The sequence below is a fragment of the Cryptomeria japonica genome, chromosome 8 (assembly GCF_030272615.1).
Source record: "Cryptomeria japonica chromosome 8, Sugi_1.0, whole genome shotgun sequence".
Lineage (NCBI taxonomy): Eukaryota > Viridiplantae > Streptophyta > Pinopsida > Cupressales > Cupressaceae > Cryptomeria > Cryptomeria japonica.
In genome coordinates, this window is record NC_081412.1 from 460,340,417 (window position 1) to 460,412,505 (window position 72,089).

Below are 72,089 nucleotides of genomic sequence, written 5' to 3' on the forward strand. Positions count from 1 at the left end.
GATAGATGACAAAGATATGGTTTGCAGGTTAAGGAAAGCTTTGTATGGACTAAAGCAAGCTCCTAGAGCTTGGTATGCTAGTTTGGACAAATATCTTTTGAAGATTGGTTTTACTAAAGGTAATGCAGACAACAATCTATACTACAAAGTGACTAATGATGACATGTTGGTTATTGAATTTTTTGTTGATGATATAATCTTTGGAGGAGAAGATAGATTATGTAAAGACTTTTCTAATAAAATGCACCAAGAATTTGAAATGTCTATGATTATGGAGATAAAATTCTTTTTAGGATTGCAGATTTCACAGACTGATAAAGGTATATTCTTATGTCAATCTAAGTACTTGAAGGAATTACTAAAGAAATTTGGCATGGAAAAATTTAAATCGGTAAGCACACCTATGACTACAACTGATAAATTATCATTGAAGGATCAATCAACACCTACTAATCCGACTAGATACAAGTCTATGATAAGAGGTTTACTGTATTTGACACAAACAAGACCTGATATTATGAATGCAGTATGTATTGTCTCAAGATTTCAGAGTAATCCTAAAGAAAATCATGAATCAGTAGTAAAAAGGATTTTCCATTACCTACAAGGCACTACAAATCTTGGCTTATGGTATCCTAGAGATGAAAATTTTGATTTATGTGCATACACAAATGCAAATTGGGTAGGAGATATAGATGACAAAAAAAGTACCAGTGGTGGAGCATTTTTTCTTGGTAGCATATCAATTTCTTGGTTGAGCAAGAAACAAAGTTGCACATGTTTATCAACAACAAAATCAGAATATGTTGCAGCAACAACTAATTGCACACAGGTATTATGGATTAAACAAATGTTGAAGGACATAAAGGTAACATGTAAGGAACCTATAACTATTTACTGTGATAATATGACAGCAATTTCTATATCTAAGAACTGGGTATTTCACTCAAAGACTAAACATGTTTCTATCAAATTTAATTTTCTAAAAGAGAATGTTGAAGCAAAAGAAGTGAAATTGGTTTATGTGAATACTAAAGAGCAAATTGTAGATATTTTTACTAAGCCTTTTCCTAAGGAGACTTTTGAATATCTCAGAGAGTAGCTTGGGGTTCTACCCCCACCGGTAGAGACTTAGACAGTTGATGTTTGTCATCAACCGATAAAATTAATAGAGAAATCTTTTATTCCGGCTTTGATGAGGAGAGCTACTTCTTAGGGGGAGTAGTTGGTATTTTGTAATGAGTTGGTATTTTGTATTTCAATCTGGTTTTTGTATTGCTTTGGCATTTGATGTCAAAGGGGGAGAGATATCTATGGAAAAACACATTATCCCTTGGGGGAGAGACTGTTACTTTGGGGAGAAATTGTTGGAGAGATTATTACTCTCTGTATCTATATTTTGGTTTCTGGTTAATGATCTCTTTGGGAGATTGTTGGTTTTTTTATTTTTGGAATTTCTGTTTTGGCACTTTGATGGTTTTTCCATCTTGTGTTGCCATCAATGACAAAGGGGGAGATTGTTGGTATTTTGGATATGTTGATATGGTTTTTTCATTGATGTCAACACTTGTCAACATTTATCAGCACTTGGAGACTCTTGATTATGTTCACTGGCAAGTCAGTGACTTATGCACAATCACCGATATTTGGCTCACCGACAGGTTATATTGTTCACCAGCACTTGGAATGACTTGGAGACTACTTGGTTATGTTGAAGACATTTACTTTTTTATGGTGATTTGTTCATTGGTTTATTCGAGTTTGCATATTTGTTGTTACCGACAAATAGGTCCAAGTTATGCATCGACAAGCATATCTATTCCAGATAAGCACAACATGTTATGCAGATGATTTGTTATTATTGTAAATACATTGAGCCGACATGATGCATCAGATATTGATTCATTTGTAAATGATTTTATTGTAATATCTTTACTGAACCGACCTACTCAATTGGTCTTAGGTTATGGTATAAATGTAAGATCTCATTTGTGAGATTGACATGAGATTGGAAAAAGGATTGTAATAAGGTATATGTGAATATAAGCAGAGCTATACATGTAGACATCATTCAAGATTGAAGGAAGGTTTGAAGAAGGCATATCAGAGCTAAACGGATACTGAATCCAGCATATGAAGATGCTATTTTGAGTAGTACATTATCATTGGATTTAACCATCCAATTGTAGTCAGTGTGACTCTCATTTTGTGATTGAGCAGTGAGCTCTACGCAGCTGGCCTTTCTGCATGTGCAGAGTCCATATTGTACACACATATTATCTGTAGTAGTATCATCTAATTATGGGTAAGGCTTCCCATCGTGGTTTTTCCCCTTACAGGATTTCCACGTACAAATATTTGTGTTATGTGTTGTGCATGTTATTGTCTTTCTATTTCATGCATTAATCTTTATCGGTACTACAATTAACTAATAAAACTATCTACCAGCATAAATTTTGGTTTACCAGTATTAAGAATTAAGTTTTGGTTAAGTTAATTTTGGTTTGAATTTATTGGACAACTGATTCACCCCTCCCCCCTCTCAATTATCTCCAGGACCTAACATTCTTATGATTCAGAGGCAATTGAGAGTGGGGGGGTGAATCAGTTGACTATTAATTTTAACCCAAATACAACTTAATTAAACTTGATGCATAATATCGGTAAATCAAACTTAATGCCAGTTGACAATTAACAATTATTAACAATACTGGTGAAGCTTAATGCATGAAACAGAAAGATAAATAACATCCACAACACATAGTACAGATATTTGTATGTGGAAACCCTGTAAGGGGAAAAACCATAGTGGGAAACCTTACCCATAATTAGATGATACTACTGCAGATAGTATGTGTATACAAATGGGGTCTGCACATGCAGAAAGGCCAACTACCTAGAGCTCACTGCTCAACTAAGAGTTGCAATGACTATAGTAGGATGGTTAAATCCTAGATAATGTACTGCTCAAAATAGCATCTTCATATGCCGGATTCAATACCAGTTAAGCTCAGATTATCTCCTTTATACCTTCCTTGAATCTTCAAATGATGTTTGCGTGAGTAGCTCTGCTTATATTCGCATATACCGAATATCATAACCTTATAATGCCTTATGTCATTCCTTTTTCAACTCTATATAACCTCACAAACGAGATCTTACATATATACTAGAACCTAAGACCAAATGTGTAGGTCGGCTCACTAAGAATATTACAATTAAATCAATTACAAATTACTTAATATGTCATGCATCATGTTGGCTCAATGCATTTACAGTAATAACCAGTCAATAAATCATCTCCATAATGTGTCATGCTGATCTGGAATAGATAACGCATGCCGGTCCATAACCTAGACCAATTTATCGGTAACAATAAATATGCCAACTCAATTAGACCAATAATCAAATCACCAAAACCAAGAGTCCAAACCATGTATTCAACATAACCAAGTAACCTCCAGATGATAATAGATCATTCTCAATGCCGGTGAATAATATAACCTGTCAGTGAACCAAATACCGGTGACCGTGCATAAGTCACTGAACATGCCGGTGAACATAATGTGCCAGTACAACATAACCAAAGTTCTCCAAAAAGATAAGTGCTTATAAGTGTTGACATCAATGACAAAACCAATGCAACACATCCATAATACCAACAATTTCCACATGGAAGGCTCACTGGTTGTCCTTATTAGGGAGGTTACTTCTAATAAAAATTGTCTTGTCTGCCATTCCCAATTATTTCATGTCAGTCCTCAAAGCCCCTGCTGGATTCATTCATCAAATTGAAAAAATTATTATAGGTTTCTTATGGAGGGAAAACATGTCAAAAGAAAAGAATATTCTTCTTATTTCAATTCAAGAAATGGCACATGATAGGGGGGGAGGGGGTGTTGGTCTACATGACTTATCTAAAAGAAATCGCCTTTGGGGGTAAACTTGTGTGGCAAATGGTCTCCAAACTAGACACCAAGTGGTGCAGACTCATCCAAGAAAAATACTTGGACTCTTTAAACCTTTCCTGAGTCATAACAACCCTTGATCCTCCAAAAGGGCCAGTTGTTTGGAACTTCATGATGTCTTGTAGGCAGATTATTACAAGATATGTATCTTGGGAGGTCCACAATGTTGAGAGAATTCATTTTGGGAGGACTCATGGAATGGCTTGCCTTCTTTAAAGTTTTTAGAACTTCTTTTGGATGCCATTCCAACTATAAAAAATTGTTGGGGTTCGCTTTTGATAGACTATGTTAGTGGTGTGGAAATTTTTTCAGGGAAAGCCATTTGGAAAGATACTCTTGATCTACCAATTAGAGATGATCAAAGGTCTTGTTTTCAGGAAAAAAATTTCTAGAAGAAGAGTGTATATTTTAAATCAAGAAGACAAACTCTTATGGGCTCCAACTCATGATGGCAAATATTCAGTCAGAGATGGTTATGTGGCTTCCCGACATATGGAAAATCAGCAAGTTAAGAGTCAAGCTTTTTCATTTAGTTGGAATAGTGTTGTGATTCCTAAAGAAGATTTCTTTGCCTGGTTAGCTTTGAGAAAAAGGATATTAACAAGTGATAAATTGGAAATATTACACATTGCTAACTCTTTTGCTTGTGTATTATGCAAAGCTGAAACTGAAACTATAGACCATTTACTCCTTAGGTGTCCCTATGCTCAACAATGTTGGTTCCATGTTGTGGAGAAACTGAATTTATCTATATCATTGTCGTATACTTTATGGGAACTTTTCCAATCCTAGCCTACTCTTTTCACAAACTCTTTATTTGCTAGCATTTGGAAATTTCTTCCAATAACTGTCATTTGGTCAATCTGGTGGGAAAGAAATAAAATAATTTTTAGACAGATTGAATCTCCAACTCATTTGGTACTAGAAAGAATTGAGAAATATTCTTTACAACAGGTTAATTCTTATATCAAGAACATGAGTAGTGTTTTTATTTTTTCATCTTGGGATGGCCGCATTATCAAGATTTGGAAAGGTCTTGCTATCCCTTCTTTTTGTGCTACATTTGGCTAGGAAATCCAATCAAACCTAAACCTAATTAAATGGCAACCTCCTCCAATTGGTGATGAATAATGATGAACAACAAATACCCTAATTAGTACTGAGAGAGGGGGGGTGAATCAGTACATACAAAAACTTCTCTATAACTTATCAAGTTAGAAACATGGCTAACCGATTGCCTTCATTACTAAACTTAACCATGGCAATATCGGTTAAACACAGTAAGACTTCAGACAACATAAACTGGTAAAACTGAACACTTCAAATACATTCAATACTTGATAACTACTTCACCCATAAACATATGCATGTGGTGTATCAACAATGCCATAACCATTAGATCCACATGCATAATCACTCAAACAAAGAATGCTTAATCATCACATAAGAAATGCACAACTCATGACACACTGATTTTTCACGTGGAAAACCAAATGGGAAAAACCACGGTGGGGATGAATACCCACAAGCTTGTTTTTAACTCTTTTGAAGCTCGCTCTGTTAGGATCCTAGTCCGGTTAAAGACTTTACAATAAGGTTCTGCTAGGAACTGATCCTGTTAAAGATCACCCAGTTAAGGGATGGCTATATACCCTGTTAAAGGTTACCTCACTAAAGGATTTAAAGAACTCAATGAACTTGAGTCACCTGGTTAGAGGTTTACAGTAAGCCTGTTAAAGCTACCCGACAAAGGGATTTTCCTTATGTTGAAATGGTTAGAAGACAATAGGAAAAACTCTAATTTGATAAAAACACTATATGCTAAGGCAGATCCTTTTCATTTCCTCTACTATGCAATCACATTGCACAGTTTTCACTTAATAGTCTGGAAAGTATCTCATCACTCGGATACATACACAACTTTTTCCAACAACAACAATATCAAAACTCATCGACCTTATAGACAAGAATTAGGTCGGTAACACAAATCCTAAACCCTAAGTATCTTAGGTTTACAATTACAAGCGGTCCAATCCCGACCATCCAAACACTTTTCATAGAATGAAACAATCTCAAATAGATCACAAGCCATTCTGCATCATCCATTCTTCATCGCACATAGAAATCAGTAACCCATCATGCTTTCTTCTCATACTGCTAAGAAGAATGTTCATTTCTAAGGTAGACTTTAATGCAATTGATCTTCACATGCAAGATCCTCAAGGAAATCCTTCATGTGCACAAAAATGATGTGGCATTTTAATCTCATCCTTATTTCTTAGCTAACTCATCACAAAATATCATCAGTTGCATCGCAGAAGCTAGATTGCCAAACCGGAAACCCTAAAGCTGAGACTACCAACCGATAGTCACACTTAGTAAAACCCTGACATAGGTTCACTACATCTCTTCATACCGATTGACCTATACCACTTTCAAGCTTCATACCAGTGCATATCAGTGTACCTTCTTGAACACATATTGACATCAATGACAACATACTTTGTCACCGCTTCATCATATGCCAACAAACTCCCCCTTTGGCATTGATGGTAATACTTAGTGTAGCATTGCAATTATAAACATCATAGACTAGTGCATCTAAAATATCTTCATCAGATATCTTCTCCCCCTTCGACAATAATGCCAAAGTGGAGGCACAAGCTTCCATACTCCACTATGCTGCTCCCCCTATGGAGTAGCATTCTTCAACACATCAATCCTGAAAGATTTGTCACTATGATACCTGACTGATGTGGATCACACATCTTTAGTTTACTTCATGAATGGGCAAAACCCCTAATTCACCTCTCAAATAGGTAAATGCAGTCTTCGGTAAGGGCTTAGTGAATATGTCTGCTAGTTGTTCCTTACTGGAAACATGTTGTAATATGATCTCTTTGTTTCGAACTTTCTCTCTCAAGAAATGATACTTGAGCTCAATGTTCTTAGTTCTAGCATGCAATACTAGATTCTTGGAAATATTGATTGCACTAGTATTATCATAGAAAATACTCAGCAGTTCAGATATAGGTACTTTGAAGCCATTCATTACATGCTTCATCTAGATTGCCGGAGTGCAGTTCATAAATGTTGCCACATATTCTTCTTTAGTTGTAGACTGAGAAATACAACTCTTCTTTTTGCTTGTCCAGGAAACTAGTCTTCCACAAAGGAAGAATGCTCCACTGGTTGTTCTCTTCCAGTCGTCCACATTACCTGCCCAATCTGCATCGGTAAACACTTTGAGATTAAAATAACCATTGTATGGATAGCACAATCCATAGTCAATAGTTCCTTTCAGGTATCTAAGAATCCTCTTTATCGCTACCAAGTGGGATTCTCTTGGATTCTTCTGAAAATGAGCTACTATGCCCACTGCATGATCAATATCTGGTCTGATATGCACCACATAGTGCATCTTACCGATCATTGACTGGTACTCCTTCTCATTCACCGACACTGAATCATCTTCCTTAGTCATTTTACAATTGGTCACCATCAGTGTACCAACTGGTTTTCTCTCCTCCATGCCAAAGGTTTTCAATACCTCTTTGACATACTTGGACTGGGTAATAAAGATACCCTCTTTCATTTGTTGAATCTATAAACCAATGAAGAACTTTATCTCTCCAATCAGAGACATCTCAAACTCTTTCTCCATTTCATCTACAAAAGCATGACTCATTTCATCATCTCCTCTAAAGATTATGTCATCTACAAATACTTCACAGGTCAGAGTCTGATCACCTTCAGATTTCAAGTATATGTTACTGTCCTCACTTGTTCTCTAAAATCCTATTTTCACAAGATCAGAGTGTAACTGCTCATACCATGCCCTTGGTGCTTGTTTCAATCCATATAGGGCCTTATGTAATCTACACACCATGTTACTATTTTTTGATAAGGCAAACCCATCTGGTTTCTCAATATACACTTCCTCTTCTAGGATTCCATTCAAGAACACAGACTTCACATCCATCTGGTATACCTTAAATCCCTTGAATATTGCAAATACAAGTAGCATTCAGACACCTTCTAGTCTAACCATAGGAGAAAAGGTTTCTCCATAGTCTTCTCCCTCTTCCCGAGCATATCCCTTGCATACAAGTCTTGCCTTGTTCCTCACAACTGTGCCTTCTTCATTTAGCTTATTCCTAAAGACCCATTTGGTACCTATAACATTCTTGTGTTCTTGTTTGGGTACCAAGGACCATGTTGCATTCTTTTCTATTTGGTATAGCTCCTCTTCCATTGCCTTAATCCAGTCTTCATCTGTAAGTGCTTCTTTAGAAGTCTTGGGCTCCAATTTAGAAATCAGGCAAGAGTTTTCTTTCACCTTTCTTCTTGTGAGTATCCCTGCATCTTTATCTCCTATGATTTACTTCGGATCATGATGTAGTTTCACATATCTAGGAATAACTCTAGCTGGTTCTACTTGCTTCTCCTCTTCTTCTTCACCTACTGTAGCTTCTACCAATATAGGAACACTTAGGTCTTTACTTCTTTGTTTCTTAACTTGTTCCCTGAAGGCTATACCTGGTTCATCTTCCACTTTCTCACTGCAGGTTTCCTCAAGCTCCTCAGGGGATTCATCAACCCTGACATTGATACTCTCAACAATTTTCTAATTCCTATTATTGTAGCATTTGAGAGCTTTGCTCTTAGTGGAATATCCTAGAAATATTCCTTCATCACATTTAGCATCAAACTTGCTCAAATGCTCACCTCTCTTGATGTAACACTTACTGTGAAATAGTTTAAAATAACTCATAGTGGGAGTCTTCCTGGTCCAATACTCATAAGGGGTTTTATTTTTACCTTTCTTGATGAGTACCCGATTCATAGTATAGACTACAGTGCTCACTGCTTCTCTCCAAAAAGTGTGAACAACCTTTCCTTGGATCAGCATTGTTCTGGCCACTTCAACTATAGTCATGTTATTCCTTTCTACTATGCCATTCTGTTGTGGTGTCCTTGGGGTAGATAACTGCCTCTTGATACTGCTATCTTCATAGTACTTGTTGAATTCATCAGAAGTGAATTCACCTCCTTGATCAATTCTTAGGCATTTTATCTTTTGACCACTTTCCTTCTCTACTAATTCTCTAAAGGCTTTGAACTTTCCAAATGCCTCAGACTTGTCTTTCAAGAATGTGAACCACATCATTCTTGAGAAATCATCAATAAGAATCATGAAATACCTATCTCCCTAAATACTTCTAGTTTTCATAGGACCACACAAATCGGTATGCACAAGATCAAGTAAATTTTCTGCTAAATAAGACTTACCTTTGAAAGTTGAGGAAGACATCTTCCCAAGTTAACATTCTCCGGTTTGTTCAGCAAAGGCAATCCTCTTACTGCCTTGATCTTACTATCCTTTACAATATTATCAAAGTTCATATGACAAAGTCTCATATGCCATATCCAATTGTCATCAAACTTTGCCATCAAACACCGACTAATCTTGGCATTCAGTTGAAACAAGTTACCTTTGGTTTGCTTATCGATGGCAATAAGTTCACCACTCTTTCCAATTATACTGCAAACTCCACCTTTGAACTCTAGAATGAGTCCTTTATCATTTAGCTGAGCAACACTCAATAGGTTATGCTTAAGACCTTCTACCTAGTAGATGTCATCCACACTCCTCTTTCCATTCAATGAAATGGATCCTCTTCCTTTTACCAAGCATGGTACATCGTTGCCAAATCTAACAACACCTCCATCATATTCTTCTAGAGACAAAAACTTTCCCTGGTCACCAGTCATGTGGTGAGAACAACCACTATCAATAATCCACTCATTAGAGTTGTCAATGCAAGAGACAAGTGCTTTCTTGTCAGACACTTCTTCCTTTACAACTACAAATACTATGTCATCATTCTCTTCATCCTCAGAATCTTCATCAGTAACACCTTCATCCACTACAACAAGACAATTTCTTCTATTTCCTCCTTTATACTTTCTAAACCTCTCTAGTTTATCCTTATTATCATTGTTAGGATAATTAACAACTATATGTCCTATCTTATTGCAGAAAAAATATTTTAAAGGAAGCTCACCTCTATATTTTCCAGTGCCTTTTGGAAGTCTCTTGGCAAGAAGAGCTTCAAACTCCATCAGAATCTCTTCATCATCCATATCTCTGCATTGTTTGGATTCATAACTGATACTTACTTCTTTTCCTTTTCTGGTTGGTACACCAGATGCTCTAAAGGTTGACTCAGTCTTTTGAACACTGCCATCATAGCTATTCAACTCATATGCAGTCAATTTTGCAATGATAGAGTCTAAGGATACCTTGGTTTTGTCAATAGACCTTAAATCCTAAATAGAAGCAACTCTGATTGCATAGTTTGGTAACAATGATCTCAAAACTTTACTGACAACGATGGCATCTTCAATTGTTCCACTAGTGCTCTTGATATCTCCAACCACAGTCTTGATCCTTATGCCATATTGTTGAATGGTTTCACCTTCAACCATCCTCATATCTTCAAATTTTCCTCTAAGGCTCTCTTCCTTAGCTTGCTTGACATGCTCATCATCGTCATAAATAGTTTCCAATGTGTCCTATACATCTTTAGGAGTGTCCTTATCTTGTACATCAATGAACTCAATATCAAACAAACTACTAATAAGGGCTTCCATAACTTGCCCATTTTCTTGAATCTCTCTTTTTTGATCATTGGTTAGAGTGCCAATGGGTATTACATAGACATTCTCAACATAGCTCCAGTGTTGAGCACCCAAACTCTTGATATAGATCTTCATTCTGTCATTCCATATTTTGAAGTTATCTCTATTGAACTTAGGACCTTCCCTCTTCATCATTAAGGCAGGATCTTTTACCTCAAGTGATTAAGCTTATATCACCGAGGACCTGGAGTTGCTCTAATACCAATTGATGAATAATTATGAACAAAAAATACCTTAACTGGTATTGAGAGTGGGGGGTGAATCAATACATACAAAAACTTCTCTGCAACTTATCAAGTTAAAACAATGCTAACTAGTTGTCTTCATTACTGAACTTAACCATGGCAATACCAATTAAACATAGTAAGACTTCAGACAACATAGATCAGTAAAACTGAACACTTCAAATAAATTCAATACTTGATAACTACTGCACCCATAAATATATGCATGTGGTGTATCAACAATACCATAACCATTAGCTCTGCATGCATAATCACTCAAACAAAGAATGCTTGATCATCACATGAAAAATGCACAACTCATGGCACACTCATTTTTCACATGGAAACCCAAATGCGAAAAATCACGGTGGGGATGAATACCCACAAGATTGTTTTGAACTCTTTTGAAGCTCGCTCTGTTAGGAGCCTAGTCCGATTAAAGACTTTACAATAAGGTTCTGCTAGGAACCGATCCTGTTAAAGATCACCCAGTTAAGGGATGGCTATATACCCTGTTAAAGGTTACCTTGCTAGAGATTTAAAGAACTCAATGAACTTGAGTCACCTAGTTAGAGGATTTACAGTAAGCATGTTAAAGCTACCCAGAAAAGGGATTTTCTTTCTATTAAAATGGTTAGAAGACAACAGGAAAAACTTTGATTTGATAACAACACTATGTGATAAGGCAAATTCTTTTCATTTCCTCTACTCTGCAATCACACTACGCAGTTTTCACTCACTGGTCTGGCAAGTATCTCATCACTTGGATACATACACAACTTTTGCCAACAACAATAATATCAAAACTCATCGACCTTATAGAAAAGAATTAGGTCAGTAACACAAACCCTAAACCCTAAGCATATTAGGTTTACAATTACAAGCGGTCCAATCTCGACCATCCAAACACTTTTCATAGAATGAAACAATCTCAAATAGATCACAAGTCATTTTACATCGTCCATTCTTCACCGCACATAGAAATCAGTAACCCATCACTCTTTCTTCTCATACCGCTAAGAATAATGTTCATTCCCAAGGTAGACATTTAATAAAATCAATCTTCACATGCAAGATCCTCAAGGAAATCCTTCACGTGCACAAAACTGACGTGGAATTTTGATCTCATCCTTATTTCTTAGCTAAATCATCACAAAATATCATCGGTTCCATCGCACAAGCTAGATTGCCAAACCGGAAACCCTAAAGCTGAGACTACCAACCGGTAGTCACACTTAGTGAAACCCTAACACTGGTTCACTACATCTCTTCATACTGGTTGACTTGTACCACTTCCAAGATTCATACTGGTGCATATCGGTGTACCTTCTTGAACACATATTGACATCAATGACAACATACTTTGTCACCACTTCATCATATGCCAACAATTGGTTGTCACCACTTCATCATATGCCAACAATTGGCTATCACCACTTCATCATATGCCAACAATTGGCTTTGTCAAATTAAATTTTGATGGTTCATCTAGAGGATATCCTGGTGATTCGAGAATTGGAGTTTGTATTAGAGATCATTTAGGTTCTCTCTTGGCAACTAAATCTTCTTCTATTCCTCCTAGCACAAACAATTTAGCGAAAGCTCTTGCCTTATTATATGGATTGACATTGGCAAAAAAACTAAGGTTCCCTAGGTTACATTTTTTAGGAGATTCTTCTATTATAGTGAAAGCTTGCATTTCCAGATGTTCATTTAACTGGAAAATTTTCTACATTATAAAGCGAGCATGGTTGTTACTAGATTCGTTTGAGGAATGTTGCATTTATCACATATTCAAGGAAGGTGATAGAGTAGCAGATGTATTTGCAAATTTGGGCTATGATAAGCTGGAAGTGGAATCTACATCTCCAAATTTCAAGGTGGAAAATTTTCCTCATCTAGCAAGCATTATCAATGATGAAAGGAAAAATATTTAAATGATTGAAACACTCACCCTATTATTCAAGATTTTGACAGAATGCATTAACTTTGGTTTTGTAAAGTGAGTAGTTAATGATGTTTTGACACTCGCATCAAGTTGATTCAAAGCTTGGCATGTTCGACTTTATTATTTTAAGTTGATTGATTGTTCATCCTTCATCTTTGCTGGCAATTCGATGGCGGCCGAAATGGTGTTTGTCAATTTCTCATCCACCTTCCATGTTGGTAGTACGATGATGAATTTTTCTATGAGCTTCCATGTTGGCCGTATGATGGTGGCCTACCCCATGAGTCTCGTGAGATCAAAGATATCTCTTCATTTGATCTCATACATGTGGCATTCTTTGCTACTCTGCAAAATAATTAAAAAAACCAGTATCAAGCATGTTTCTCAGACTTGCTAAAAATTTTACAGTAGATGGAGATTCGAAATGATTTTGGTAGGGAATGTGATTATCAAGATAGCCATTATTTTTATTGGGTGTCGATTCATAACTTGCTTGTTCTTGCCTTTATAGCCTGCCCTAGTTTAATGCATTATGGATTGCTCTCCATGAAACTACAGAGTGCCCACGATAGTTGTTTCTTGGGAGATGTCGTTTGAGGACCACATCATCGAAGACTAGTTGGGTATCATCTTCAACACCTCCTGTCAAAATTGCAAATGAAGTATCTAGAGGATTATCGGTGAAAAAATACTCTATTAGCAGGAGAAAAGGTTTCTTTTTCCTTCCCAATTGGTTTCTATTTTTATTTCCAATATAGTAGACTTGCTGCAGTCTTGGGTTCCCTTAAAGAATATCATTCATAAAATGATTCAAATAGATTTTTTGAATGACAACCAACTTTTGGAAGCCATCCACCGGTATGATTTATGGAATGGTCAGGCAAAAGTTTGTGGTCTATTTCCTAGGCAGCTTCTACGCACTCATGAATAATTTCCCCCAATCTTTGATAGCATAAAGAGGTCACTCTCCTTGTAGAATGTAAGACCCTTACAAATAGTTGCTCGCAATGCTAGGAGAGGTTTAAATTTAGACCTAAAAAGATGAATCTTCTCTAAATTGCATGTCATCCTAGTGATTTTAGGCCATGATCATGGGCAAATAGAGCCATCTACTATCTCTTCGCCAGTGCTAGTGGGTAATGAAGCTTCTATGCAGTTTAACAGAATTTCTCCTCCTCTTCGGCTCTCGTTTGACCAAGTTAATGAAATCCATTGTTCAACAATTGAAGACCTGATATCTTCCTTTGCTGCACTCAATGTTGGAGATGGATTTTTGTCAGGCTCACAGTCTATGGAGGAGTAACTTTTGATTTTCATACAGGTTTTGGGGCCAACCAGTTCAACCTAACATGTTTTAGTCTCTTCAGTTTTAATCCAATCGGGATAGCAGAACCGGTAGTGGAGACATTCTGTAAATTAGTATTGTAGTACCAATAATGGAGGCTCTCTTGTGAACCGGTTAATAAGACAACATATCAGTATTCAAGTTTCGATATATCACAACTGGTAACGATGGTTTTTTCTTCAGTGGACCGCTATACACATCTGCTCACTGGTAACATGTTTTAGTCTCTTCGGTTTTAATCCAACTAGTATAGCAAAATCAGTAGTGGAGACATTCTGTAAATCAGTATTGTAGTACCAATAATGAAGGCTCTCTTGTGAACTGGTTAATAGGACAACATATCGGTATTCAAGTTCTGGTATAACACAACCGGTAATGATGGATTTTTCTTTAGTGGACTGGTATACACATCTACTCATCGGTAACTGGTTGTGGCAGCTCTATAGTGAACCGACATATAGAATGGCATTCTGGTACTCAAGTTTAGTGGTAACTAGTTGTGGTGGCAGTTTTTTATGACTACTTTTGGATTTTATCTAGATCCGCTAGACTCAATTTTGGCCTCTATGAGGAATGTACTATGGGAAGAATTCATCTCTTTCTTAGGTTTTTTGGGGGGTTTCTTCTTGTAGCTCTGATTTCTCTTTGTTTATTGTAACTAAGAAAGGATATGGTTTTCTTCCTGGTTCTTTCCCTATTGAGCTCTTGAACCAGTTATTTTATTAATATATATATATATATATATCAGTGACTTGCCACTTTTGCCTAAAAATAAAAATAAAAATTGTACAGGCACTAAGAACAATCTTTCCGAAAAATAAAAACTTCAAAGGAAGAATCACACCAACCTGCAAACGCAAACCAAAGGATGAATAAATTTGAAGCTGAGCAATCCACAAGAAATCCCAAATCCTCAAGACAAATCTTCAATTGAATTTCAAAATCAAATCTAAAATTTGTCAAAAGAACAACCAAACAACCATTCTAGAAAACAAAATAAATATGAAAACCATTCAAAAACGTCGGCCAATCAAAATATTTCATTATACTATATATTATACCTACCTTTGCATAGTTCAAGGAAGGTATTTAGTAAATATATTTTTATTTACCTACCTTTCCATCCAACCAATCAAGTAAAAGGGTAGGTAATATATATTATAAATGCAATTACCATCAATATTAAGTTTATATAAACACATTCAATAATAATACTTTACCCAATAAGATCAATTAAATAAATAAGGCCTTAAAAATAGGATCTCAATTAAAAATATAAAATCAAATCATAAATTACAATAAATAATTTTAATAAATCCAATAAATCAAATTCAACAATAATAATAAATTAAATAAAGCAATACAATAATAAATAAAATAAAGCAATACAACAATAAATAAAATAAATAAATAAAACATTCATCAATAAAACAACATAAATAAACAATAAATCAAATAAATAAACCATTAATATAATTAAATCTCATCAATAATCAATTTAAACAAATAAATAATCAATCAATAAATAGATGATTAATAATTCAAAAATTCACAATAATTAAATCAATTAATAAACCAATAAACCACTAAATTAATCCTAATTAATTTAAATAAAATCTCACAATGAAACCATCATCCAAAAAAAATTAAATAAATATCTATAATCAAATAACTAGACAATAATCACATTACCCAAATAAATAAGCATAGACCCCAATCATCTTACACCAAGGGGACAAATCATAACACAAGACTCTAACCTCAACTTGCGGCGTGGCACAAATGACAAGGTGCACAACTTAGACCTAGAGTGTGTGAGGGAAACTATGTCATCTTTGACAACTTGCCATTGGGATAGGACACGCTCAGACCTGTGAAGCCAGGTGGAGTCGACTTCTAGTACCTGCAAACCCACATCAAAGATAACACAACATATATGATACATATACATCATATTACACAGGCATGTGATAAAGAATCACGACGCCATATCATGCTTGCAATGAGTGATATGACATCGTCTCTACTCATAAAAATAGTCACACAATATAACATCAAGACATAGCATAGAATTGTAATCATGAGATAGGGTTAGTTCATCATAATATAGTCTATACCATACCAAAATAATTTATCGATGCATTAAAAGACAAGGTAAATCAGGGAGAGGCACTACATCCTACCCCCCTTGGGCTCGACTTACTCCTAGAAGTCGAAAGGGTTAAATTAAAATCACATACACATTAATCCAAAGCTTCTTGAACATAGAGAAATTAAAATCTTTTCTTTAGCACATTTACCAACATTGCACCTTATCTTTTCCTCTAAGAATTCATCAATCAATAAATCATCTTAATTCAAGCATTTTCTAGCTCATGTAAGATAATGACATTAAAGGTTCCTTTCCTAAGCTTCAATTATTCAAAGCAATGGCATTACACAAGATATAAAACATGTCACAAAGCTCTTACTAGTCACAAAAGGCATGTTAGATCATTAGGATACCTTCAAAAGTACTGCATTTAACCATATTTTATCTATGATTTCTTAACACCGAGTCAGTAACTATAAGCAATAATAACAATAATTCACACCATTTAAACATGACAACCTTCATTTAACATCTAATTCATACAATTAAGAAGTCAAATATATAATTTACACATAAGCATGCATTAGAGATAGGAAATTTGTGATTCATTTACATTTAACTACTATAAATTTCTTAAATCCGGATGCACTTTTTTCCAATATTTCATAAAATTCAGACAATTAGCAATATATTTCATCCTGCTAACATATTTCATTTACTCAACTCATATCACCATTATCTATTTGTTTGCTAAATCTAGTGCACTTCTCCACAGTGTCCTCCCTTGTACACACTATCAGGGGTTCGTAGTGAACATGATAAAGACTACACTTAACTCAAAACGAGGGCCCACAATACTCATCATTCAAAAAAACCACTAGAGACAACAACAAAAAAAGAAAAAATTCCAAAAGAAAAGATCATCAAACTGAATATTGTTAAATCGTGAAAGATTGTTGGTGAAATCAACAAGAGATAAGATGTGACACGTGTCACCACAAAGAACAATAGATGAAGAAGAATTACAGAAACCTAGAAATTAAATTAACTCCAAATAAATCAAGACAACATAACCAACTCATCCAAATCTACATTACGAGGTGACCATTATCTGTCACACCAAAGGGAATAACCGCTTCATAGCCTCCAAGGGTATGATGCCCTAGATTTGTTAGAGAGTGTACCATAATTTTATTCTTATGCCCATATTATTTATAATTGTTATTGCATTGCAATCTCTCATGAAAGTTTAGACAAATGAAAAAGAACATTTACTAGGAAAAGATTAAGCATTTCTCACTAGCTTTCCAATCACATAATACAAACACTTCAACTTCTATTCCTAAGGCAATTAATATATATTGTTCGAACATTGAAAGTTGATCTTGTAAGAATAACCTTAGTAAAGAAGATATACATTATTTCTATAGCATAATCATTAATACATTGACAACATTCAAGGTCAAGTACAAGAGACAAATACACATGTTACATGTAATTTATGTTTTCTCAAGAAAGGTAGAGAGAGAGAACATGATGCATAACATCTCAAGTCAAGAGAACATTAAAGCACACCTTACAAGGCTACGAGCAACAACCTTAACCAGAGAGATTCTAGTATTTGTAACACTTGCTTTGATACCGGATGTAATGCCTGGCAAAATACCCTAGAGAAATAATCTAAAATCTACTAACAAATGGAATTTTTTTTTTTAAACATCCATTACTACTATGTTATCATTATATTCAATTAAATCCGACACTAACTATTAACAAGATCACATGAATCAACATGAATATAATCATAGAACTATGTTACGCAAGAAAAATAAATACATATTAAACCATCAACATATATAAATTATACTCTTGCAAACATAACCATTCCCTAGGGTATCTCAACGTCATTACTTGACACCATTCTAACAAAACACTTATCCATCTAGGACATCATATTCTATCATTCAATCCATAGGATAACATATCTCATTTCTATTTCACTAACTCAAATGTAACACTTTACATATAAGTTAGCTCCTTACTTTTTCAAATAGAACTCATAAACTCATATTACATAAAGAATATCCATTACATCAAAGAATAATCAATGGATTATTCTCCTAATCACTACCTCAAGTCCTATTACAATTACACTTAAAAATACATAAAGATACATAATACAAAGGTACATATATTTTTTTCACATACAATACATCATGAAGCAATGTTTACTTTTACCAATACATATAGAATAGCTCCATGCGAGTATCCACATAATGAAGAGTCCAAGAATCCAAATCATGTACACAAGCATTCAATGAAGACCATCTTAATGGAAGAAGGCATTCAACCACCCAACCATGTAGAACCAAATATGAACCACCCCCCATGCTAGGAGATGATATGAGGTTCCAACTCACACTCAAGACTTAGGCTGACACCTAACCATCAAAGGGACTCAACTTGAGAACCACACGACGACATCAAGAAATTAAGATCAAACAAAACACATGACTAAACCACAAGAAACCCTCTAGAGGTGAAATCAATCAAATTAACAATTAAGGAACTAGTACTCATATGTAGGGAAGAGTTTCATCACATGCTATCAAAGGATATCCTAGAACTCTGTCCCGACATTTGTGATACACATGCAACACCATCTCAACCTTTGAGGAAATCAAGGGAGTTTAGTTTATCCGGTTACCAGATCTTCCACCTCACACGACTGCACTGACAATCCAATCATGAGATGGGAACACACACACATATTTCTTATCTTATTAAGATAAGTTATTTCTTCCCAACCCACCTATGATTAATTTATTATGTTATCACTTGATCATTACAAATAAGCTTTGATGAGCTATCCAGGCAGTCTAGACCCCAGCTCCACAACACAAGGAATCCTAGCAGTCTATTCCTCATGACCTTGATAAACTCATGGAAGCCCACTCTCCCTGACCATGCTCCTAGGCCTTCGGGTAAAACATACAACCAAAGAATATAATCAAACATCAACAAGGCTCACAAATAACATAAAAATAATCATAACAAACTGACATCAATCTGCCCATAAAAAAGCACATAATGTCATGCACATGGATGAGAGCCTTCACCAAATCATCACAAAGGAGAAGCCAACCATGAATGAAATCCATAAAAGGAATAAAAACCATATCAAATACTCCACAGTGAAGCATATCACTCCCCACTAGATTCATATAATGAACCTCTCAATAGCGAGGGTCTCTCCCTTTCATTGGAGACACATATCACATATGAACACCTCAATGGTAAGGCATGAATCCTCTTACCAAAGAAAAAGAAACATCATGAATGATCAAAAACCAATAACTGACTTTCTAGGACCCTTGGAGCAGTCTAGCTTTCCTGGAATGCAGAGAAGTGCTCCTGGAATGCACTATATCACTCCTGGTAGATGTAATGGCATTTTTGGATCATTCAGTAGCGTTTTGGGGTCATTCAGTAGCGTTCTGGGGTCATTGGCTGGCTCTCACAATTAATGACCTAACACTCTCAGTTCTAGACTCAGCTCTCTGGGTATGCATTCCAATGCTCTTGGTTTCTAGAAGGACGCTCCTAGAATGCAAAATAGCATTCATGGTTCATTCTATGGCATTTTTGGTTGTCCAGGTAGCGCTTTTTGAAAATGAGGCAAAATTGCAGTATAAACTAGTCAATTGGATAGGGCACTTGCCCAAATAAAAAAGGGGTAAAAATTGACACTCATGACCAGCTCAAAAGGCTTGGTATATGAAAAAATCAATGAATCATATCAAGATTGCAAAGTTACATACACAGGAAAAGAGAACAGTGAGCAAAACTTTCTCCCACGGAGCTAAGATTGAGATCTACATCACATAACATGAAGGGGAGACAAACAAATCAATAAAATAACATCAAAGGAACATAAAAAATGCATAAGTCAAAACACAATCATAGACACTCCCTAAAGGTCTGCTCTTAGAAAATGCAAGTCACAAAGAGTGGACAACGCATTCAGGAAGCTTGAAACATGAAGATTTTGACTAAAATGAAAGGGAATACTCAAGTTACTCAATTAGGAATGACATAAACCCAGAGTAGTGTAAATATCATCATCAAAAACTCATAAATAAGAAAACATATAGTTCACAGAGAATACACAAGAAGCATCCCGACAATCCAATCTTCTCAAATCTGAAAATAACATTGATCTATACTTCCCTTCCCAAATTCTTTTCAATATCAATTTAAAACCTTCCATCTAAATTCAAGATCTCCCAAAATAATTTCCACAATAACCACAAATCAATTTGCATAGGCATGGAGAGAACAATCTTTCTGAAAAATAAAAACTTCAAAGGAGGAATCACACCAACCTGCAAACGCAAACCAAAGGATGAATAAATCTGAAGCTGAGCAATCCACAAGAAATTCCAAATCCTCAAGCCAAATCTTCAATTGAATTTCAAAATTAAATCCAAACGGAAGAACAACTCGTAAACCATTCCAGAAAACAAAATAAATATGAAAACCATTCAAAAACGTCTACCAATCAAAATATTTCATTATACTATATATTATACCTACCTTTGCATAGTTTAAGGAAGGTATTTAGTAAATATATTTTTATTTACCTACCTTTCCATCCAACCAATCAAGTAAAAGGGTAAGTAATATATATTATAAATTTAATTGTCATCAATATTAAATATATATAAACACATTCAATAATAATACTTTACCCAATAAGATCAATCAAATAAATAAGACCTTAAAAATAGGATCTCAATTAAATATATAGAATCAAATCACAAATTACAATAAATAATTTTAATAAAGCCAATAAATCAAATTCAATAATAATAATAAATTTAATAAAGCAATAAAACAATAAATATAAAATAAATAAATAAAACATTCATCAATAAAACAAAATAAATAAATAATAAATCAAATAAATAAACCATTAATATAATTAAATCTCATTAATATTCAATTTAAATAAAAAAATCATCAATAAATAAATAGATGATTAATAATTAAAAAATGCACAATAATTAAATCAATTAATAAACCAATAAACCAATGAAATTAATCCTAATTGATTTAAATAAAATCTCACAATGAAACCATCATCCAAAAATAATTAAATAAATGTCTATAATCAAATAATTAGACAATAATCAGATTACCCAAATAAATAAGCATAGACCCCAATCATCTTACACCAAGGGGACGAATCATAATACAAGAATCTAACCTCAACTTGTGTCGTGGTGCAAATGACAAGGTGCACAACTTAGACCTAGAGTGTGTGAGGGAAACTATGTCATCTCTGACAACTTGCGATTGGGATAGGACACACTCAAACCTTTGAAGCTAGGTGGAGTCGATGTTCGATACTTGCAAACCTGCATCAAAGACTAAACACAATATATACGATACATATACATCATATTAAACATGCATGTGATAGAGAATCAAGATGACATATCATACTCGCAATGAGTGATATGATATCATCCCTACTCACGAAGACAACCACACAGTATAACATCAAGACATCACATAGAATTTTAATCATGAGATAGGGTTAGTACATCATAAGATAGTCTATACCATACCAAAATAGTTTATTGATGCATAAAAAGGCAAGGTAAATTAGGGAGAGGCACTACAAACAATATGTGGAGGAGATCAAATATGCTCAATTGTAGATTCAATATACTATATGGAGAATCAATGTATGTCCAATGATAATTTGTTGAGGATGTGTCGACACAAGTTGGGGCAATAGATGTCTCAATAGTAGCAAAGGAAACATCATTATTTGGTAAATAATCAAAGAATCCATGCAAAATTTGGATGATGGTCCAAGCAGTAAAACAACACTTAGTGTGCTCTATGTGATGAAAATATCCCTCATAAACTATAATATCTATTACTCCATAGACCTCATCATTTTTGTTAAACCATTTAAACTTATTTCATTCATCATCTAGCTCAAGAACAAGTCCAAGGAGATAGAGTGTTAGACCATGTACATGACATTGATTCCAAGATAAATAGTTCTCTGATGTTAGGTTGATAATAGAAGCATGCAATTTATTTTTAAATAACATGATGAGGCCCCAAAAAATTTATCTCAATTCATGATTACATGAATAATCCCTATAATATCTCAATTAGTCTCAAACTAAAAAAATGTAAAAGGAAGTGTGATTGCATATAAGACACAACTCAAAGTACACCCCATTGATTTAGTATTAGAGACCCCCCTTACAATTGACACTTTATGAGTGTAGTGGATAGGAAAGACTAGCTGCAGAAAAAAATGGCACTTTGCAACGATAATGCATAACCAACTCCAACCAAACAATCATGAAAAATTGAACATTTTCATAAAAGAAACACTCAATTTCAAGTTACTTTTTGAAAGTTATGTCAATTTGTTTTTTTTCTTATCTATGCCTAATGTAGCATTACAAAAAAAATTGAATACCTTTCACAAGTTTTACATATATTTATAAATTTTAAGAGGCAAAAATAGAAGAGAATGAGAAATAGTTCTACTATTTGCATGTTAAAGTTTGACACCCTTCAAGATTTATGCCAATGCCCAAATCATAAAACAAAAGGCAAATACCAAAGGTGAAATTTAAATTTTAAATTCTAGTTTGTGCTGCCAAAACCTTCTTATGCTAAAAAATCACCTTCTATTACCAAAACAACTACTAACTATCCATTAACAACTAAAATTCATGTTAAAATAAACTCAAAAGGTCAAAGGTCAATATGCAAACATGCTTTAGTTGTCCCTCCAAGCACCAAAAAGTTTCAATTCTCATACCAAAGAAAATCTATTATTTTAAATTATTTTAGGTTGATCAAAAAAGGATGCCAACTTTACAAATAAGTTTAAATTATTTTAGGTTGATCAAAAAAGGATGCCAACTTTACAAATAAGTTTAAATTATTTTAGGTTGATCAAAAAAGGATGCCAACTTTACAGGTTTAAAGACAAACACCAAATTGATGCCAAATGATTTATAGATAGAAACAAAAAAATAACAAGTTAAGATAGAATGAGAAAAGAAAATGGCAAGTGAAGTCAATAACAGTCGATTAAGCTAACAAAGATGCCAGTCAATAAAAAAAATTAAATTATAGTTCAATTTTCAAATTAACCTAAAATGAAGCCAAAAATCTACAAATATCAACAAATAACCTCAAACTCCAATTTACAACCCTTATTTTGAATCTTCATAATGAACTTGCTCGCAATTTTTTTTGCATTTGAACGAACAAGGCTCTAATACCATGCGAACTTTAACATGGAATACTAGGCATAATGGAAATAACAAAGATAGTAGATGACAAGAGTAAAAAGGAAATTGATTAATGTGGTTGACTTAATGAAAATGTATGGGAAGGAGGTACACATATATGAGAGATATCATACCTACCCCTATAACTAACTTTCCACATAAGCAAGCCACCTAAGCATGAGAGATAAACATTATTAATACATCAATTGAATCTAATTCTATAATTTGAAGTTTATTTTGTTCCAAATACTCTAGCAAATTCTCTTGGCTTTGCTTAGGTTTTCCTAGAACTGTTGGAGGAGATTTAAGTGTTACAAAGTTATCCTCGGATATTTCTTCAACCAAATTAGGTTTTGCATTAGGGTTTATAAGATCTTATATAAATAATTTTACAAATAAAATCATCAAAAATAATTTAATTTATTCAAATGTAAACATAATTCGGTTCCAAAACACTAAAATTTGACACTTACCTCTTCTACGACATAGAATTGTGAAAATCCTTGTGAAATTTGTAAAGAATGATTGCATTTTGGAGGAGAGAATGCAAGCAATATTTGTTGTCGATTAGGACCACATACTTCAAAAGTGTAATTTTTTAAAGCTTTTACTGTTACAAAATTCACTTGCGTTATGGTGAGCACATTTTGTGATCACCAAAACACACTTACATTTTATGCTTACCATAGCACAAGCACATTTTATGCTTTTAAAAATAATGAAAGTGCATTTTAAGTAAAAATAGCCATACGACCACTCTTTTGTACACCATTTCCATGCACTCACTGAATGATAATTTACAAAAACAAGAATTTCATATCAATTTTTGGTTTTCTCTACTATCAAGCTAATTAGATAGCACTTGTAAATTCCATGTAATATTACTAATCTGAAATTATTAATCCTTATTATTGTTTTTTAAATCGTTCCCTTGATCTCGGTTTGTCCTCGACAATTCTTGGTAATCTCCTAGCGATTTTCTCATGGTTTCCTCTTTGTTTTCCCTTATAATTATAATGTTTCCTTAATGTTTTCTTTTGATTATTTTATTATTAATTTTATTTTAAATATTTCAAAAAATTCAAGAAAATAAATCATAAAATAATCAATTAAATATTTTTATTACTTTTTTAATATTTAATTTCCAAAATATTTTTACGATATTTCAAATCTATTATTTAAGATATTAAAATAAAAAATCAACTTTAAAATAAATTAAATAATTTAAATTTGATTCAAGATCATTTCAAACATTATTTCTAAAATTAAAGATTGTTTCATTTTTCTAATATTTTTTCCATAAGAACAAAGTTGAAAAAAACAATTAATATTTTTTATTTATTTAAATATTTTTTTATAATCTAGATAATGTTAAACATACGTGTATTATTTTAATATTATTTGTTTAATTTTAAGTTAACATTTCAATCTAATTAATACATATTTTTAAAATTATTTATCAATTATAGATTCTTCAAAGTACTAGAAAGGAGGGGTCATAAAAAAATTCTATTCTTGAACTCTAAATGGATATTTAATATCTATTTCATTGACTATATGTATATATTTGCTATTTATAAACTACATGATTATTTCAGTATTACAAGTTGCCAAAACCCAAGGAATTATTAAATCAAACATTTCATGTGAGTACTCAAACTCAAGATGATTATAGATGAAATTAACTCATTTTCTCATGTTTAATGTACCCTAAGTTTTTGGACTTGGTGTTATAATCAAATTTAAGAAATTGTACATGTAGATATAAATGTTTATATGTGGCAAGTGAATTATGGACCCTAAAATTGTCATTAAAATATTAGTCTCATGTCCAACTCAACCATATCTTGATAAGAATTAAATTCTTTATCATACTCAAGATTATTATAAATTAAAAATTAATATTTTTTGCTAGTGTATAGAAAATTATTTTTTTATGAATAGTTCTTATTTAACTTTGCATTAATATAAAGAAAATAGTTAACAGGCACACCCATGAGTCCATGTATAAAGGCACAACCTTAAGAACATAATATAAGAATGGTCCTAGCCCGACAAAAACTTAAGCTACTAAAACAACCCTTAGAGGAGAATCATTAGCATCTAGTTTTCCCTAGATATCTCTATGGGTGGGATCATCAATAGACTCCCAACTAGTGAGAGCGATATCTTTTGATTTTTCCTCTGGTAGAAGAAAAGTGTGGATTAGATAGATGGAAAGTGGCACACAAGGAAATATTCTAGTGTTTGGCTAGTTAGTTTACCACTACAAAGATAAAAGACATGATGGTAGAGACCATCCACCATGAGCAAGATAATCCTTGGGGTTTTGAGGACATGGACTATAAGAATATGATTTGTGGTCACCAAGATTGTCTTGTTTGGAAGAGTGACTACATCCATTCTGACACCTATGAGAAAAAGTGGAGTTATGAGGAACCTAGGCAACAATTCAAGGAGAATTCCCTCAATGGTCTGGAAGCTCTTGTTGGCATTAGATTGTCATTGATATCAATAGTTGAAAAGATGCACTAGGCAGAGATGCAAACATGGTGTGTGTTCAAGAGTGAAGATCAGATTGATAAAGATGGTGTTGTCCCAAGTTGGCAGAAGTGAGCAAATTTCATTGTATTCGAGCAAATTGAATATGCATGGAATTTACATTTAGTCAACATAAAGAAGATATAGAAGACAATTGGGGTTAGTTATTGGGACTCATAACTAGACAAAGAAGACAAATGTCATAGAGTTGTGAAGGCATTGGGAAAACAGGTATGACTCAGAAAAAGTGCAATTGCACTAATGCATAATATGTAGTGTTAGTCGCACATTGTTACAAGGATATCATAACACACTGTGTTTATCACCATAGTTATAGTTGTTTCACGGGTCAACAAATTGTGTTGAATGGGGTTACTATGAAATTATGACAAGAGAAGCAGATAAATAACTATGCATAGTTATCGTTGTTTTGTAGGTCAACGAACTGTGTTGACCAAGGTTGTTGCGAAACTATTACAAGAGAAGCAGATAACACAATGTGTTCATTTTTATAGTGAAGATGAAGAAGAAAGGGTTATCCCTATTTCGTGGGTCAATAGACTACGTTGACCAAGGTAGCTGTGAAAGTATGACAAGCGCATAACACTTAGTGTTAGTCAGATTGCCGAAAACACCAACTCAACACTCCGCCTGTGAGTCCAACATGGATACCTCCTACACACGGATCTTTTGTATGCATAGGGATATGCTAATGGGTCTCACCATCCACTATGTTGTTGAGTGAGATATGAGGGTTAGGTGGACAATAAAAAACCATTTGTTGATTGGTCTTTGAAGCTAAGAGCATACGTATCAAAGGAGATTTTTTCCAATCTAAATAAAAAATAAAAAATGCAGTTAATGCTGACAGAGAACAATTTGAAAGATTTCTAGTATGGGGGTTGTGTACAAGATAAAATCAAATCCCAAATATTGTTGAGTAAAGAAGGAAAGTGACATTTAATATGGATGGTTGACAATTTGAAGTGAAGAGAAAAAAAATAAAAATTTAGTGGTTGAAACAATTTATTTTTTGATTTCCCTTTTGGAGGGAAAACCTTTGGGGTACGTAGTTGACCAAGAAGTAAAGTTAGTGGATATGGGTATTTTTTGAATGAGTTAGAGAGTGATGTAGGTGGCAGAGAGGTGGAGACATGTGAAAAAATGTTGGATACAGAGTAGTGAAGGAAAATAGGGGAGCAGATAAGGAGCTTCAACACGTGCGCATAACCCAGTGCAGAGAAGGCATAACATCGAAGGAGACTGCATGCTAAATTATTTGAGGTGAAGAGAGAACAAGAGACAATTGAGAATCAAAGAAGAGAGCAGAGAAATAGAGGACTAAGAAGAACTATCAGATGTACTCTTGGTCAAGGTCAAGTGAATGGTGGTGAAGATAATAAGCATAGAAAAGGAGAGACTGAGAGGAAATTTTTTTGTGTGAGTAATAAAGACACACAAAATGAGTTATAGAGTAGAGAAGTGAAGAGAAAGGTGCAGAAGAGTGAGTTAGATTCTATGCATAATACTGGCAGTGTAGAGAAGTGAAGAAGGCAGAGCCAAGAGAAGAAGAAGGTGAAATAAAGAGGTGAAGAGAGTATTTAGGAAAAAATGATATAGTAATACAAAGTGCATGAGAGGTCACATAATAAGAATGTGAAGAAAAGATATAGTTCAAGATATAAACATGCTAGAGAGTTGAAGAGGGATATAGAGGAAAGAAATCAGAGCGTCAGCATAACACAACAGTAGAGTGGGCATAACATTCTATGAGCAAGTAGTTGAATATCAGTGAGTTACAAAATTTCATTTGCAATGAGGTGCTTAATTGTAACTAAATATTTATTTAATGTATGTCATCTAAGTGGGTGCTCAAATTAGGGGTTGGTTCTCCTTTGGTTTGTTGCCCATAAAGCTAGGGGTTGGTGCTCCTTTGAGTAGGTGCTCATAAAATTAGGGTCAGTGCTCCTTTGGGTTGGTTCCCATAAATGTGTAATCAAATATTTATCTATGAGGCTAGATTAGTGCAGTAGACTCTAGCATCTTTTCTCACCGTGGTTTTCCCCCACCATGGGTTTTCCTCATACACACTATGTTATGTGTATCTAATGTGCATGTGTGTTTAGTGTTTCATTTTTTATATTCTTTCTCTCCGACTTTAGTGTTTTTATAGTTTAATATCAAGTTTAAATCTCCACCAATTCACCCCCCTCTCAGTGGTCCATTTGTGTTCCTTCAATTGGTACCAGAGCCCTAGGTTTCCTATTTGATAGATTTCTCTAGCTTGGATAGATTTTGGCTTGTGAACACAATGGATAGAAACAATCCATCCTTTGCTATCATACCATTGTTTGATGGCACCAACTATGTCTTTTGGAGCATAAGAATGAAAACCAATTTGTCCTCATTAGGTTACGATGTTTGGATGGCTATCAAAAATTATTATAATGTTCCTCCTACTCCTACTAATTCTGATGCAAAAAGGAAATATCGGTGCAATGTTGAAGCCAAGAATACTATTCTCAGTGGGTTGTCTGATATACAATCTTTGAAATTCATGAATTGTAAGTCTGTAAAAGATATATGGGACGGGCTGAGAAAAATCCCTGAAGAAGAACCCTGTACTATTGAATCAAAGTTTGTAAGGAAGATAAAGAAAGGATCTAGTAAATATAAAGATGATGGAAGTGGATCAAATTGTAGCTACAGTGAAGGAGAAAGAGAAACTCAGATATTCATGGCACAAGAGATCAAAAATGAGGAGAAGACATCAAAGTGTGATAGTGGATCTCAATCTAGCAACTAGAACTTATTTAGCAGCAATGAAGAAGATGAGATTGATGCTGAGGTGGACCTTGAAGGAGAGCTAATTTGTTCCCTTGAAGAAATTGGTAGATTAAAGAAAGAACATGTAAGGTACAAGCACTCTTCCCTAAAGGAACAAGACTAGCTAAGAAAGAGTCTTGAAGAATCTAATTAGAACATTACAATATTGACAACTCAACTAGAAGAAGATAAACAATTTATTAACGTGCTGAAAATGAGGTTGGATACAAAAGAAAAAGAATGTCAGAAGCTGGAAGATGAAGTGGTAACACTAAGGAAAGATCTTGAGAAGTGCAAGGATGATCTTAAGCTAATATTGAAATGTGAAAGCAACACCAATGCACTAAATGGCATGCCAAGTAAGCACAAGAAAAACAAGTGTTCTACGAGCATAAGAAATGAGGCTAGACAATATTCTACCAGTGAAGAGTCATCAAAAAGGGACATAAACTTTGTATCTTCAAGCATTAATGGTCATAAGAAAACCTTCAAGGTTATTAATGCTCCAAGAAATAAAATAGACCTGGATACTACTGTTGAAAGCATGGAGACTTGTATCGTTGCTTCAAAGGAGAATGCTCCTGCTACTACAAGGAACAATCATGATGATCCAAAAGGAAAGGCCAAGTTGAATGATGATGACTTCACTAAAGTTAAAGATATGAGAAAGAAGTTTAAGAGACCAAGAGACAAAATTTTTCTCCAAATATTAAGAACAAGAAGAAATCAAAAGGAAAGATTGTTGCAGATGAACAATCTAAGATCAACAACAGAGGAAGAAGAAATAGAGCAAGTAGGTCCACAAGATCTCCACCTATTCGGAAAAATCATTCTGTAAGGTACAATCCTTCCTTCTCTGGTTATTGTTAATCATGCAAAGGATATGGGCATAAGGGAAGTGAATGCAAAAAAGGGTCTAAGAAGGGTCAAGTTGCATTCTGTGGAAATATAAGTGTAGTCTATCACACATGTAATGCATATGGACATAAATTTTTAAATTGTAAACTTATACATAAACTAGCTCCAAGATATGAAAGCAAGGATCTTTTTGTTGTCCTAAGAAATATAAATGTGATTTTTTAAAACTACAATAAATTTGGTCATAAGAGCCTCGAATGCAGAGGAAAAATATTTTAGTCAAGTGGCAGGCCCTCTACTTCCTCTTTCAACGAAAATGTAAAATGTAACAAATATGGTCATCATGAAAGAGAAGTTAGAACTTATGTAAGATATGAATATGCTTGGAACAAAAATAGGAGTGTCCTTGAATTGTCAAGAAATTATTTCATTCCTTTGGTTGGTTACAAAATATGGATTGGAGAAGGAAACCATATCTGTCAAACAAAAACTACTTCATTTCTCAACTGGACACAAGCACAACAAGACAATAGATACAACTATGAGCCAATAATAGACACATAGCTAGCAATGAAAAGATAGTGACAAAATCACCAATATGAAGAAAAATTTTCAAGGTCACAAGGCTACAAGAAGAGAAGCTACAGGTCTGCATACAATCATGATACATGGATTGGATCAAAGGAAAACAAGTCTTTGGTTCAAGGGAGTATATTATTTCTCATCCTAAGAACCTGAACTAGTTTGATGTCCATGTATGAGATATAGTAAAAATAGAATCCTCAAGGAAAAAAAAGTCTCAATCTACACTTAATTTCATTATCAACCTATTTACAATAGTTTATAACAGTGAGTCTTGAAGGGCATATTGATAGGGGGAGTGACATGTGTTTTCGACCAAGAGAAGAATGGTCGACCCACTCTGTGTCATTGTTGCCAAAGGGGGAGAAGATGAACATGCTTGACATCAATGTCAAAGGGGCATATTGATGGCATTCAATTGTCATTAATGTCAATAGTTGAGAAGATGCACTAGACAAAGATACAAACATGATTTGTGTCCAAGAGAGAAGATCAAGTTGATAGAGATGGTGTTGTCCCAGGTTGGAAAAGGTGAGAAAATTTCATTGTATGCGAGAAAATTGAATATGCATGGAATTTGCATTTAGTCAACATAAAGAAGATATAGAAGAAAATTAGGGTTAGTTATTGGGACATGTAACTAGACGAGTTAGCACTATCCTTATGCTAGTCGCTACTATCATATGGTAGGCGCTACTACCATATGGTAGAAGCACTACCATATGGTAGAAGCACTACCATATGGTAGTTGCTACTACCATATGGTAGAAGCACTACCATATGGTAGTTGCTACTACCATATGGTAGCACATACCGCCTGTTTTATTCTCCCAGCGTTGTTAAATGTTTTCATCAGTTTTTTTTTATTTGATGTTGTTATAATGTATATATATCTATAAGTGTACTATTATATAGTTTATTAATGTAATCTTAGCTTCTTTGGATGTTTAATATCTCAGTTATCTTTATTCATTATGCAAATGCTTTCTTGAAAATAAATATATTGTAATACTTTCACTCTTCCAAATAATGAAATATGTTGTATGAATATGATTTAATTGTGTTCCATAGGTAATGATGGCAATTGTATGTGATTCTTTGGAAAAAGGATTAGAAAATATAGCTTTATGGAAATACACACAAGAACACATGAAGAAAATGTTAGTGTTAGCAATCAAAGATTATTCTAAACAGGCATATCAAGAGAGATATTGAGCATGAAATAAAAAGCATACAAACATAGAATAGATAAACTATTGGATATGGTTGGCATATAATGAACCGACATGATGATATGATGATAATGTATGTTTTCATTGATGTCAATAAGTGAAAGTGAACCAGTATGCAGATTGGAAGAAGACGATGAACCGGTATGAAGATATGCAGTGAACCGGTGTCGAGGTTTCACTAAGTGTGACTACCGGTTGGTAGTCTCAGCTCTAGGGTTTCCGGTTTGGCAATCCAGCTTGTGCAATGCAACCAAAGACATTATGTGATGAGTTAGCTGAGATATGTGAATGAGATCAAGGTGCCACGTCAGTTTTGTGCACGTGAAGGATTTCCTTGAGGATCTTGCATGTAAAGATCAATTGCATTTAAAGTCTACATCGAGAATGAACATTCTTCTTGGCAATATGAGAAGAGAGCGTGATGGGTTACTGATTCCCATATGTGGTGAAGAATGAACGATGCAAATTGTCTTGTGATTTGTTTAAGATTGTATTGCTCTATGCAAAGTGTTTGGACGGTCAGGATTGGACCGCTTGTATTGTAAACCTAAATGCTTAGGGTTTAGGGTTTATACTACCGACCTAATTGTTGTCTATAAGGCTGATGATGTTTGTTATTGTTTGTTGTTGGAAAATTTTGTGTGTGTATCTGAGTGATGAGATACTTGCCAGACCAATAAGAGGAAAACTGCAGAGTGTGATTACAGAAGAGAGGAAATGAAAAGGATCTGCCTTGGCATGTAGTGTTGTTATCATATCAGAGTTTTACCTGTTGTCTTCTAACCATTTCAACAGTTGGAAAATTCCTTTAACTGGGTGACTCAAGATCATTGAGTTCTTCAAATCCTCTAGCGAGGTAACCTTTAACAAGGTATATAGCCATCCCTTAACCGGGTGATCTTTAACAGGATCGGTTCCTAACAGAACCTTATTGTAAAGTCTTTAACTAGACTAGGCTCCTAATAGAGCGAGCTTCAAAAGAGTTCAAAACAAGCTTGTGGGTATTCATCCCCACCGTGGTTTTTCCCATTTGGGTTTCCATGTGAAAAACCTGTATGTCATGAGTTGTGCATTTTTCATGTGATGATTAAGTATTCCATGTTTTAGTGATTATGCATGCAAAGCTAATAGGTTATGGTATTACTAGTATACCACATGCATATGTTTATGGGTGAAGTTGTTATCAAGTATTGAATGTATTTGAAGTGATCAAACTTATCAGTTTATGATTGTCGGAAGTCTTACTGTGTTTAACTGGTATTGCCATGGTTAAGTTTAGTGATGAAGACAACTGGTTGGTATTGTTTTAACTTGATAAGTTGTTGAGAAAGTTTTTGTCTGTACCGATTCACCCCCCCCCTTCTCAGTACCGATTAGGGTATTTTCTATTCATCATCATTCATCAATTGGTATCAAATCAACTCTAGGTCCTTGGTGATATAAGCTTAACCACTTGAGATAAAAGATCCTGTTGTAATGATGAAGAGCGAAGGTCCTAAGTTCAATAGAGATAACTTCAAGATATGGAAGGACAAAATGAATATTTACATCAAGAGTATGGGTGCTCAACATTGGAGCTATGTTGAGAATGCCTATGTGATTCCCACTGGCACTCTTACCGATGATCAGAAGAGAGAGATTCAGGAAAATGGGCAAGTCATGGAAGCCCTTATTAGCAGCCTATCAAATATTGAGTTTATTGATGTACAAGACAAGGACACTCCTAAGGATGTATGGGACGCACTGGAAACCACTTATGGTGGTGATGAGCATGTAAACCAAGCTAAGGAAGAGATCCTTAGAGGAAAATTTGAAGACATGAGTATGGTTGAAGGAGAGACCATTCAACAATATGGCATTAGGATTAAGACTGTGGTTGGAAATATCAAAAGCGCTGGTAGAATGATTGAGGATGCCACCGATGTTAGTAAAGTCTTGAGATCATTGTTACCAATCTATGCAATCGGAGTTGTTGATATCTAGGAACTAAGGTATATTAATAAAACCAAGGTATCCTTAGCCTCTATCATTGCAAAGTTGACTGCATATGAGTTGAATAGATATGATGACAGTGTTCAGAATACTGAGTCAGCCTTTAGAGCATCTGTTGCACCATCCAGTAAAGAAAAATAAACTAGTACCAGTTATGAATCTAGACAATACAGAGATATGGATGATGAAGAGATTCTAATGGAGTTTGAAGCTCTTCTTGCTAAAAGACTTCGGAAAGGAACTGGTAAATATAGAGGTAAGCTTCCTTTAAAATGTTTCTCCTGCAACAAGATAGGACATATAGATGTTAATTGTCCTAACAGTGATAATAAGGATAAACAAGAGAGGTTTAAAAAGTATAAAGGAGGAAATAGAAGAAATTGTCTTGTTGTTGTGGATGAAGGTGTTACTGATGAAGAATCCAAGGATGAAGAAAATGAAGACATAGTATTTGTAGCTATGAAGAAAGAAGTGTCTTACAAGAAATCACTTGTCTCTCACATTGACAATTCTAATGAGTGGATAATTGATAGTGGTTGTTCTCACCACATGACTGGTGATAGGAGAAAGTTTCTATCTCTGGAAGAATATAATGGAGCTGTTGTCAGATTTGGCAATGATACACCATGTTTGGTAATAGGCAAAGGATCCATCTCACTAAATGTTAAAAGCAGTGCAAATGATGTCTACTGGATAAAAGGTCTGAAGCATAACCTTTTAAGTGTTGCTCAACTGAATGACAAAGGACTCACTCTGAAGTTCAAAGGTGGAATCTGCAGTATAATTGGAAAGAGTGGTGAACTTATTACCATCGGTAAGAAGACTAGAGGTAACCTATTTCAGTTGAATGCCAAGATTAGTCTGTGTCTGATGGCTAAGTTTGATGACAGTTGGATATGACATAGGAGACTCTATCATATGAACTTTGACAATATTGTTAAAGCTGGTAAGATCAAGGCAGTAAGAGGATTGCCTTTGCTGAACAAACCTGAGAATTCTTTGTGCACAGAATGTCAACTTGGGAAGATGTCTTCCTCAACTTTTAAAGGTAAGTCTTTTTCAATAGAGAATTTACTTCATCTTATGCATACTGATTTGTGTGGTCCTATGAAAACTAGAAGTATTCCGGGAGATAGGTATTTTATGATTCTTATTGATGGCTCAAGAATGATGTGGGTCACATTCTTGAAAGACAAGTCTGAATAATTTGGAAAATTCAAAGCCTTCAGAGCATTAGTAGAAAAGGAAAGTGGCCAAAGGATAAAGTGCCTAAGAACTGATCAAGGAGGAGAATTCACTTCTAATGAATTCAACAAGTACTATGAAGAGAATGGCATCAAGAGGCAACTGTCTGCCCCTAGGACACCATAACATAATGGCATAGAAGAAAGGAATAACAAGACTGTAGTTGAAGTGACGAGAACAATGTTGATCCAAGGAAAGGTTGCTCACACTTTTTGGAGAGAAGCGGTGAGCCCTACAGTCTATACAATGAACCGGGTACTTATCAAGAAAGGCAAAGATAAAACCCCTTATGAGCATTGGACTGGGAAGACTCCCACTATGAGTTACTTTAAAGAGTTTGGTAGTAAGTGCTATATCAAGAGAGGTGAGCATTTGAGCAAATTTGATGCTAAATGTGATGAAGGAATATTTCTAGGATATTCCACTAAGAGCAAAGCCCTCAAGTGCTATAATAACAGAACTCAGAAGATTGTTGAGAGCATCAATGTCAAGGTTGATGAATCTCCTGAGAAATCTAAGGGAACCAATAGCGAGAAAGTGGAAGGTGAACCGAGAATAGCTTTCTGGGAACCAGTTACAAAAGAAACAAGCAAAGATCTCAATGTTCCTGTATTGGTAGAAGCTGCGGTAGGAGAAGAAGAAGATGGAGAAGAAGGGGAAGAGGAAAAGAAAGAAGAACTAGCTAGAGTCATTCCTAGATATGTGAAATTACATCATGATCCAAAGCAGATCATAGGAGATAAAGATGCAGGGATACTCATGAGAAGAAAGGTGAAGGAGAACTCTTGCATGATCTCCGAATTGGAGCCTAAGACTATTAAAGAGGTGCTTATAGATGAAGATTGGACTAAGGCAATAGAAGAGGATCTAGATCAGATTGAAAAGAATGCATCATGGTCTTTGGTACCCAGACCTGAACACAAGAATGTCATTGGTACCAAATGGGTCTTCAGAAATAAACTGGGTGAAGAAGGTACAGTTATAAGGAACAAGGCTAGGCTTGTATGCAAGGGATACACTCAGGAAGAGGGAGAAGACTATGGAGAAATCTTTGCTCCTGTGGCTAGACTAGAAGGTGTATGAATGCTACTTGCATTTGCAGCATTTAAGGGATTTAAGGTCTATAAGATGGATGTGAAGTTTGCATTTTTGAATGGAATTCTTGAAGAGGAAGTATATATAGAGCAACCAGATGGGTTTGCCCTATCAGAAGATAGTGACATGGTGTGTAGATTACACAAGGCCATGTATGGATTAAAACAAGCACCAAGGGCATGGTATGAATGATTACACTCTCATCTTGTGAAGATTGGATTTGAGAGAACAAGTGAAGATAACAACGTCTACTTGAAATCAGAAGGTGGTCAGATTTTGATCTGTGAAGTGTTTGTAGATGACATAATCTTTGGAGAAGATGATGAAATGAGCCATGCATTTGCAGATGTAATGAAGAAAGAGTTTGAGATGTCTCTAATTGGGGAGATAAAATTCTTCATTGGTCTACAAATTCAGCAAATGAAAGAGGGTATCTTTATTACCCAATCCAAGTATGTCAAAGAGGAATTGAAGACCTTTGGGATGGAGGAGAGCAAACCGGTTGGTACACCAATGATGTCCAACTGCAAATTGACTAAGGAAGATGATTCAACATTGGTGAATGAGAAAGAGTACCGGTCAATGATCGGTAAGCTACACTATGTGGTGCACAATAGACTAGATATTGCTCATGCAGTGGGCATAGTAGCTCATTTTCAGAAATGTCCTAAAGAATCCCACTTGGTAGCAGTCAAGAGGATTCTTTGATATCTGAAAGGAACAACTGAATATGGATTGTGGTATCTATATAATGGTGACTTCAATCTCAAAGTGTATACCGATGCTGATTGGGTAGGTAATGTGGATGACCAGAAGAGCACAACCGATGGAGCATTCTTTCTTGATGGAAGATTAGTATCATGGACAAGTAAGAAGCAGAGTTGTATTTCCCAGTCTACAATTGAAGCAGAATGTGTGGCAACATTTATGAACTGCACTCAAGCAATCTGGATGAAACATGTATTGGAAGGTTTCAAAGTACCTATATTTGAACTAGTGAATATATTTTGTGACAACACAAGTGCAATAAATATTTCCAAGAATCCGGTCTTGCATGCTAGAACTAAGCACATTGAGCTTAAGTATCACTTCTTGAGAGAGAAAGTTTAGAATAAGGAGGTTGTACTACAACATGTTTCCAGTAAGGAGCACCTAGCAGACATATTCACAAAGCCCTTACCAAAGACTATATTTACCTATTTGAAAGGTGAATTAGGGGTTATGCCCCTTCATGAAGTCAACTAAAGTTGTGTGCTCTACATCAGTCAGGAACTACAATGTCAAATATTTCAGGATTGATGTGTTGAAGGATGCTACTCCATAGGGGGAGCAGCATAATAGAGAATGGAAGCTTGTGCCTCCACTTTGGCATTGTTGTCAAAGGGGGAGAAAATATCTGATGAGTTATGGGGAGAAGATATCTGATGAGTTATGGGGAGAAGATACATGATGTATGGGGAGAAGATATATGTTAATTCAGATACACTGGTCTATGATGTCTACAGTTGCAATACTACACTAGGTATTGCCATCAATTCCAAAGGGGGAGATTGTTGGATATGGTTGGCATATGATGAATCGACATGATGATAATGTATGTTGTCATTGATGTCAATAAGTGAAAATGAACTGATATGCAAATTGGAAGAAGATGGTGAGCCGGTATGAAGATATGCAGTGAACCAGTGTCAGGGTTTCACTAAGTGTGACTACCGGTTGGTAGTCTCAGCTCTAGGGTTTCCAGTTTGGCAATCCAGCTTCTGCGATGCAACCGAAGACATTTTGTGATGAGTTAGCTAAGAGATGTGAATGAGATCGAGGTGTCACTTCAGATTTGTGCACGTGAAAGATTTCCTTGAGGATCTTGCAAATAAAGATCAATTGCATTAAAAGTCTACCTCAGGAATGAACACTATTCTTGGCGGTATGAGAAGAGAGCGTGATGGGTTACTGATTCCCATATGCGATGAAGAATGAACAATGCAGATTGTCTTGTGATTTGCTTAAGATTGTATTGCTCTATGTAAAGTGTTTCGACGGTCAAGATTGGACCGCTTGTATTGTAAACCTAAATGCTTAGGGTTTAGGGTTTATGCTATCGACCTAATTGTTGTCTATAAGGCTGATGATGTTTGTTATTGTTTTTTGTTGGAAAATATTGTGTGTGTATCCAAGTGATGAGATACTTGCCAGACCAATAGGAGGAAAACTGCAGAGTGTGATTGCAGAAGAGAGGAAATGAAAAGGATCTGACTTGGCATGTAGTGTTGTTATCAGATCAGATTTTTACCTATTGTCTTCTAACCATTTCAACAGTTGGAAAATCCCTTTACCAAGTAGCTTTAACAGTCTTATTGTAAATCCTTTAACCGGGTGACTCAAGATCATTGAGATCTTGAAATCCTCTAGTGAGGTAACCTTTAACAGGGTTTCAACCTTTAACAGGGTATATAGCCATCCCTTAACCGGGTGATCTTTAACAAGATCGGTTCCTAATAGAACCTTATTGTAAAGTCTTTAACCAAACTAGGCTCCTAACAGAGCGAGCTTCAAAAGAGTTCAAAACAAGATTGTGGGTATTCATACCCACCATGGTTTTTCCCATTTGGGTTTCCACGTGAAAAATCTATGTGTCATGAGTTGTGCATTTTTCATGTGATGATTAAGTATTCTATGTTTTAGTGATTATGCATGCAGAGCTAATAGGTTATGTTATTAATGGTATACCACATGCATAGGTGAAGTTGTTATCAAGTATTGAATGTATTTGAAGTGATCAGACTTATCAGTTTATGATTGTCTAAAGTCTTACTGTGTTTAACCGGTATTGCCATGGTCAAGTTTAGTGATATAGACAACTGGTTGGTATTGTTTTAACTTGATAAGTTGTTGAGAAAGTTTTTTTCTATATTGATTCATCCCCTCCCTTCTCAGTACCGATTAGGGTATTTGTTGTTCATCATTATTCATCATAAACTATGCTCCTCCAAATGCTAACTAAGATGTTCATAGTTGCTCCTCCCTTGTTCCTCTCCTCTCCAAGTTCCCAAATGAGTGTAGCTCTCAGTAGCTTTTTGCACTATTTTTTGGATGTCTTATGGAGATTCAAGATTGTGATATGATTGTGAAAGTATGCAAATGTAAACAAGCTAAAAATGAAACTATTATCTAATCTAGTGTTAATTTTAGTCCAAAAGAGTAAATGTAAATGTTTATACTAAATGCTCTCTAGATTTCACTATAGGTTAAATGCATACAAGTTTTCAAGATCTGGATTATGAAGAAATGAGCTCTATTTATAGGTAAAATGGATGCTTGAGATTGAGTAATCTCAACAAGGGTCAAGATTGAAGGGATTATGATCTATGTGAGGACTTTCAATCTAATCCCAGGATGACAAATATCAACATGAGATGGGTTGAGGGGAGGGGGAAGAAGCATTAAATGCTTGACATGACCTGAGGATTAACTTGGGAGGTAGGGTTAATATTGAGTTGAGTGAATAAATTTATTATTTAAAGAATAATGTCTTTATCAAATGCATAAACTCTTGTGCAAGAGTTAGTGGGAATAACCATGGTCAAAGCAATAAATGCTTGAAGAGACCCATGGGTTAAATGAGGGTTGAGTTAGAGGGAACGTCTCTAACCATGAAGTCAAGTGGATTTAACCATAAATGGTTATGTAAGAGTCATTAATGGTCATGTAAGAGCCATTAATGGTCATGTAAGAGTCATTAGTGGTTTGGAAGACTTTAGGGCTTGTTGAACATATAAAGCATTAAATGCTTTTCAAAGACTTTGAAAGCTTTGAGAAATGACTCCAAGTTGCTTAGGAATGTGACAATATTTAGGGGATGGATTAGGCTAATTAGGAATGGTTGGAAAGTGGTTAGAAGAGTCTAGAAGGGGATTTAGGATTGCAAGTGGGTTTGGTGGGTGAGGGAAAATAGGATTTTAATTAAAATAAAATTAATTTATTTCAACTTGTGGTTGCAACTTGCATTTGTAGGAGAATGCAAATGGGGGGGAGTAAATGATTTAAATAAATGTTTTATTTATTTATTTAAAAAAGGAAAGGGGATTAAATTAAATAAATAGGATTTATTCATTTAATTGATTATGAATTTGGTTTAATGAATTAATTAAAATAAATTGAATAATTTATTTAATTAATAGGAGAATATTTTAAATGTTAATTTAATTAACTATTGGCTAGTGGGTTTATTAATCAAATAAATAGTCAATATTTATTTAATTAAATGGATAGATTTATGTGACTACATTTGCCCCTCTTTGAGACGGTGCGGTTTATCGCGTCATTTCAAAGAAAGAAAATAGGTGTGAAGAAATATGCCCCATAAAATTTAATTTAATGGGTGGTATGCCCCCTTGAGAGATGGGCCAATTTTTTTTGAATAATCGGGCGATCTCTCGAAAAAGAATGAGAATTGGCGAGGAGGTAGAAGAGAAGAATTTAGCAATAACAGTGAAAGAATAGAAGAAATCGGAGATAAAACAGAGAAATGGGAGGTGCTGGAAGTTCAAGGAGACCACAACGATGAGCGGGGTAAAATTAAGGTTAGGGCAAAGGGTATATATGGGGGTGAAGGGGTAAAAATAGGGTCATTTCCATTCATCTCCACAGTGATTTAGAGCTCTGATTTTGACTTTGGTGAAAGAGCGAGCAACAGTCGGGATGCCAGTACCTATAGCAAATCATCGGCTAGAGTGGGTTCGACAATTACAACGGCCTTTTATCGTGCACATTATCTTTGACCGAGCATTAGACATGCTCACATGTGGCCTTTTGTGTTGTGCATTCCAGTTATGTGGATGATTATTATGTGTAATCATGGAGTAAATTGTGCTAACTTGTCACTATGTTATTGGACGTAGTCTTTGGAAAGGTTTTTATATGCCTGGCAAGTGTAAACAATTGAGTTATTTATGTTGCTCTTATTTCATGAAAGTTAACTTGGTTGTAGAATTTGATATTTGAAGCTAGCTCTATGCGATAAAGTTTTATGAGAAAGATGTATTGGTAAAAGAAATTGATCATGATGGCATGTTTTCTCGACATGTTTTTCTTGTCATGTTTGATAAATGAGTATAGTAATTGTTGCTTACCTCTTTTAATGCTTTAATTTGGTGTAATGAAAGGAAGAAAATTCTTGTTTCTCTGCTATGATTGTAGATAATTCCTAGAATATTTTAAGAATCGTATGGTTTTAGATGTATCTTGCAAATGGATAATGACATTCGTAGAGGATTTAGCAATAATGTTTCAATTGTTGAGAAAATATTTATATGTGCAAATTAATAATTGTTAAATGAGTTTTAGGGCTAATACGTGTTGCATGATTTCCGTTTAGCCTTACGACTTCTGGGAGTAAGTCGAAGCCTAGGGGGGAGGATGTAGTACCCCTACCCTAGTCAGCTTTGTAAAACTGGTTTGACCTTGATTGACTTTTTATGTGGCAATCTTGAATGGTTGAATTACCATGAGGTAATGTTCAGTCAGATATTATGATTATTGTGTGTATCTGTCAATGTGCTTTCGCATTGATTCTTATGTAAGTTTAAACTGTCCTCCTGATTCTTGTTATTAATCTCGAGCTAACATCTTCATTAAATATATATGTATGTATGCTTGTCCGACTCTTGGTTGCAGGAGATTTAGGTACAGTACTGCCTAGGTGTAAGGTTCGTCTTCACCTAGATTCGCAGGGTTGCGTATACCTCTTTTGTCCTTAGAATTTGGGTTAGGTGGTCGTAAAACCTTCAGTTTACCCTAGTCATACTCAAATGAGTGTCACTTGTGTTCCGTCAGTTTTCTTTTCATTTGGGTTTGCGGGTCGAGTAATTGGTTGGCTTACTTGGTTTGTGTGCTTCGCGTGTGGTAAATAGAGTATTTAACCCTAAGTATTTATTTTGATTTAATGGGTTCATTTAGGCATTAGTAATTGAGGAATTAAAATAAATAGGTTTCTTTTATGTGATTAATCATTAATTAAAAAATCGCCCTATTTATGTTTGTAGTGAGTTTAATTTAATGGTTAATTTTAAATAACGAATTTATTCAGTTTATGCATTTTAAAAAGGAAAGATTTAAATTTATTCGAAATAGAAATAATTTAATCTCTTTTGCTTTTTGGAATAGAAAGATCAATTTTAATTATTTAAGAAAATCAATTTTGATTAGAAAAGTGAGTTTTATTCATATTTATTTTATATAGTGTGTAAGACTGATTTTGCGAATTTAATTTAATTAAAAATATTTTACCCTCATTAATATTGTGAAATGCAACTATTAGCTTTGTTAATTAAAAATTAAATGAGGGAGAAAAGCATTTCTTTTAATTAACTAAATTTATAATCTCAATGCATAAACAATTCAACTATGAGATAATTCCATATACTTAATTAATTAATTAATTAAATTAAGTTGCAAGCTACATGATATTAGAAATATATTTTTATTTAAATTTTAGTGGAAAAATAAAAGAATAAATTAAAAAAAAATGAATAAAAGAATTAATTGGAATTAAAGTATTGTTTTAATTCTTTATTTAGAAAATTAATTAATTTGCATGAGAAAAGAAAAGAAAGAATAATGATTTTTAATTATTGCATGTTAGCTTATCTTTTGTTATAAAATTAGAAAATAAAATAAAATTACTTTTATTCTAAATTTAGGTTTTTGAGAAAAAACTACTGAACCTAGAATTTTAGTTTAAATAGGGAATAGGTCTTTATTTTAGATACACAAGAAACAGGTCAGGAATTTACGTGAAGAAATCTATTGGAAGCTTATTGAAAAGATTAGGGCGCTTCTACAGATTTCTTCTAGGAAAACTATACCAGGTTGGGTGGCTTCTTTGATTTGTTGGTTTTTAAGAAAATAATTCTATTTATCTCTGAATGGTGTGTGTGTAAATTATTTGTCAGATCCAAAACCCTCTTCTGGTTAATTCAGGTTTTGATTTAAAATTCTTGCCTGATGTTAATTTTCTAGTTAATGGGAGTAATTTAATTTTGAAAAAATTAGGGAAATTATTATGAAAAAAATTATTCTCTCTTGTTGATTTGTTCTGATAGTCCTTTAAATAAATCTATGTGAAATTAGTTGATTTCTTTAGAAAGAAATTTAATTGTGAATTAAATTTATTGGTTTATCTAGTTTAAAGAAAAAGTAATTGGAATAAAATTCCGTGAATGAATTTTATTGAGTTGGGAATTTTCTTTCTATGTAAATTCTGTCAAAGAGGTTTTAATGAATTTGGAAATTATTTACATGTTTAAATAATAATAATAATAATAATTAAAAATAAATAAATAAATAAAGAATAATAAAAAATATATATATTATAACATATTAAATTTAAAGTGGGTTTTAAAATGTTTAATTGTTTTATTAAATATTAATTAATATATTTGATTATTATATGTTAATTATTAATTATTAATTAATATATATTTTAAATATATGTTAATCATGATAATTTATACATTAATATATATATTAATTAATACTTAATTCGTTAATATTGTGTATTATTAAATTATTAATTGTTTATATTTTGGGGGATAAATAAATATTTAATAATTAATATTTAATTTTGGTATCTGTTTTATTGAGGAAGTATCTTTTTGGGAAAAAGATAAAATATTATTTTATTTGGAAAATTATTGAAATGAAATATATTTATTAAATTGATAATTTTTAAATAATATTTTATTCAGGAATATATTATACGATATGCTATTGGAATTATTGGAAATTTAATAAGGTATCATTTGGAAAATTGGTAAGTTAATGAGATTTTCATTTAGTAAAATAAATGGTTAGTTTATATTTTTCCTCTGTATTGAGACATAGACAAATGGACTATTGCAATTGTGATATTGTATTCTCCTCGTTATGGTGATTTTTTTGTTAATGTATTTTGAAAACTTAGATCATTTAGAAAACTTGATCGACTTTTATTGTTTATACCAATAGGAAAGAAGATTGTCCTTTTTTGGTTATTGCCTATGCAAGTTTAATTTATGTATTCATTTTTGTTTAAGGTAATGGCAAGGCCTTGATATGTTTGTTTGGACCCTGTCGTTTGGTTGATCTGGGGTACCTGTTTATGTCTTCAGTTTCTAGTTTGGTTGTTACCTTGTGATGATGTTTTAACTGGTCTTGTCCTTTATGCGGGTGTCAAGTGGTGATTTGTGGTTGGCCATAGTGGGTCAGGTCTCTAGTTAGAGTACTATCGAGCAATGGACCTTGTATTAGCTTTTGATATGTTCAGTTGGATCCGTTTCTTTGTAGGGATCATTTATGTAATTATTGACCGATGTGGTCGGTTTTTTGTTGGTATGATTCGCCTTGATGGCAGGAATGTAAATGATATGAAACTTATGTACCCTTAACTTATTTAATTATCAGAGGGGTCTTGCAGTTGAGCAGACTCGGAGATGTAGCCCTCTAGGGGTGAACTCCGAGATCATTTTGGTGTTATGTGTTGCTTTTGTTCTTATGTTTCATGTTTTAGTGTTAGCATGTATGGATGACATTTTGATAGAATGTGTAAGTGGATTAGATGAAATTAATTGTAAATGCATGTATGCAGTCATCTTTTAAATGCGGTAAATTGGATCATGAAAGAATTTAGATTAGAATAATGGAATGTATTTAGTTATTGTTAAGGAAATTAAGTATGCATGGGAAGATCTCGTTGGTTTATGGTGAAATTCAAGTGTGTTATTAAATTGGATGCATGATTCAAATTTTAATAAAAAGTATGAATGTAAGATATGAATAAATTTTAATGGATAAACTTTGTCTTCTGATCTATATTTTGTCTTACTGAAAGAAATTATCCTTGTTTAAGAATTATCTCATTATTAAGACAATCGACTTATTGGATTGGTTAGCATGAGTTAAGTTAATTGTGTAATTAAGTAATCACGTTGGAAAACTCTTTAGGTGTTAGTTGATGTCTTCCGCTGTGTAATTGAGCTTGGATATCTTGTTGTATCTTAATGTTGTGTTTAACTTCTTTTTTAAAAAATTTGTTGCACTCTATTCTTGTGTTTTAGCTTAATCCCTTCGGGGTTTCCTGGCGGGGCATTACAGAGCCGATTCCAGCTTTTGAGGATTATAGGATACAGAGATGAAGGAGGAGAGGAGGGCGAGGACTTGCAGTAGGTGGATGAGGTAGGGAAGGTGATGGAGGAGGAGGTGATGGAGGAGGAGGTGGTGGGGGTGGTGGATTTGGAGGTGGTGGTGGGTTTGGAGGTGGAGGTGTATAGTTACAATGGAGAGAGAGAGGGAGGTGGGCAACCATTGCGACTATCACAAGGGCCTTTGATGCAGGGAGGAGTCAGATTAGGTGGTAAGGATATGGGGGAGGGAGAGGCACCTATGGATACAGGAGAGGGAGCCACTAGAGGAGGAGAGGGAACTACAGGTGGAGGAGAGGATCCGATGGGGATGGGAGGAGGAGATCTTCAGGAACAAATGATAGTATTTTTGCAAACTCGGGTGGAGGATATGGAGGCAGAGGTTGCAGCTAGAGATGTTCAACTTTTTGCATGGGAGTCAAAGTTGATTGTAGTATTGTGGGAGAGAGATGATGTGGTGGAGAGATTGATGGAGCTACAGGAGAGAGTACAAGTTGGGGTAGGAGCACAGGGTCCTATTGGGGGGGTGATGAGGCAGTTCAGAAGGGCTCAGGAAGAGATCTGAGTATTGGAGGGGTTTATATGATCAGGTGGTGCCAACCAGTCAGGGGGCACTAAGCTATTCATAGATGCATCCGGTGAGATCAAAGTGGTCTCAGAGGATGCAGGGCAGTGGTGGTGTGATGGGTCCTCCATGGCGAGATAGTGCAGGTGGTGGAGGGGGTAGTGGGGGAGCAGGTGGTGATGGTGGTGCTAGAGTGCCATTTGAGAGAGTTGTATGTATTTTATTACCTTGTCATTTTGGACTGTGACTTGGATGGCTCTTGGTAGCCAATATTTTTGACATCATTGTACTCTGATACATGTATGTTTTTGTGAGATGATATATGATGTGATATATGAGGAGATCCCATATTTTGTGATGATATGCATGTTGATGATATGTATGGATTCATGAAAGATGATGGTTTATGATTTATGCTTAGATGGATGGTGTTTACTTGTTAGATGTAGATGATGATGAGATGATTTCTATATGTATGTGATAACGATTATTTTATGATGTTTATGAATGTGATGCTAACATGTGGATGCAGGTTAATATATGTATGATGCATTGGTTGTAATGATTTATGTATGTAATGCCATGATGATGATGTATGCATAATGAAATGATGCTAACTATGAAAGAGATAGCAATTGTGTTTATGTTGATGAAATGATGATATGCAGTTGTGTTTGATATAATGAAATGCAATGATCGAATGGTTTATGTAAATGTGTATAGATGGTTAAAAATGATTGTAAAATGAATAAACACATGTAAAGTACAAATGTTCATGTGATGATTTCTAAATGAATGCACTTGTAAAATGAAGAAATAAATGTTGAGACAAATGTTTATTTTTATGATTCTAAATGACTTAAAATATGACTAAGTGAAATGATAATGTAATGATAATGCAACTAAGGGATAATGAATAACAGCACCTTAATGCAATTAAAAGGATAATGAATGTATCTTAATTAATCCTAAAGGAAATCTTTTTAAGATGAAATGAATGAGTATACGAATATACTGGATGGATAGATGAATGCACTTAACAAATGGATAGATAAATAAATGCATGCAACTAAAGGAATCTAGACAAATGTATGGTAAACAAACTTAAATGATGATGAATGATTTTGAATGATTTTAAAGATACTAATCTAAGTACATGATAATGAATGCAATTAAATGATATTAAATGCACTTTAAGGAATATTTGAAAAATGAATGTAATGAACCTACATGTAAGTAAATGATAATGAACTAGATGCATTTAAATGCAACTAAATGAAATGAAATGATAATGCCATGTGTTCATGATAGATGAATGCAAGGTTGGTGAGAATTTGCATGATGCACTAATGATGTATCAGAGAACTCTGTTATGATTGTATCCAAGACTAATTGAGTATTAAATAACTTCTCATTTTTAACTTGTTCACACTTGCATAAAAACCATAAATATGAATAATGAATGGATGGGTGATATGCAACGGAATGCAATATAAACAGATGAGATGAAATGACAATCCATAGTGCTTTTAGTTTTCATCAATGAGCAATGCTAGTATCCATCTTGGATGAGGTAGTAGGAACCAAGTATGGAGCATTGTACCTATAAGCAAGCAGCATAAATAAAGAATATGGACCCTCCATAATGGTTCATGCTCATATGGTCAAGGTATACGTTGTAGTCAGTAATCCATAGTGATCCATGACTAGATTTTGCATAAGATCATGTAGCTTAGTGAACTTCCCACGTAGACACCATTAGTACATGACCCAGAACTTCATTGGAATAATTCGCAAAAGATACACAAATAATGCTTAGGAACCATCCTGGCTACTCTAATCACTTGTGGATATCCCGGAGTAGCGTAGGAACCTGATATAAATGAATAAATAAATAACTATAAAATTGACCAAATACTTGATAGCTTAAACAAAATTTTCTTGTCAAAGAAAAAAAATTTCATCTTGTCTTTGTTTTGGTAAGGAAGGATGCATCTGTGTTAAAACAGTTGTGTGTCGATGTTGATTGTTTGGTTGATTTGATAGGTGGTCATCATTTGAGTAACTCAAAATATCTATTTGATATCCATGGCGATGCGTATGTACAAAGGATTTTCATATGTGGCCATGGTTTTGATTGATTTTTGATGTTTTTATGATGTTTTTGGATTTTGTGAGTTGTTTTTGAATTTTTGAGACAGTTTTTCGAATGTTTTTAGATTTTGTGAGACAGTTTTGAATGTTTTGGATTTTGTGAGATAGTTTTGAATGAAGAACTCAATGAATCACAAGTAATGTAGAATCCACTTCCATCAATAGGTTAAGGGTATTGCCCCCAGTTTAGAAATGCCTATGAAAAAGCAGGATGCAAGACGCATGTAGTATTGTCCTTGATTGCATATCAATAACAAGCCATGGTTCGACTGATGGAGGAGTGGATGCAATGAATGTGATTGCAACAAGTCTGAAAGATAATGGAGCCATAGCCTTTACGAGTGCCTATTTTTCAGGTTTTCACCATCGTACTTACCCAAGGTGCCCTTGGAGTGGTTGTTCACCATTTGGATGCATGACTTTTCTTTATTATTTTGATTTTTTTTTTTTTTGTATTTTCTTTAGGACATTTATCTGAATTTTTTTGGTGTTTTTCCAATATGTATGGGATCCTGATGCTCTGTAAAACTTATGTTTGAAACCATTTGAGGTGCATGTTGTTGATTGGATCTGCTAGTGGTTCTCCTTCTGAAGTAGCCAACTGATATGTCCCGGACCCAAATATAGTAGTGATAACATATGGACCTAGCCAATTTGATTCAAACTTTCCCTGATGTTCTCTGTTTGGTTGGTTACAAGGATTCTCTCTGAGAACAAGATCACCTACCTCAAATGTACGAGGTCTAACTCAATGATTATAGCTTCTGCCCATGCGTTGCTGATAGGCTTTGAGGTGATTGTATGCAGCTTGTTGCCTTTCATCAAGTAATTCCAAGTCTTGAAGATGGGAGACTCAGTATGCTTCATCATCTATAAGATTATGCAAGAAAACCCATAGAGATGATATCTCGACCTCAATAGGAAGGATGGCTTTCGCGCCATAGACCAATCAGTAGGGAGTTGTGCCTATAGGGGTTCGAATGCTAGTTTGATATGCCCATAGTGCTAGATTAAATTGAACGTTCCAATCATGGCCAACATTATTGTATGTCTTCTTGAGGATTCTTAATATGTTCTTGTTCAATGCTTCAGCCTGACCATTTCCTTGTTTGTAATAGGGAGTGGAAAAGTGGTGTTGGATGTGAAATTTCTCACAGAGCTCATGGACATCCTGATTTTTGAAAGGAAGGTCGTTATCTATGATGATGGACATGGGTACACCATATCGGCAGATGATGTAATTAAGGATGAATGAGGCGATCTGCTTTTCGGTGACTTGGGTAAGTGGAACAACTTCGATCCACTTTGTGAAGTATATGGTGGTGGTTATAATGAATTTATGGGCGTTGGATGAAGATGGATGAATTTTACCCACAAGGTCAAGTCCCCATTGACAAAAGGGCCATGGTGTTGTGATTGGTTGCAAATCTTGTACTAGTGCATGTATCAAGTCTCCATGAACTTGGAATTTCTTGCATTTTCTAACAAAATAGTAGGAGTCTTTTTCCATGGATGGCCAATAGTATCCAGCGTGCATGATCTTCTTTGCTAAGGAAGGACCACTTGAGTAAGTCCCACAAATTCCTTCATGTACCTCTTCCAAGGCCTTTGTTATCTCATCCTATTCTAGACATCGAAGGAGAGTACCATCAAGACTACGTCGGTATAGGGTTTCAACAATGATGGTATATCGAGTGGTTTGGTGAATGAAGGTTTTGCGTTGGTTATTTGATTGGTTAGCAGGAAGTGTGTGATCACGAAGGTAGGTGTAGAACTCACCATACCATGGGGATTCAGAATTGACAAGGCGACATATCATCTTAGTTTCAGGGATATCATAAGTGGGAATCCAAAGTTGTTCTACCAAGAACTCATAGCGTGTTGAATTCTATGGAAGATCTAGGAGAGATGCAATGGTAGCCATGGTGTCAATAGCTCGATTCAGATCTCTAGGTATCTGCTCAAAGGTGATATTTGTAAATGATTCCTTTAAACTGTCCACCATTTTCTTGTATGACATGAATTTATCATTCTTGGTCTGATATTCATCTGTGACTTGTTGGATAACCAGTTGGGAGTCACCATATATTTGTAGCTCTTTCGATTTCCATTGTATGGCTAATATGAGCCCTGTGATTAAGGCCTCATATTCTGCTATGTTGTTTGTACATGGAAAAGTTAGTCTGTAAGGCTTCGGGATGTTGTCCCCTTGAGGTGTGATAAACATAATACCTACCCCCAAGCCATGCCTAGTATATGAACCATCAAAGTATAGTTTCCATGGTTGTGTTGTTGTGATCATGAATATCTCTTCACTCGGAAAATTGGAAATGAGAGGATGATCGCCTATGAGAGGTGCATCAGCCAACTAATCTGCAATAACTTGGCCCTTGATAGCCTTATGGTCCACATACTCGATGTCAAATTCACTTAAAATCATCACCCATTTGGCCAAGCGGCCTGTCAATGCTTCTTTGTTGAGTAAGTACTTTAGTGGATCGATCTTTGCAATGAGTTGTACTTTATGTGTTAATAGGTAGTGCCTCAGTTTAGTGGCTTCCAAGATTACTGCTAGGCAAGCTCGCTCAATAGGTGTATAATTGAGTTCATAACCGACCAGTGTGCGAGAGATGTAGTAAACAACACACTCTTTCCCTTCTACATTATGTTGTGCCAGTAGTACGCCCAATGTCATATCTATTGCTGAAATATAGAGCAATAGAGGTCTACTTGGATTTGGTGGGATCAGTAATGGTGTATTCATGAGATAGGCCTTAAGCATCTAGAATGCTTGCTGGCATCTGCCATCCCATTGAAAGCGGATGTTTTTGTGTAACAGGTGTGTAAAGGGGTGACACTTATCTGCCAGTTGTGCAATGAATCTTCAGATGGATTGAAGCCACCCTTGTAATGTCCTTAGCTGACTGATGTTCCTTAGAGGTGGCATGTCCATGATTGCTTTAACCTTTGCTAGGTCGACCTCAATGCCTTTGCTTGAGACAATGTATCCTAGAAGCTTCCCTGAGGTTACTCCAAAGACACATTTCTTTGGGTTGAGTCGAACATGATATTGTTTCAGTCTGTCAAAGATTTTCTCTAATATTTCTAGATGACCTTCTCTTGTTAATGATTTTTCCATTAAGTCATCAACATAATCTTCCATTATGGTATGCATCATATCATGAGAGATGGTGGTCATTGCTCTTTGATAGGTTGCCCCTGCATTCTATAAACCAAAAGGCATTACATTCCAATAGTAATTTCTCCATGGACATGTGAAGGTCATCTTATGTTGATCCTCTGGCGCGATCTTTATCTAGTTGTACCCTGAAAAACCATCCATGAGAGAAAGCATGGCATGTTCTATTATTAGGTCCACAATCATGTCAATGTTTGGTAGGGGGAAGTCATCTTTAGGACATGCCTTGTTTAGATCTCTTAAGTTAGTATAGATACAGATGCCCCCATTTGGTTTTTTGGTAGGTACAATGTTGGAGATCCAATCTGCATAATCATTTGGTCTAATAAAACCAACATCCAAGAGTTTCTTAAGTTCTCCTTTGACTAGTAATGCAATCTGAGGGTGCATCTTGCGAAGCTTCTATTTGATAGGCTTATCTCCTTCTACTATGGTGAGGTGATGCATGACTAAATTAGGATCAAGACTAGGCATGTCTACATATGACCATGCAAAGTTGATCTGACGCTTCTGGAAGAATTCGACAAACTTAGGTCGTTCCTCTAGAGTTAAAAGAGATGCTAGATGTATGTGGTGAGGAGTTTCAGGTGTCCCCACATTGAATTCTTTTGTTTCCTCAATAAGGATTGTTGATCATTCCTGATTATTACTAGAGGGGAGGATGTCAAACTTTTCATCCTTAGGCACCTCATAGAGGTTTTCACCATTGGATATGCTCTTTCTTTTTACTTTTTTGGGATCAAACAGTGCCACAGTGTGGTTTTCACTGGAAGATCCATGTTTTATTGTTATATTTCTGTAGCTAAAAGGTTTGGCATCTGCCCCAAAGTATGATGCACTATTAAGTTCAATGGAGAATCCAACTTTGTGATCCCCACTTGGTATGTTGTCCCGTAGTTCCAAAAAGCTAATGATCACCTCTTCATTTTGGAATTGGTCAAGGCATGGGGGATTAGGTTGGTTCCATTCGATAAGTTCGGGATGGATAATGGGAATTACCTCATCGATCAGGTTAAGTTCATAAGATGTGTCAGTGAGGGTTAAGACATTGTGGTGAAGGTCGTTGATGGTACTCTCCCTGTCAGAATTAGGCGTAGGATGTGACGTAGGGTCTGTGGAAGGTGTTTCCAGTTCAGGAACCCAAGAGGTTTTTATCTGTGCTTCTCCATAAATAGGAATATCTTTTTGAGGTGTAGGTAGTGATGTGTCTTCCTCATCTGAAGTATTGAGCTAGATGGAATCAAAATCCCACTCATGTGAGTCGATCTCTTAGTCACTTTCCAATATCCGATTACTATACCAAACTGGGATATCCTTTGAGTTAAACACTGCAGGTGTGATTGGTTGATGTTCCTTCGGAGATGGAATGGTTGGTGCTATAGGAAGGATTATTAGTATCAGTGAATCCGATACTGGGAGTATCGGTGTTGTTGAATCTGCTGCTTCTGATGGAATTGTCAGTGTTGTCGATACTGTTGGGGTTTATGATACTGCTAATGGTGTTGTTGATGCGGTTGTTGTTGTTGATGGAGTGGTTGGTTTGATAGGTGGGATGATTTGTACTGTAGATGGTATTGCTGGGATTTTTAGCCTCATTGGGGCAGTTGGTATGGTTCTTGGTGTTGCTGATATAATTGAAGGTGACCTCTTTAGAGTTTTAGGCTGATATAGAGGTTTGTTGGGTTTCCCTTTGAATCTGAGCTTAGGAAGAGTCTCCTTTTGAAAGCCTAATCCAGTGTTGTCTTTAGGATTTAATTCAGGTTGTAACAACTCGTGTCATCCTTGCTTGCAAGATCCTAAAGAAATTTGTCCATCATAGCCCATTCTTTGCATAATAAGAAGGCCTTTGCCATATTGATCAGTGGGAAGCTTAGCTTGTGGGATTTTTGTGTTGATAGGATCTTTATATATCCATTCTTCTAAGTCCTCTTCTCTAGTCTCCTCTTCCCAACTCTTTCCAAGGATAAAAGGTGCCAAAGTACATGCTGGCTTGACCAGTGGTGCTTGAAGTAACCTTTGAGGTTTACCATGAGTTCTAGGGGAAGTGGGTAGTTTCCCAACACAAAAGAGTTGGCTTAGATTGTACTCCCCAGGACCTTCCTCTTCCATTTTCATCTTTAGCTTATCTTGCTTGGGTATAGTGGTGTTTGAATTGAAAAGAGAGGCTGGACTTATATATGATGTGGATGGGATAGCTTCTCTATTATTGGGAAAGGTAATCTCTGGCTGATGGTTGATATTGTTACAATATGGAAATGGATTTGCATCGCCTAGGATTGTAATTTCTACACCATTATGAGGGAACTTGATACACTGGTGATAGGTGGATGGAACGGCTTGCATGACGTGTATCCAAGGTCTTCCTAACAACAAATTATATGGCAGAGGAAGGTCCAGAACTTGACATATGATGTGCTTCACCATTGGGCCCACTCAAATTGGTAAAACAACTGCTCCTTTTGAAGAACGTTCTGCATCATCATAGGCTTTTATAGTTATCTTTTTGCGGGGATCCACTGATTCAACTGCATATCCCAATGTTGTGACCAATTGTAATGTATAGATATTTAGGCCTGCTCTATTGTCGATCAAGACTCGCTTGATCCTATGTTGGTTAATAAATCCTTCAATATGGAGTGAGGCGTTATGAGGTTGCTGGAAGGATGTATTGTCACTTTCAAAGAAAGTGAGACATGGTGATGACCTTAGACTACCAACCATAACTTTAAATTGGTCTATATTTAGATTGGCAGGGATTGATGCTTCTTGGAGAGCTTGATCCAAGATTGTTTTATGAGATGGGGATAGGTGCAAAAGCTCTAAGATGGATATAAGTGCGGGCATCTTATCTAATTGTTCCACAAGGTTGTACTACTTTGGGATGGAGGTGGTGCCTTGTGGAGCTATTTTAATGGTGATCTTGCTACGACACGTAACAAATTGCAGGTAGGGCTTGGATCTTTGATGATAATGGTTGCAATCTGTTCATTAGCATCATATAGGTGATTCACAGTGTAATTATAAGCGGCTCACGTATAATCATTGGTATTTGTGTTTCGTCCTGAAGTGGAAGGACCCCTTTGGTATTGTGATGGAAGCATATTTTTGAACATGAGAAGATCATTATTTGAGGTTTTTGGGTCATGTCCTTAAATTTCAATCTCTCCTCAGTCAATAAGATCCAGAACAAGATCTTTCAATCTATGATGGTTACTTGTTTTATGCCCTTTCCCTTGATGGAATTCACAATGTTTATTATCCCTCCACCATGGAGATTTGACTTGAGGTTCGCGATTAGATGTCTTTGGTAAGGTCACTAGATTTGAGGAGACCAATTGACGTAACACTATTTCAATAGGTTCCCCTAAGGGAGTGTATGTACGTTTTGGTTTATAATTCTGCTATCCTTGTCTCGGTTCCTCTTGTGGTACATTGCATCCTTGATTTCATGGGGGGTAACCGTATTATTCTTAGGAGGGGGGTTTTGCCCCGCAAAATAGACCACAGGTTGTGCACTCTTGATAGTCCTTGCATCTACAACTTTGTCATTAATGATTTTTTTGTTTTTATTCTAGAAGTTAGGTTTATCACTATTGAAGCATGAGCAAGGGGCATCTTTTGGTTCATTGTATATCTCGATAAGCCCTTTTTTGATGAGGGCTTGTTCACATTTTAATCCCTGAGTGATCATGTCATTAAAAGACTCTGTGCATTTCATGTCTAGATGGAATTCCATTTCTTCTTTTAAGTTGGAAATAAATATTTCCACTAGCTCTCGTTCAGGTAACTGAAGAGAACGTCTACTAGACATTTGTCACCATCGTTGCAGGAAAGCTGAAAATAGCTCCCGTGCTTTTTGCTTGGTGTTACACAAATCTGCCATGGTGACATCGCGCTCTATGTTATGTGAATAATGTGCAATGAATTTTTGGACCAGTTCTTCGAATGTCCTAATGCTGCCTATTAGTCGGTAAAACCATTGCATGGTTGTCCCTCCCAAACTCTGAAGAAAGAGGTGCATTAAATATGTGTCTTCATATGCCACTTCTAGGCAAGCTGAGTGAAATTCCCTGTCATGATCTCGAGGGTCTCCTTTTCCCTGATACTTTTAGAACTTAGGTGTTTCAAACCCTTGTGGAAAAGGTGGCATATGTAGATTCCTATTGAAGGGATAGGGACAAATATCATTAAGTGAAAACTGGGTAGTTTTCACACCACTATGAAGTTGTTGAGCTAGATTCTTGACTTGTTGCCTCAACATGTCAATGTCATTAGGAGGGGAGGAGGTGGGGGATTTCCTTGATGAAGTTCATATCTGAAGTTATCTCGACCTCTTCTACCATCATTACAACTCTAGTGTTCTGATGCTTGCTGTAATTGTGCAGTATCAAAATTAGAGGGTAGTTTGGCTCCCTCTTGGGCAAGTCTTAAAAAGTGAGCATCAACATTGTTCCTGAGGATTTCATCGAAAAGTCGATTGAAGAGGGGGTTGTGTTGTGCCCTTTACATTGCTTCAGGAGTGGGAGTAATAGGATTTTCATTATTTGTTTTTCCTCCAAGGGCTTCTTGGAACTCATTGAGATTTTCCTCCTCTTCCTCTTCGATTTCTTGTTGTCTAGTCCTTGATCTGGTTTGACCCATTTTGTTTGAAAGTTGTTGTCAAAGTTTGATGAAAATGATTATGAGTTGATGATGGAATGAGAGATAAGTGTTTGGTGAAGTATTTAGCATATGGATCTCTAGCACTTAAAGGTTTGATGTTACCAAAGTCCTTCTATGAATTGCTTGTTGTGTTTGTTGACAATGTTTGAGATGATAAGGTATAGCAAGGTCTGAGATGTGTGACAAACCAGGCTATCCAGTAATGAGAGGATGCACTCATAGACTAGTTTTAACCTATGAAGAAATGCCTCTTAGGACTAGTTTATCCTAGATGTAGAGACACCCTAAAAAGTGATGTGTTGTTTTTTATTCAAGCAATATCGAAAAAGAACTTAGGACAAGACCTCTTTATGTTTCAAGAGTTGGAATGGATTGATGATGTATGAATGTGAGAATGGATGGAATGTTTGAACTTCAATAAAAACTTTGTGTTACAAATGGGACAAATTCTTCCTCTTCTCTTTCGGGGGTTGGTGGTTCTTCCCAAGCTATGTTATATGTGATGCAAATGTCTGGAAAGAAGGTAGGATTGATTTTGCCTCCCTTGTTTTTATGATAACTCAAAGCTCTATATTGAGTAAAAGCTCTGTTGTTCAAAGATTCTTGATCAAACTCATTGGATTTTCCTTGAAGATATAGATGCATGTGACGTAAGAAGGCTCTATGTGAGACAAAGATTTGTCTATTGAGATAGAAATTTTTTCTTCTTTTGATGAAAGCCTTTGAGCTCAATGGTCTTTTCTTAAAATTGATATGTTGATGAAGATTCTTCCTTTTCAAAATGTGAAGGATGGTCATATAGTTTGATGCTTTGTTTTTGCACTTTGTTTTGATTTTTTCCAAATGTTGGTGTTTGAAAATTTTGTGTTGGATGAATACTTGTTTTTGAATTGGTTTTGATTTTCTTTGACAAGAACATAGAGCAAGCACACAAACACAATAAATGTTGCCTCAAAAGGCACAAATAAGTATGGGTTTAAATCAACCCAATCTTTCAACTCTTTGACCCCTTTTCAAAATGTTTTTGTGTATGTTTTTCCAAAATCCTGAAGTCGGCTCAATTTATCACTAGTCTGACACAAAACGAAGGCACTTCATACACACTTTATCCCTAAGGTCAAATGGCCAATTGAAATAATTTCAGCCCACATCTTGACATTTCTTCAACTTTGGTACTACATACCTTATGAATCCCATAGCAGGTAAGGATGTGATATACTAAGTCTTGTGCGAGCATAACAAATAGATGATCCCTATGATGGGGGAGTCACCACTTTTATCAAGCTACAAGTAGCCTTTCAAAAAGTTGTGTTTCTACTTAAGAAAATATGTATGGTGAGTATCTTGGGAGAAAAACCATCTATTCTCTTGCACCGAATTTATCACAAATATTCTCAATCAATAAAACTGGTGGGTTTCTACATAAAAATGTGTCTAGTAATTTTCAATGTTTTTGGACATAAGTTCATTTTGCAATGACTCACTTAAGAGCCTTGTAACTTGTTGTGGGGCCCATTTATCCTTTCGACAAGTTACACTGTAGGAATAGCTATACCCAAGGCTACAACTTTTGCTCATGCCTGATTTCTATAGCGGCTCGAAGGATTTACCACGCGAGGTCGTTCCCAAGAGTGATGTGTCTCTTGGCAGGCCTCTCTTTAAAAGATAAAATTTTGAATGTTACTAACGCTTTTCTCTTGCACCTAGGACCACGAAAGCCAAGGGAGAGGATAGTGTGTGTTAGAAGTAGGACCACTCGACAAACTTTGCACAAGTGTGCCAATCACAAAAAACACTTGTTCTTCTTTTTTTTTTAAACTGATTTTCGTTGCAATGTGATCTAACTATTTGGAGATGTTGCTCCAAACATCATGGTTTTCTTTGTAACTTCAAAGGCAAAATGTTTTGTAAACTAGGAATTTGAAATCCTGGTCAATTGAATTAAGAGCACATTTTGCTTGAAGTAAATCTCTTTGAGAACAACTTTGACAAATTGGGGATTCCTTTTATCTTGCACAAGATGAAGTGTTGATTGTGATTTTTAGTTTGATGCAAGAAATAAAATTTGCCTTGTTGATTTTAAGCACCAAAAGAATTTGTTCCTAACTTTGCAAAAAATAATTTTGTGTGTTTGTTTTTGTGATTCTTTTTAACTTTGAACACATGTGATTCTTTTTTAGAGCTCCAAATGAAAGATGTGGTTCTTTTTAAAACTCCAAATGAAAGTGTAGTTGATTTTAACCCAAAAGGAAAATGAATTTATTTTATCCCAACTTGAAAGAACAAAGTTAGCAATATGAACAAATTTATTTCCTAAGCTAAAATTGATAAAAATACTATTATAGGGGTTAGTCAAAACCTACACAAAAGATAATTAGTTAGAAAAATCCACATGTTTTGATGGGCTTCTACAAGCCTAAAAATTTTGGTTTTCGGTTACAAGGAATTTTCTTACAACTCTTTGTTACAATAGTGCTACTCTGTGTGAATACAGAAGCGCCATTTTACACGAAAACACAATAGTATAGAGGATAGCGCTAAAACAAAAGTGAGTGCACTGAATAAAGAGACAATAGCGCTAAAAGAATCATTGTCAAACAAAGTTCTTTGTCAAACAGCAAGTCAAAAGCACTAATACTAGAATGATAATGCTATTTTAGGGTCAATAGTGCTAGAAGATGGACGATAGCACCAGTTTGGGGACAATAGCGCTATTAGTGGAAATAATAGCACTAAAGTATCAATTTGTGAAGGCGCTAAAGTGAGAACAAAAGTGCAAGAGCGCGGCCTGTGTGTCAATTAAAACATTAAAAAAGTGAGTAGTTTTCAAAATGGTTGCTCTTGGATTCATGTCGGGTTCACCAAATGATGCTCTACAAAAAGGATTAGAAAATTTGGCTTGATGGCAACACACACAAAAACACAAGAAGAAAACGTTAGTGTTAGCAATCAAAGATTATTCTAAATAGGCATATCAGGAGAGATATTGAGCATGAAATAAAAATCATACAAACATAGAATAGATAAACTATGCTTCTCCAAATGCTAACTAAGATGCTCATAGTTACTCCTCCCTTGTTCCTCTCCTCTCCAAGTTCCCAAATGAGTGTAGCTCTTAGTAGCTTTTTGCACTATTTTTTGGATGTCTTATGGAGATTCACGATTGTGATATGATTGTGAAAGTATGCAAATGTAAACAAGATAAAAATGAAACTATTATCTAATCTAGTGTTAATTTTAGTCCAAAAGAGTAAATGTAAATGATTATACTAAATGCTCTCTAAATTTTATTATAGGTTAAATGCATACAAGTTTTCAGGATCTGGATTATGAAGAAATGAGCTCTATTTATAAGTAAAATGGAGTAATGGATGGTTGAGATTGAGTAATCTCAACAAGGGTCAATATTGAAGGGCTTATGATCCATGTGAGGACTTTCAATCCAATCCCAGGATGACAAATGTCAACATGAGATGGGTTGAGGGGAGAGGGAAGAAGCATTAAATGCTTGAAATGACCTGAGGGTTAACTTGGGAGGTAGGGTTAATGTTGAGTTGAGTGAATAAATTCATTATTCAAAGAATAATGCCTTTATCCAATGGATAAACTCTTGTGCAAGAGTTAGTGGGAATAACCATGGTCAAAGCAATAAATGCTTGAAGAGACCTATGGGTTAAATGAGGGTTGACTTAGAGGGAAAGTCTCTAACCATGAAGGCAAAGTGGATTTAACCATAAATGGTTATGTAAGAGCCATTAATGATCATGTAAGAGCCATTAATGGTCATGTAAGAGTCATTAGTGGTTTGGAAGACTTTAGGGGTTAGCTTGTTGAACATATAAAACATTAAATGTTTTTCAAAGACTTTGAAGGAGAAGTGACTCCAAGTTGCTTAGGAATGTGATAATATTTAGGGGATGGATTAGGCTAATTAGTAATGGTTAGAAAGTGGTTAGAAGAGTCTAGAAGGGGATTTAAGATTGCAAGTGGGTTTGGTGGGTGAGGGAAAATAGGATTTTAATTAAAATAAAATTAATTTATTCCAACTTGTGGTTGCAACTTGCATTTGTAGGAGAATGCAAGTGGGGGGGAGTAAATGTTTTATTTATTTATTTAAAAGAGGAAAGGGGATTAAATTAAATAAATAGGATTTATTCATTTAATTGATTGTGAATTTGGTTTATTGAATTAATTAAAATAAATTGAATAATTTATTTAATTAATAGGAGAATGTTTTAAATGTTAATTTAATTAATTGTTGGCTATTGGGTTTATTAATCAAATAAATAGTAAATATTCATTTAATTAAATGGACATATTTATGTGACTACGGTATGTATTTGAGTATCCTAGGATGGATAATTGGTTTAACCTTAATAATGAAATTTAACCTTTCGAATAATACTTCGTTGGTAGCCCTTTAGGAATTCTTTGTGTTAGACTTCCGCTTGTATAATAAACATGCAATGTAGTAACTAAAGCACTTCTTGTGGATTAAACTTTAAAACAAAAAAAAATTATTTCACCCTTAGTTGGTTAGTTTGTGTGGTTTTCCTTTAGGGTTCCTGGCGAGGCATTACCATGAAGACACTGGGAAAACAGGTCTGACTCAAAAAAAGTGTAGTTGCAGTAATGCATAATACATAGTGTTTGTTGCACATTGTTACAGGGATAGCATAACACACTGTGTTTATCACCATAATTATCATTGTTTCACGGGTCAATAGACTGCGTTGACTGAGGTTGTTGTGAAATTGCGACAAGAGAAGCAGATAACACACTATGCATAGTTATCGTTGTTTCACAGGTCAACATATTGCGTTGACCAAGGTTGCTATGAAACTATGACAAGAGAAGTGGATAGCACAATGTGTTCATTGCCATAGTTAAGATGGAGAAGAAAGTGTTATCGTTGTTTCATGGGTCAACATATTGCATTGACCAAGGTAGATGTGAAATTACGACAAGAGCATAACACTCGGTGCTAGTAAGACTACCGAAAACACCAACTCAACACTTCGCCCATGAGTCCAACGTGGATACCTCCTACATGCAAATCTTTTCTATGCATTGGGGTATGCTAATGGGTCCCACCATCCACTATGTTGCTGAGTGAGATATGAGGGTTAGGTGGACAATAAAAAACCATTTGTTGATTGGTCTATGAAGCTAAGAGCATACATATCAAAGGAGATTTTTTCCAGTCTGAACAACAAATAAAATGCAATTAATGCTAACAGAGAACAGTTTAAAATATTTCCAATATGGGGGTTGTGTACAAGATAAAATCAGATGGAAAAAGATTACCGAGTAAAGAAGGAAAGTGTCATTTAATATGGATGGCTAGCAGTTTGAAATGAAGAGAAAATAAATAAATTATTTAGTGGTTGGAACAATTTATTTTTGAATTTCCCTTTTGGAGGAAAAACCTTTCGAGTACGTAGTTGACCAAGAAGTAAAGTTAGTGGATATGGGTAGTTTTTAAACATGTTAGAAAGTGATGTAGGTGTGCAAAGAGGTGGAGAAGTGTGAAAAAATGTGAGATATAGAGCAATGAAGGAAAACAAGGGTGCAAAGAAGAAACTTAAACACGTGTGCATAACTTAGTGTAGATAATGCATAACTGTTGATGTGAGTTTTGAGTTCACTCAACACTTATAAATTTTCACCTGCAAGTGGAGTTTATTTACTTGAAAGATAGAGAAAATCTCAATCCCAAGGCTCGAAACATCTTTTTATGACCCTATGGTTTTACTCAGTAAGCACGCATCAATTATTTCACAAGGGAATTCAACTAATCTCTCTAGAATTAACAAATATTTCATGCTCTAGAGTGATTATTTTAACTTGTTTATCTTTGAACAAACAAAATAAAAGAAAACGAACATTAAATGGAATAGATTCCCATCTATGGGTAGTTTCATAGTTTAATGCATTTCTGAAATGATCTGTAATAATGAAGAAGAGTTTCATGAACAATAAAAAATTTCTCAATTGCTCCTAAAAAAGTGCAATCTTTCAAAGAATATTGAAATTAATAGAGAAAGGAATATGACACACTAGAAAAAGTTGTGTAAAGTCATATATTTCTTCATCGACCGCAATGATTTATAGTCTGATTTGTATTATCAATTGACCTCAAAACCTCATTATAACAGTCACTTGCAAAGAGAAGACACTACTATGACAACAATATGTGTAAGAGAACCAAGAAACAAAGTCTTTGGAACAACAGAGCTCGCTCAAAGTCTACAATTCTCAAACTTGTGAAAATGAAGGACACTTTCTACTTTTATAGCAGTTTTACAAAGAAAAGACAAAAAATTGTCAACTCAGCATTAGTTTTGGACTTGGTCAACATTAGGCCTTTCAACATCAGAATCTTGAGCATCCTTTTTTTGTGTTAAATACTTCTAAAGCTTTGTTAATGCTTGGGCCACTTCTTAATTTTCTAACTCTTATACTACAGACAAATTGTGTTCATGTACATGTCACACAATCCACAAAGGCTCCACATTTTTTTCCTTTGGGGTAACCTTTTCATCATAATCCCTTACTAAGATTTGAACCTTTCCCATATTTCTTAAAATTTGCAGACTATCATACTTGTTAGGATTAGACAACCTTTGGTCCCACATATCTTCAAATTCCACAAGCACTCCTTCACCTAAGCTAACCACATCCTTGATTAGCCTCTCCATTAGTATTTTTATAAGCGTTGTATTCTAACCTTGAATATCTACCGCTTCATTTATGAACCTCTACAATTTATCTATATCTTCTCGCAATCTCTCTACTTGCCAAGTATTAATTGAAATCCACATCCTTAGGTCAAGAAGTTGCTCCATGGTCATTATTCCCCATTCTACAATTTCTTCCGCAGTCATATCCCCTATAGACTTTAGGTTAATCTTTTCCATTTCTATCTATTCCAACAGCTCTGCATGCTTACTTTGGGCAAGAACTATCCTCTTTAATCAACTTGTTCCATGAAATATACCTAGCCAAAGCTACTTCTAGTGAAGACTTAGTATGAGCTAACACTTCTCCAATCCATTCATCCACCATTTCTTCTTTACACTTTAGAGTATTTATAGCTTCGACTTCTTTTTGTGAATTCAATATTGGATGAGTTGAAATATTTTGTAGAGTATCTCCCTTCTAATTAATTCGTTTTATAAACTATAACAACTATTCTATTTGTTCCTTTTGTGCCCTTAATTTTCTCTAGTCTTTTTGCAGCCTATCTTCCATGATCACTACACCTTCTTGGGTAATTGTTGGACCTCCAAATCTGGAGGGCTTACCTAATTGTACCATGGATTTTTGATAGTCTTGTGTTGTTAATTATTTCTCTCCTTTATCCGCTATAGGTTCAACAATGTGCAACTCTTGTTCTCTTTCTTCATTCAGGTGAGTAGTGTACCTTATCTTAGCCATATTCCTTTTTCTTTGTACTAGATACTTCAGTCAACAAACTGCTAAAATCTAAAGGAACCACTTCTATCTATTCTCTAGGCTAATTCTATTGTTTTAGCCTATTAGGAATATTCTCGCTTTTTGTGTTGGCTATGAATTTTCTTTTGCGCGATGTTTCTCTTCTTCCTTCATTTTCCCGAAAACTCTCTAAGTTACCTTTACGGTTTTTTTCAAGCAGCTAATTTAAATCATTATAGAATCTTGGATCTTCTTCTTCTCCACCGCTATTCAGCATTCCTACTAAGGAACCCAAGGTATTGTTTACCGAAGGTGGAGAGACAAGCAAGTGAGCTGCAAACTGGGAGATGTTAATGGGAATAGCTTATACTTTTTGCTCCTAAGGTGCTCCTCCCTGTATCTCTCTGGCTTCTCTAGATTCCAATACTTGTACATATCTACTACTCTAGTCCTAGGGTTCTATCATCTTACTTCTTTCTATTTGATTTAAATCTGCATCAGGGGTGACTACTTCAACCCCATCTTGATTTATATCTTCCATCATTAAAGTACCCAATTCTATTATCTTGGTCATGTCAATTCTCCTCTTATGCACTAAGAAATCCTCATTTTCTTTTGTATCTTTCTTTTTGCCTCTTTCTTCTAATAGTGAGTTTATTCCCCTGCTTGATCATACTCATCTTGTACTCATCCAACCACTTCCTAGTTGCTTCTAGAACTGGTTGATTCACTTTTTCCACTGATATTAACTCAAGTTCATTAGGTCTAGATTCAATTACAAGTCTTTGTTCTACATTATCAGATACATAGTCTAACCTTGAAATATCTTCATAATTGTCAACTACCTCATGAGGAACATCTATCCCTGTTTTGACTGCACCCAGTTTCTTCAATTGAATCAATGTTAATCTGTGATAATATTTTTGCTTCCTTACCTCTTTCTCATCTATGCAATCAATCTAGTAATCCTCCATATTAGGGATGTGCTTTACCTTCCTGGAAATATAAGCTCCTATTTTGCCTAGAGGATCATAATCTTTTCTCTTGTACTGAAAATATTGCAAATGCCTAGCTAGTAAGTCTTCCTCTATTTTCTTAGCATTTTGCAATGAACCACATATAAAGTCTCCCATCTTCATAGGAAACTTAAATCCCAATTTCTTATGAGAACTTAAATAATTATCATGAAATTCCCCCATTTATCTGCAGAACTCCGTTAACCATGCCTAGGTGGAAGAATATCTTGGTAGTTTGAAAGGTTGTCCTAAAAACTCTTGTGCCCTCAAGTAAGACCAAGTAGGAAACTAAATATACCAACCCCCAAAATATTTAATCACATTTTTTACTTCTTATGGCACCCTTTCTCCAGCTCTCCCTTTCAATTCTCGAGCAAATTTCATTATTAAATAATCATTAACTTCCTTGTAATGTAGCATGGCTTCACCTCTTTCAAGCTGAGGGTAGTAAACATATACTGGACTCATACCCGCTTTTGTACCAAGGATACCTATAGTGAATTTAAAAAACATGCATCCAATGGCTATCCTAATGTATTCCATACTTTTGGGTCAGAATGTAGCTTTTACAGAGATTTAGATGCATGTCTCTCTTTCACTTCTCCACTTTTTGAAAATTCTTAAATGACGTTTCTCATTATTCTAAATCAGGAGATTATAGACGAATTAGTGATGTATTCCATTAATTATTTGCAAATTTGTCCACTTCTCGCTTATATCTACTCGTCTTGTTATCCCATGTTCAACTTTGCTTTCATAATGCATACAATACACCAATTAAGCAACATTGGGGTTCGGGCTGAATTGATACAAGTACTTCAGTTTTCTCTAAAGATAACTTTCCAAAATCTTCCGCTATCTGCTAAATTGAAATGAACACTACAACCTCGCATGATTTATGTGGAACATTGGGTAACGAGTGAATCCAGACTTTAACTCTCGCAACTTTATACTCACACCTTATCTTTTCTTTCTCGCAATTCCTAAAGTCCGAACTTATGAATGATATCCCAATTGCAGATTAAAGTGTCTGCAGAGAAAATATGAACTTTTTTCTACTCACTTAACTCCTGTCACAAAGCTTATCTTATTCCACTATCCATGATTATCCCTTTCAAATTTTACTTCTCCCTTAGATTTTATAAATCCAAAATGGCAAAATTTTGGTGGGTCCCCATTTTGTAACAAGAATGTGACATATTGAGTTTACACACAACAACTTGCCACTCTTCAACTTTAACCAAAAACCTTTAATTTAAACTTTAAAATTAATTCATGTCTACTAAACTTAAAGCATACTTAGGAAAATTATACATTCACCTCCACAGACAGTAAATCCTAGTCGCAATAAAGCATTTGAGAATCTAAAGTGTGTGCCTGTGATTCATTTATTCTTTTGAAAGTTTGTCGACAAGATAGTAATTTTTTGAGCTATTTAATTTATCTTTACTCAATTCCAACCTTTCCGGATAGACCCTTATTGCTAGTCAGACATCCATAGCCCCGGTAAGGTTATCCTTGCCACTATCATTATATATATATATATATATATATATATATAGCTCCAACCGCTTTGATATGACATTAAACACATTTGGAAGCAACATTTTTAGAAGTTGTTCTTTATGCTTCAATAATTTAGATGTAGCCTTCAGCTCATTTGAAAGCATTATCTATGTGGGGTTTATAACATAACCCTTCTCAAACCGCTTAAGTACTTGGATGGGAGTTCATTTTAAAGAGGAAACCATGGGTTTTTAGTCACTTTTAAAGTGAAGAAAGCTACCACATTTATTGCCACAAGCAAGTAACCACACCTCAATTAATGCAAATTAAGGGAATTTAATCTTTCGAGACAAGCTACTTGCACGAAGTCATGTGACATCACCGGGATAAATTTTTTTAATCATTATTTACCAAATATCATCATCTTTTTACAACCACTGAAACTTGAACCCACTTGGCATTATTTGCTTTTTGAACTCTTGACTGTACTATCTCACATCATTTTGGAGGTTTCCTTGTGATTTTACATGCCTCAACTAGGAAACTTCTTTTCGCATATGAAAAGACAAACCTTTATGTTCCCACGCTTAAAGTGCTTACTTATACTACTCTTTGCAATTACTACCCTCCATTTTTTTTTTTTGTATTTTCTATTTTTGCTATGCTTGTTCTCATCGCCAGAGAACTCTCCCCTTTGGTTGATTGTGCCATATGTTTAACCAATAGTGTTCATGAGTTGAGCCAACGTAGGGATATTCAAGATGCAGACTTAGACAAGAAATCCATAAAGTGAATTTTAGGCTTCGAACTTATCTCTTCTACCACGAGGTATAGAGAGAATTCCGACACAAGTTATTTGTTTGTGGCATCACTTCTAGACCTAGGAGAGGATGAAGACATGATTTCTGATTTGGGTGATCGTTTGTTATAGATAAATTTTCACTAATACATTTGGTCTATATCTCTGATGAAGGTTTCCGACGAAGAAAGTATATTGTGACCAAATTTGATTTTGTTTTGAAAAAATCCCTGAATTTGTCGGAATTCCGATGGTAATTTCACATTTGGTTTCGACGGAGAAGGCATTAGCAATGAATTTATTTTTTTCTTCAAAAAAGTGTCCGGGTTCGTCAAAATTTTGACGACAACGGGCATTACTTAAAAAAAAAAGAGGTCAAGTCATTGTGCATTCAATCCCACACAGGCTTCCGCATCGACTTCAACCCCTGGCAAGATAAAACGGCACACTCACCATTCGAGGTAGACTCTTCACCTTAATTTTGGATTTGCATAATGAGGAATTTCTGAATCTTGACCTTAATTCATTCATTGGATCTTCGGATTTGCATAATATTTGCATGAGGAATTTTGGATTTGCATAATATAGAGTAGGGAGAAAGGGAAAACAAATAGAGTAGGGATAAAATAATATAGATAAAATAATATATGTAGTAAATAACCCCTTGTTAATGGGGATGGAGGGATTAATCCCTTGACAAATCCAAGATAGGGAATAGGTTGGTATGTCCGGCCCCAAAGGCTGATTCAAACTTAATTTGAAGTGTCAAGGGGACACCCTGTAATCTCATAAATTAGTTGCAGATTTAGAGATCATAGTGAAAATATGGTCGTGCGGGGACCTTAGTAGAAATATGGTTGGAGCTACCTCAAAGAGATTAGCACCAGTAACTATCAATAAAGCAAAAGAACAGACACTATTTCTCGACCTACAGACTTGTGAACACTTGAGAATCAAATGAGTGCAGAATCTACAGATAGAAGGTGATTGAATGATTCAAGTGAATTCTATTAGGAAGAAACTATCATCTACTTAGAAAAAATAAAAATATATTGAGGTAGTGGTGGCCTCTCAACCATACTCTAACAAGAAAGATAGAGTACGGAGCAAGAGAAAATAAATTACTGGCACATATTCTAAGCATACATTATCAACATGGTTAGTTTTTAGATCCATTTGACATGCTAAATTAATCAAATCTAGCAAATAAATGAAGTAACCACATATTACCCTTCCCTTTTCCATAAATTTACCCTAACCTCAAACACCAATGTTAGCATAAGTAAAGTGATTTTTGAAGTAAATAAGCTTGAAACAAATATTTTTAGATCATTCAATTACCAAAAACTCAATGAGACAATGAATCGACAACAACTTGATATATTAACCATGTACTAGCAAATCACTAGCACTTGAGTCCACTATCTTCATAAAATGTATCATGAAACAAAGAGAATAAAGAGCCACAAAAATTGAAATAAACTATGCTAGAGGCCTCAAATCATCAATTTTCCAACCTTTAAAATATCTTGAAAACATCAATTTATAGGAGGAAACCTCCTTAATTCTATGAAATAACTTGCCCAAAATTACCTAACCTCTAGGAAGTCCAGCGAATATGCAAGTTGCTAACTTTTTTAATTCTAGTCCAATAACCCCAGAATAGTAAGTATGATATGCCAAATAAGAGAAAGTGAGTAATTACTAGCCCGAACTAGAGTGGACAACTCACACTTTCCTTTATACTTTGTGTACATTGAAGTTGGATTTCATGAGGAAGAAGTTAAAATGCTTGTAGAAAGAAGGAAACTTTCTAATTTGGGTGCAGTTCACTAATAGTATTTGGATGGGCCCTTATTTAAATAAAGATAAGATTGCTAGGTCATCACTTCTAATTAACTAAGAATCCATTATTTTCCATCTACTTGATCAAAATTTGAAACAAATCAATTCGGACTTGGATTTCTTGTGGAGGAAGCCTTATTTTGCCTTTCCTTATACTCCTTATAATTATACAAATATTAGCCTAAAGATCTTTCACTTGGCCCATATATCCATTTGATTCGAAAGTCAACAACTCTAACAACTTTATTTAGTTTGGTAATGGAATTCTCTAAGGCTTTCACCACATTGGCAACATGAGATGTAGCCACAATTAACCCCATACATTCATTCAAGACTTGTTCATCAAATTTACTATTTGGCCCAAACTTCCCTTCCACCTTCTTATCCCATTTAGACAAAATAACTTATATAGTGTCCAACCAATCCTTATCTGATCTAAAGGGATGAGCCCCCAAATTGATTGTTATGTATTCATCATAAGCCCGATGCTCAGTTAACATGGGATAATGACACTTTACCATCTTAGTTATTTTTCCTTATGTGATTTCTAGCTTGAATATTAGCTCGTCTATACTACTTTGAATGAATCCATTATCTTCATCTCTCAATACATTAGCTTCTTTGATTTTATTTTCACTCAATGTTTTAATTGCACTTCCTCGCATCTTTCTCCCATTGATTAGCACGAGCTGACATTATTAATTTCAACTTACTGGCTTCATCATAAACATTGTAGAACTTAGCAAAGAAGGTTATGATGTGATTAATTTTCTCCATAACCCATGTATCCATCATTGTAGCTTTACCCTTCATAGCATACAAATATTCCATTTCTTTTTTAGGAAGAAAAGTAGGCATCAGTATCCCTGAAACTTGAGAAGCTCAAGGGGCATCAAGATCTTTAAAGAGTTTCTCATGTACTATGATACTAAATAGCCTCCCTTTCTTGTTTAGATTGGTATCATTTTTGCATCCTTACCTTTATAGTCTGAGTAGTTGCATCTAAAGTTGCTACTTCTCCCCATTTAGTTTATTTTCTAAATTTCACTCGAGTTCTTTTAATGATCAAAACAATCCATTTCTCAGTCATCCTTATTTGGCATTGGGATAGCAATGTTTACAACTATCTCTCCTTTTGCATAGTTTTAGGTGGCATACAAGGTCATTTCCTTCTTTGGCTTCCTTGCGGCCTCAACCTCAACGATTATCTTTTGCAAACTTACTTTCTTCAATACTCTCTTCTTTATCCTTTCAAAGTTGAATTGTAGCCACTTAGGAACCTCTAGATTCTCATCACTTTGGATGGATGGGTTCATGGTAGTTACAAACTTCTTTGGCCTTTGTTCTTCATCTTGTTTCTTGTGCACTTAAGTTTAAAATTTTAGAGGAGTCATCTTGGGGGTGGGGGCCTAGATAGATCTTTTTTTTCTTGTTTTCCATGCTTCTTTGAATCCATGTTTCTTCTCTCTTCATTTTGTTTGGCCTTAGGGTCTGAAAATAAATTTTATTGGTCTTCTATCGTCATGATAATTCTTGAGTTGTCTTGGTCCACACCCATTTCCGTTGCTTCTTGTGTTTGCACTTGGGTAGGAGTAACCATAGGTGTATCATGCTAACTTGAGTATCATGCTATGTATCATATTATGTTGTGTGCAGGGCTCCAAATTAGATTTGGTACATGTTTGGGCATGAGGACAGTCTGATATCTCTATGTATCATACAATAAAAGGCAGTAAGAGTGAAGAATTTGGTGGGAAGACCAAGCAATTGGTATTTTGAAGTGGTTGATGATAGAGAGACGGGTGAGGGGACCCTATGCAACCTTTGGAAGGGTTTGTGGATCAAAACCAAATAAAATAGATTAAATTTCTATGATTGTCCTAAGGGTATTAATTGTCACAGTCATAGTTTTACTAGTGATATTGTTTTTGTTTTGACAGAGTTGTGTTTGTAAACCCAAGTGTGGACATGTAATGGAGTCATGAGATGTCTTAAGACTACATCAATAATCAACAACAACATAGTGTGTAGGCACCTAAAATATGAAAGGACTACATATTGGAAGGAGACAATCATCCATACTTATCACAAGCTTCTGCAACTCATGTAGACTCAAGGTGAGTTGCAAAATTGCCATCAATGAGTGTGAACCCTGTCTTCACAAATTATGATCAGTTACCATGATACTTGACCCTATCCTCATGTTGTTGGCTCAATTAATATTAGTTTTCCCAAGCCTAGAAGCTAATTAATGTATCCAACAGTGTCTAGAAGAATGGACTGTATGATCATTGACTTTGTATGTTGAAACCATTATACATGCCCCTACCTCTGCATCACACACATGAGTCAAGGATGAAGCAACATGTACTAGTGGATAAAGAAACATCCACCAATCTATCGGGAGCATCAAAATTATGAGGGTTTTGTAACGAGTATCCTTTGAGCTCATTTGCATAGGAAGGAGTTGGTCAATTAGAAGGAAAAGAGATTATACTATCTCATTGGGACAAATTGGTTGAGACTAAGTTCAACCCCAATAGGAAATTTAATGAATAAGTTTTGAATGATTTATTATCTTTTAGCAGAACAAGCAACACAAATTGCCACAACCTTTGAAGACACCTTAAATAAATTAAAAGAAGCTTTAAGGATGAAAAAGTTTAGGATAAAGTGGGTAGATGGGCCTTATAAAGAATCATTAGATTATTTCTTGTTAAGCTATAGAGAATATAAGAATGAGCATAAGCAATAAACTAATTTTTGAATTCAAATCCCAAAGTATATTCTTTATTCTTTCAAATATTCTTTCATTTAATTGGTTTGGTGGCTAAAAGTGATAAAATGGAGACAAGACAAGTAAACTTCAGTTTTGATTTGGTGAACTCTACCTAATACAATAGTTGTGTCATCAACTTCACAATGATTTGTAGTTCAACACAAGGAATTCTTCTTTAACCAAAAAATAGGACGTTTCTTCCAATGCATAAGGAGTCAAAAGTATCAATTCAACTAAAGGTCCAAAGTGCTCATTCTCAACAGTTTGAGTTACAACTATCAATTCCCAACGCTTGACAACTCCATATTCTAAGTTCCTTCTGACTTATATTTCATTTTCATGAGTCAACTTATAGTTCTTAATTCAGTTATAGGCTAGTATCTTGTGTGTTGATTGTACCTCTTAGTTTGATAAGGTTTTGGGTGGATTTTAATCTCTAATTTTGAGGAAAAAGTTTCCCTATAAATATAATTTCAAAATTCATTTTGAGGGTCTAAGAATTGATTATTTAAGGTCCAAGTTTAGTAACACTACTTAGTTTGTTTTCTTTCAAAAGACATTTAGCAAGAGGCTGTAGATTGAATACTTGTGCTTTGCTGGTATATTTTGAAGAGTTAATGGAAATGAAGTTCATAGTTTGCAATGGTATTGGTAGTCTTTTTTGATTGCTTGGTATTCTTCTATTTCTTTCATTTTCCTTAGTCTTGAATTAATATTTACATTTATGAAACGTATTCTTTGTTATAATCAATTTGTGCATCTTTCGTGGTGATTGAGGTTAATAATGAACATGTGAATGAATAGTAGTAGTTGTTCTAGAGCTTTCCTTGGTCTCATTTTCATGTTAGAATTGGCAATTTTGGCATGATAAATTATTTACATACAAGGTTGTTTCTAGATTTTGTTGATAATGTGGGTTTAGGTAATACTAAAGATTCATTTTTTCATAGCCTTGTTCTAT